Here is a 72,089-nt window from a genome sequence, read left to right as displayed (position 1 = left end):
ATCAAACAAATAAAAGTATTAGTATAGTTTTAGTTAGACAGTATTTAGATCGTTTCAACAGTATTTAGACTCTAAATACTGTTGAAACGATCTAAATACTGTTGAAAGGATCTAAATACTGTTGAAACGATCTAAATACTGTTGAAACGATCTAAATATCTAATATCAAAATATCAATAAGAGCACTCATTTAACACATCGGTTGCTGCCATTGACTGTCATAGAAGTCCAAAATATTGTTTTAAAAAAGTGAATTTGAGCATTTTTCATATATTGACACAAAGTGTATATGCATTACAAACATATCTATATGCATGGATTTTCACATACGGTGCATATGAATGTATATATGTAGTATATAATATAACTACACACAATAATTCCTGGGCATGATGTTCTGCGAATTGTAGAAAGGCTGCCAATCAAAATCCAGTCATGCCTCTATTTTGTGTCCAACACAATAGTGACACAATAGAAGGCTGCATGTTTTGAAGCCCAGTCGAGCATGACACTGAAGAGCAGTAGCCTTGTTAAGAGCTCAAGCAACTCTGTGCCTCCCGCTAATGGATGGGTAAATTTAGAAATAGAGAGTTAAAAGAGAAGAGCCTAGGAAGAAATTGTTTCCGCTGTTGGAGTCATCTTTTACAGCAAAGGATTGTAAAGAGCTTTCCATGGTACGCTAGAAGGGGTTTTAAAAAGAACAACCTGCTCAAAGTGCTTAAATCTTGAACAAAAAGAATAGACTTTTCCCCAATGCTACAATCATGTGTGTTGTCATAGGAACAATACCTGCCCTGGATTTTAAGACCAACAACACATTGTAAAATATAATGGAAATATGATCGGATAAAAATGACTGACAATGAAAAGGACCTGAGGGGGATGACATCACTGTAATGACCCTCATCCTAATGTACCATCTGGTGTAATGGCCTTTGGATGGGGCCTTGACCAAACCCCTTGGTATAATGATTTATTCACTTGTTGACAGCGGCTCCCTTTATGGATTTATGACAAAATAAAAGTTTACTACTACACCATTCAGACTTAATTATTTCATGCATGCTATTTAGCTGCTCTAGTTACTTTGGACTGCTAATTAAACGGGTTATTCAGTTCCAAGACAATCAGAATACTAAATGGAATTTAAATGCTTGAGGATTGGATGAACAAATTTTACGTTCTTACTCAGTCATTCTCCTCGTTTTGTGTCCTACGAATAAAAAGCATGTTATTGCGACTATCATAATGTGTTTTGCAAACGATATTGTCAGGAGCAGCTCGTTTTTCCCCTCCTGGCTTGCCGTTGGGTTCGAGCAGCTGCGAGTGATTCATGATTACTTTCTGATGTGTGTATTTAAGCACCACGGAAGTGGTAGTCATTGTCGGATCGTACTGCGTGATACTGCATACATCGCTGCAAAGGTACTGTTCTCCATGCTCCGGTTTTGTTTCATTTTGGGATGTACAAGTCCTTGTAATTTTGTAAGGCATTTTGAGTCATTAAAGTTACTATCATGAGCACAGTTCGTTTCATCCCCTCCTGCTTCCCCGCTACTGGGTCCAAATCCCTCCGATCGCGCCACGGCGTCTCGGCGCGATTGTAACAGATATTGTGTTTTCTGACATTTCTTTTTTTAAACATTGACTGTGTGTCTTTGAGGGATCGGTCATAACAATTGTCATCATCTTGGTAGTCGAAAACAAGTTCATCAGATCTCACGTCTGTTGTTTTACATTTGCCTGCTGGCAGGTACCATTCTAATGTGGCATTAATGTTATTTGCTTCACCTGTCACTGGTTAAAATGTTGTGGCTGCCAGGGGTCTTTGTTTAGTCTCAATGCCACGCTTAGCCGCAGAAGTTGACCTGCTTGGATCTTGTTGTGATTTGCATTTATGCACTTGGTTGGCTTGATGATCTCAGTTGCTTACCCTTCTCTTTTATATGCCAAGCTACGAGAGCAAACATTGTATATGTACATCATTCATCGTTATAAAATTGACTTCACAATCAATAGGATATCTCAAATTTAAAAAAAACTTTTTAAAAAAATCAACAACCTTTGCAGTAAAAACTAACTGCACGTTACATTGATCTTTCAGTTTTGCAATTCTCCTTTATGTTGTATACAATCGTATCTCATTTGGTGATTTAAAAAAAAACTATATTTTACTTGGTTTCAATGTGATAGCTCATAGGGAAAATTCAGTTATGCCGCATGTTTTTTTGTCTGTAACCCACCGCATAGAGTACGGATGTCAGATTAATGGTGCAAGTAGCTACAATTTCTCTACACACAGTGGAACTCAATTGATCCAAGGCCAAAGAGCTAGATGTGCTACCTGTTATTATTGTTTCAGTTCATTGTTTTCTTGTGCTCTTGCTTGATGACCTGCTTGTTCTTTTGTTGCCCTTTGTTGAAACATTGTAGACAAGGCATTCTTAAATGTTTGATGTTACTGTTACAGTTGACACCAAAAATAAACAATTTTAAAGTCTCAGATGGGTGTTTTTTCCCCACTTTTGGCTCTGAAACAACAATTGAAACATCTCTTTTCCATGATTTTACTGAGGTTATACAGTCACTGACAATGCAAGAAGGTAGAACTGAAATGAACATCACCTCGGCATGCAGATGTCAAAGACTGAGTTAACAAGCTGTGGACATAGTTGGAAAAAAAACCCCTTTTATTTAGTTCTATATGAATAACTTCATTTATTAATTGAATTCTTTTTATGTTTTTATTACTCGATTTTATTAGGGAAGGTGTTTCTTTTATTTAGGGGGTAAATCATCTTTTCTTCTGCTTTTTCATTGCATGGACATGTAAATATATTTGAGTGTTTACACAAAAAAGTGACAGCATACTGGAAGGGAATGGTTAGAATGTCCACCTCATAGTTCTGAGATCGAGGGTTCAATCCCTGCTTGGTTCTGAGATTCCTGTGTGAAGTTTGCATGTTCTCCCCATGCCTGCATGGGTTTTCTACGAGTACTCTAGTTTCCTCTTACATCCCAAAAACATGCAAGTTAGGCTAGTAGAGAACTTTAAATTGTTGGTACGTATGAGTGTTGGCGTGCAGGGTTGATAGTCTCCGTGTGGCCTGCAATTGGCTGGCAACCAGTTAACCAGTTTAGGTTGTACCCTGCCCACTGCTTATTGTAATAGGCTGCAGCACCCCCGCGACTGTATGATGACTTTGATTTGTTGTCAAATGTTATAGTTGACAAAGAAATGAGAGTGTTATTTTCAGATCATTAGTTCATTTCAATGTTTTTCATTCAAATGCCATTTCTAGAATTGGATGCTGAGTCATTTGAGACAATTTCATGCCTTTTTTTACCATCCACAGTCGTCCCAATCTTTGTAAAAGGCTAAGATAAATAGCTAGTGCCTATATTCAAAACCTGTTTAACGCACTGTCAGTCATCGCCACAGTCTCCCTATGAACGTTCACAACTTTATTACTTCAAATGTCTCTAAGAAGAATTTCTTCAATCCAATCTTCAGGGATGTTGGCTTTTGGAGATAAAGCAGAGCGTTTGTCCAGTTGGGAAAAGGCTTCTTTCCAAGCTTCAACATACTTGAACATCTGCCTCATACTGCAGAGGAGGTGCAACGTGTCTATGGAGGCTTTAGCAGCTCCCCGGTGAGTTTTGTTCTGCAGCTGAATGAGGACAAGCGAGACGTTCTGGGGAAAGGCAGGTGTGTTTTTTTTTTAACCAATCCAGGCTAAGTGCAAATTTGGTACCTCAGAATATTTTCCGCATGAAAAAACAACACTCCCCCCTGTTGTGAGCCTCATCCAAATTCTAGATTATGTTTACAGCTCTGCTTAAAAAAGGTAAACAAGGCATGATTCAGGTCAATCCCAGTGAAGTGTTTCAACCTTATTGTTCTGGTTTCAGCGACAGCCTCACGTCTGCCATAAGACACTCAGGCACAAAGACAGCCACAGCATTGCAAACACGATTTTTACACCCTGAGACAAAATGAGATTATTTTTCTTTCTTTATTTATCCTTGCCATTGAGAAGATTCCAAGAAGGCATCCGTGTGGTGTCTCAGCTCTGCACAAGCTCAAATCACATATATGTGGAAAAATAAATTGGAAAAAAATAAAAAAAATAAAGGAAAGCAGCGAGATAAATTATATTCTAAGAAGGCAATTGCTTGGTGTCACCTGCGGGAAATGCGAAAGCCCTGTTTGGCTTGGCCTCGCTCATTATTCACATCATTTATTCTCTCCTCTTTTGTGGTGCATCTCTGTGTGAAATGAATTATCCACCAGGCTGTAAAAATAAACAAACTTTCAGGCCATTTTTAAATGGGAGACGCCGAGCCCTCTCAATGGCCACTTTTACTTGTGGTTAGTGAAAATGTCTGTTGTGTCCCTGCTTGGAAGAATACGGTGATCGAGAATGAGCAGCTGCAAAAGGCATCCCATAATTGTCTCATTTACTTAATGTTCCTCATAGCGGGTATACAGTAACTTTGCTCAAGCACAGTGTGAAAAAAATGACATTGTGGATATCTGGTTCAGACGACCGCATCAATCTCTATTACTTTTAACTTCAGACAGAGTTACTGTTTGCCAATTCCTGTTCAAAAGCTGAACATGTCACGGGTTTGCCTTAGCGCAATGAAACCACTGTAGTAGTTAATTTCCCATACTACTCCTGTGAGGCTTCAAATTGCAGCAATTGGATTTTAATCTGTGTACCACTGATTAGTCATTTGGCTCCCCAGCCACAGTGTAATTTGTTCCACAACAGAGAGGGAAACAGTCACGTGTGCAGACACAAACACACATGCGCAGCATGCATGTAGTTCAACGCCATGCAAATGAACACGTTCACACAACATTGAGCATCCATGCTGAGGAAGGCAAAGATTGTAGATGGGCACGTGTACACTCTGGGTGAAATAACATAAGTATTTCAGCACCATCTCATGGCAACAAAAGGCACATCAAATGTCAGATTGGGTTGAGTGCAATGGGTGAAGAAGAAGGTCAAGGTCATTCAGAGTCATACAAGGCCATCTCAAAGATTTTCAGCAATTTTGTTCGACCTCATGATTAGTTTGTGCTCCAGCATGCAATGTGTTACCTGTGTGAACTTATATATGGACAGATTTGCTACTTTCCCAAAAACCATATCCAAACAACATATTTACCACATGTGGACCGCTCATAAATAATCAGAATATGATCCTGACATTTTTTTTTTCAACTTTGTGAGAATGTCTGTGAAGAAATTGTACATGTAGATTTTCGTTTTCAATAAATTTGCAAAAATCTGAATTGTTTAGCAGTATCTTGACAAGAAAATGTTGAAAACCTGGCGCACTGTAAATACTTTACGGATACAATAGTAACACTCACCCTTTGATATCAAGGGTTTAATTGCTGGTGGGTATTGCCTATCAAGTGTGGAGTTTGTATGTTCCCCCTGGGCCTCCGTGGGTTTTCTCCGGGTACTCCGGTTTCCTCGTAAATCAGAAAAACATGTAGGCTAGGATCTACTATACATATCTCTGGGTTTAGAAATGTGTCATCTGTCTGTATGATGTTGTTTTTTGTTTGTTTGTTTTCACACCAGGTTGTTAAATAGGAATTATTCATTCATCCATTTTCCATACTGCTTATCCTCAGGGGGTAGCAGGTAAATAGGAATTAGATGAGGAAATTGACCATTAATGTGAGTGTAAATGTTTTTTTAATTGTTTGTTTGTTTTAGGAATGACCCCTGTAGGAGGCTTAAGCGAACAATTCCCGTGTATTATGGCAAATCAATGTACAGTATCATTTTGACCACTAGATGGCTACAGTATCCCACGTGCACTCTAGTAGTAGTCTGGCTCAGTTTCCATAGTAATGCTTCCCCCAACTAGAATAGTTACATATACTATAATGTATGCAGTGAAAAGAGAAAGATTTCTCATCTCATTTTCTGAATCGCTGTATCCTCGTTACTGTCGCAGGGGGTGCTGGAGCCTATCCCAGCTCACCTCGGACCAGAGGTGGCCAGGCGATCGCAGGGCACAAGGAGACGGACAACCATCCACTCTCACATTCATACCTAGGAGCAATTTAGAGTGTCCAATCAGCCTAACCTTCCATATCTTTGGAATGTGGGAGGAAACCGAAGTTCCCGGAGAAAACCCACGCAGGCCCGGGGAGAACATCCAAACTTCACACAGGTGGATTCGAACCCAGGTCCCCCCACTGTGAGGTCTACGCACTAACCACTCATCCCCGGGCCGCCCGAGAAAGATTTTATTATTATTATTTTGTGAAACCCAAGAAATCCCCATGTTACTATTGGGTGGAAGCAAAAAATTGCTTCTATGGAGAGACAGACAAACAAACAGACAGACAGACAGCCTCTTATGGTCTAACAATAACTGTAACATTCTGACTAATGTTTTGTGTTATCAGCAAAGGGCTCCTGATCGTGATATGCACTCACCAGATGCAGAGCAAAGCAGCAAATGATTACGGAATACACAAACCTCTTCACTCACTCAACTACATTTGCAAATCGTTGTTTAAAAAAAGAAAAAGAAGCATACAAAATTGAGTAAACCTTAATGTACACGGAAGAAACCATAACAAATGAGCAAAGCCAAATAGAAAGAAAGCTAAAAGTTAATTAATAGAGGGACAACATTATTACACATGACAGTTGAACAGTTGAGTCTTTTTTTACATTTAGCTGAATCATCTTCCAGCACTTCTTTTCTTTTCTCTTTTGAAGATTAAAAAATGTACTTTTTGTGACCTTACTGCTGTCAGTACAGTATTAAGACTAATCACTTATTTCCATTAGCTATTTTCTTGTGTCTTTGAGACTAAACAATGTTTTCATTTTATGGTATTTTTATGTTGTGTTTTAATCTTATTTTCTTTAATTTTACATTTAAGAAAGAATAGCTGGTTTTGAAAGCACTTTGTAACTACATACCCAGAAAAGGTGCAATGTAGACATATTATTTTTCTAATCAAATCAGATTAAAAGCCTTTATCGTCATTATACACAGCTGCGTATAACGAAATTGGTGGTGCTACTCCACAAAGTGTATTTTCCCAGTAAAAAAAAAGTAATATAAAAGTATAAAAAGTCACATCCCGACTAGGTAAATTCTAAAATATTGCACATTGTTATTGCAACCCCGAAGTTATTGCATAGAAGGGATTGTGTGTCGTGCTAACGCAAGTTCAGAGTCCTGATGGCTGTGAGGGAAAAACTGTCCTTAAGTCTATTTGTCCGTGCTTTGTGAGACCTGTAGCGTCAGCCAGAGGGCAGCAGCTGGAACAGGTTGTGACCAGGGTGGTGTGGGTCCCTGACAATGACGATCGATCATCTGGGCGGTGTTGATCACTCTCTGCATGGCTTTTCTGTCTGCTGCCGTGCTTCCAGCATACCACACTGTAATGCAGTATGCCAGGATGCTCTCCACAGTGGCTCTATAGAAGGTTACCAGAAGCTTAGTGTCCAAGTTGTTCCCCCTGAGTACCCTAGGAAATTGAGTCATTTCTGGGCCTTCTTCGCCACTGCCATGGTGTTGGTAGACCAGGAGAGCTTGTCCGTGACGTGGACCCCCAGGAATTTGAAGGACTGGACCCTGTCTACACATACTCCATTTATGAGTAGTGGGGCCAGATCTGTGCTGCGTTTAAGAAAGTCCAGGATTATTTCTTTAGTTTTCATGGCGTTTAGTGTGAGATTGTTCACCAAACACCACGAAGACAGTTTGTTGACCTCATCTCTGTAAGCAGACTCATCCCCCCCCCCCCCGAGATGAGTCCGACCACAGTGGTGTCATCGGCAAATTTGATGATGGAGTTAGACTGGTGGGTTTTTACAGGTCTTAGCATATTAATGTGCAATTTGTGAATATATATTACTTTTATTTGATATTATTATTATTACATTTAATTATATGTATGTTGCCTCGCTGAATATTTGGAAATAAATAGAGTTTGGATTGCTCGATGGATATAGTATTCATATGCTATTAATGTTCACCCTTGCTGTAAAACTAGGATTTTATTCTACTATGCAATCAAAAATTCTGTGCTGGAGAATCCGAAAAGAGGAAACATCCTTTCTTGAAATAACCTTACTCAAAAACATTGAGCTGTTATACTGTGGTATTTGTTAAAAGCATATCCACAAGAACACACACACACACACACACACACACATCCCGATGAGGACAAGTCCTTTAATAATGCACATCATAATCATGCCTCCAATCATTTTAGAAGTAAAAGAAAGCCACTCAAGCAAATCACAAGTTCCCTTTTCTTTTATGTCCATACAACGTTAAATATTAGCCTGGAAAAATATTTGAACTGCAATTGAGGGGGTTTGTATGAGAAAGGAAGGGTAAAAATACAAAATAGCCATAACTATTGCAATCACACAAGCACACATTTCCATCAGTAATAAGCGCTGTTTTATGTCCTTCAGCTGCCATGCACAGCCAACTCAATTCTCTATCACAAGAGTCCTTCATGCCTGGAGCTAAGATCTTGCCTATGATAATCACTTGTCATCTTCTTTAATCCAATTTTTATTCTTTCCTTTCATTGCTTTTCAGCTCCCTGCTCTAATTTCTTTTTTCAACAGTGGCCAGGTTAGACTAAATGGAATTCATGTTAATTAAAGAATATTCTGTAATAATATACGGTATGATCATTATTGAACATGTGGTACTGCTTCCGACCCTAACCTTATCATAAAACAGACTCACAGCTCCGTGACAAGATAATTATCATGACAATCCTGAATAAGACCAGCGTTTGAGTAGAATCTCTTTCTCTTCGTTTTCCCCCAACCACACAATTTTCCTGGGTTGCCAAGGAACAGTTTAAAGTCACGCAGGGGTGGGTGGTCAAAAAATGTTGAAATTGAGATCATGGTCATATGTTAAAAATGTTGAAACGAAGGGTCATGTTGCAGTTGTTGTTTTATTTTTATTTTTTTAAATACGTTTTTGCATTACACAGTTTTTAAAATTGATTTCAGTATTGTTCTTTATAATATGTAGCTTACATTTTTAAAAATCTATTTAATTTGTTTACTTTGTAAAAATAATGACAATAAATATAATATGGTCATAGCATAAGGGAAAGTGAATCAAATCAATTTTAGATCTCTGAAATGTTATATCACCTTGTCCTTACATTTTAGTTGCATAATTTCACATTCACACACTCTTTGGGTTCAGATATTTAATTTAAAAAAGAAGCTTTTGTGCCTGAAAAGAGAAAAACATAGGTTTATATTACAGTGCTGTCTATTACTCAAATTGAAAAGTGATGTTAAGCAATAAACTGTAATGTAATTCTTAAAAAAAAAGCAAGTTTCTGACATCTAATTTAACCTATAAAAGCGTATAATGTATTCACAAATTATATACACTGGAATTGTCTGACCAAATAAAGTTGACTAAAACAGTTCTAAATGCTGCACCAACAATCTAAAGACACCTATCACAGTGAAATGGTTAAAACACTATTTTTGAAATCTTAGGTACTACATTGTGCTAGTTAACTGCCAGTATTCGAAAATGGAGAAAACATAAAACGTGTGAAACAATAATGATCCCAAGACCACAAGGATGACTCATTCAGGAGGTCAAGAATTTCCCCAGGCAGTTATAAACATTGAATGTTTTTAATTCTGTGTGTAAGGGAGGTGCATGTTTCATGTTATGTACCTATTCTCTATATACACCCCCCCCCAAAGATAGTTCCTGTACATTATGCAAAGTAATATTTACAAAGTATTAGGGGAAGAATGCATTTCAATACAAGGGCTTGGCAGGGTGAGATCTGTGCATCTCAATAGACTCCATATACACTGAAAATTAACAATATATATGTACATTGAGTACATGTAATGTTAACCAAAATTCATCGGACGGTGCAGTTACAGTGACCTGGTTTTGGTGCAGGAAGTGTAGTTTCACTAACCACTAACCACATCACATGTGTCAAAGTGGCGGGCCGGGGGCCAAATCTGGCCCGCCGCATCATTTTGGGTGGCCCGGGAAAGTAAATCATGAGAGCCGACTTTCTGTTTTAGGATCAAATTAAAATGAAGAGTATAGATGTATATTAAATTTCCAGATTTTCCCCCTTTTAAATCAATAATTGTAATTTTTTAATCATTTTTTTCTGTTTTTAGTTCGAGTAGAGTGTAATACAGTAGAAAGCACTGCTGATGACTTTATTACCTCCTGAATCAAAAGCCAAGGTTGTTCCTCTCAAGGCTGGTTATGGGTAGTGTTTACTCCATATTCGGCCATTATAACATTTCAGAAGATGTAAAATTCTATATTTTGGCATAGTGTAGATTACACCTGAGTATAAGTCACAGGTGCAGTCAGTATGAACAAAATAGCTATAAGATAACTATACTATAGTGGTGGGGGTGAACCCAAAATCAAAAGTTCTAGGTGAGGTCACTTTATTGATATTAACAATATCATAAATACTATAATGCACTAGAACACATGTGTCAAAGTGGCTGCCCAGCCCAGGGGCCAAATCTGGCCCACCACATCATTTTGTATGGCCCAGGAAAGTAAATCATGAGAGCCGACTTTCTGTTTTAGGATCAAATTAAAATGAACAGTATAGATGTACATAAAATTTCCTGATTTTCCCCCTTTTAAATCAATAATTGTAATTTTTTAATCCATTTTTCTGTGTTTTTAGTTCAAAGATCATTTTGTAAAATCTAAAAATATTTTTAAAAGCTAAAATAAACATTGATTTCGATCTATAAAAACTGAATATTCAGGGCTTTTAATCCGGTTCTTTTAATCCATTTATATATAAAAAATCTAAATATTATATCTAAAATCGTCCGGCCCACGTGAAATCAAGTTGACGTTAAAGCGGCCCGCGAACCAACCCGAGTCTGACACCCTTGGTATAGATCTAAGTGTGAATGGTTGTCTGTCACCCTCGGTCTGTCACAAAACATTTCATAGGAAACTGCCATATACAACTGTACTTCTCTAACATTTCTATTACCACAGAGGGCAAACACACAGCATGAGGTCTTGCATGTTTCATGAAGTGTTTGATTCAGAGAGTAAAGATTAGAAGGCTATAAATCCTTTAATGTTCAAAGACTGTTTCCTATTTTAACCACACACTTTACAGTGCATCTATGACTAACGAGTGGTGAAATAATTGGAAATATAATTACAGAATTGCTATTTGTGATAAAAAGGAGAAAATGTAAATCAGCTTTGTTTCTGTACGGTGATGGATTAGCTCTTGATTGACTGAGAAATGCTTCTGTGCATATCACATTGAAGCCAATGAACTCCTTCACCATACATTTCTATCTCTGTATTAATTTTTCTTCATCTACCTCAGAAGTCTACTGTTGCTTTATCTGAGTACTAATGGCCAGTGTTGTTCAAGTTACTTTTGAAAAGTTAAGGGATATAGTTATCGTTAATTCCGTGAAAAAGTAATCAAATTATGTTACAAGTTACTCAATTAGATGAATGTAACTACATTCCTTTACTTTATTTGAAAAAACAAAAATATTAAACATTCTTTGGTTGACCACAAATTCAGGGTGTCCTGGGCCTGGTACCCATAGTTGACTTGGATAGGCTCCATCACCCCCAGTAATGTTTGTATTTCCACCCCCATTTATTCATTTATTTTCAACAGTTGGCCAGATTCACGGGGACCTGACAACTGAACTTTTCACACTCACATCGCCACCGAGCGAGAATCGACGCTTTCCCGCACTGATATACGGCAAGTTAATCACTACAAAATCAGGTGGCGAAAAAATAATAATAAATCCAAAACTTGTTTATCCATTAGAACAAAAAAAAGGAAAATCCACAGAAGCACACATTAATTATCAGGTCAATACAAAGATTTGGGAATAAATATTGGTCTAAAACAAATCCTTATATCCTCTAATATAATATGTTGCACATTAATCCAATTTGAGCAAGTGAATTACGATTGCATCAATTTAAATCGGGCCTGTGGAATAAATTAGAAAAGACCTTACAATTGTACACAAAATAACTGAACAACCCCAGTGATGACGTCCACCAGGCACTTACATCAATACAACAATAAGTGCCCCCCTGAATTAACCTTAGTGTCAATACAGACAGATGATTACAATTGCTTTTGAATTGCTTTTAAATTGGGCTTGGATGATGGAGTCACACTGTAGTGCTTTCTCAAGTCGTAATGTGTTATTTATCATTAAATGAAAAAATAATGTAATAGTTTTCATTTTAAAATTTCAATAGAAATTCATTTTCTCATAGCAGACGAGACATCATCCAGCTATTGTATTTTGAACTATGTTTAAAACGCCTTATGTGCACACACACACACAAAATGTAAGAAACGTTTTACAATGCTTTCTGAGTATCCCTGAATTGGACTGTGATTGTAAAGTAATGATATACAGCATCTCTGCGTTTGTTGAACGAATATCGACTTCACAACACATCTAACTACACACACTGAAAGCCTCATTGATGTTTGTAAACATTACCTTCTATCCCCCTTCCTAGTTACTATGGTTACTCAGGCTCAGCAGATTCTCTCACTGAGTGGGGAGGAACCACCTGAAAAATGTCAAAACACAAATTGAGCATTGTTATACTATTTAAGAGTTGCAATCACATACACACTTGCATGCTATGTAGGATTTACCTTCTGTGTATCTTTTATGCTTTTGAGGCACAGAGTTCACCAAGAGTGGTATCATGCTTAAGTGGGGATAGCTCATGTGAAACTAAGGATCAAAAGATTGTCTCAAATTTCACCATGTAACACAAACATGAAGCAGATGACAATTTATGACAATTATTTATTTATTAACTTTATTATTACCTATTTATTTATATCTAAAATGCATTTTCCAGTGTCTGTATTGTCACCCTCTAGCTACTATGGCAGTGAAATTTCCCGAATACGGGATTAAAAAAGTTATCTAATATATATAGATAACTATATATATATATATGTGTAGAGCTTCTCCTGAGACTGTGAGAAATTAGTGCGCCTCAAGGAAAAGGGATCAATAGAAAATTATTGGGCATCTCGCTAAATGTCAATAAATGCAGTAGTCACAACATCAATTACTGTGCAGAGAATATTGACAATATAAAATCAAACGCCTCCATTGACTGATTGTCAAAAGATAACACTATAACCAAAATTATCAAAGATATTTTATAAGTGACCAATTTTTCTTTGTTATAAATAATTATTCACTTTGAACAGGTCTCACGGATGAAATGCTTATTAAACTAGATTTTTGCAACAGACTACAGACCGTTGTTTAATAATATCATTAATACCTAATGATTTACATATATGTTAAGCCACTGATCATGTCAATGAATATTAATTAATTAATAAACTGAAAATTATTAATATTTAAATCAATACAAACACATTCTCCACTGTATCTGCCAGATGAACGCGTTTAAATGGTAACTCCTACAACATTCTCGGAAAATTACAAGTGGCAAGCTATTTTTAGCAAAGGCTTGCATGCTACCAGCAAGTGACATCTAGTCTATTGGATTGGATTGGATAACTTTATTCATCCCGTATTCGGGAAATTTCATTGTCACAGTAGCAAAAGGGTGAGGATGCAGAAATAGGAAAGGCAGTTTAGACATAAATAGATAGGTAATAAGTAAGTTAATAAATAAATGAATACATGAATAAATATATAAATAAATAAGCGTGTTGCTGAAATATATATATATATAGATAGATAGATATATATATATGAGAGAGAGAGAGATACACATACATATACATACACATATATATAGTACATACATACACATACATACACATACATATATATAAGCACATATATACATACATACACATAGATGCACATGCATGCATACGGTAGGTTTTAACACTCAGCCATTTGTTTTGTTAAAGAGCCTGACAGCTGATGGAAAGGGAATGTGAGAGAATGTAAATCTAGCAACAAAATATTCAAGACAGTTTGTTCATTAAAGAGAAAGTCGGCGGGAGAGTCCAAAAAAAGGGGAGAACTTCAAGAAAACCATAACATATTTAGACCACATTTATTGCATCAGCCAATATTTCTTCCCCTTCTCGTATTCAAACACTATTTTTACTTCTAAATTTCTACTCAATATAAAAAATATATATACCCTACCACTCACAGAAAGATTTTAATATATATCTAATTTTGCAAGTTACACCAGTTAATACAGTACAGTACAGTACCCCTGACCCATAATCACAAAACTCTATATTCAAGATCGTGTTTTAGCATGGTTTTCTCTTATATACAACTGTGAAAGTCAATGATTGTAAATACAAAAACTAATGGAATAAATCTGTTATATCAATTCTGTCAATACATTTTAATCCTGTGGGTACATGTTTAAATAAATATATCTAAATATGTCATGTATGGCTTTTAATACGGAGAATATTTGGTGGAAAAAAAATCCCCCTGACGCACACACATGCAAAATCAATGGCGATACATGTTATTTATCACATTAATCACTTCCCTGCGGTAATTATAATACATTCTGGTGGTGCCGCTCACCGGCCGTGGTGCGTAAAACGTGCGCTTTGGGAATGTGGGGGCGTTTTTGTAGATGCAGTTTTGAAGATGATCACAACACGACATCCACAGGTTGTTGCGCGCATCTCCCTTCTTATGAGCTGAAAGATGCATCTAATTTGGAACAGACTGTCATCATTTGAGGATCCGCTCATCACCTTTTATTTCCAAAAGACTGTTTCTCCGTGCAGTGACTCTAAAATTGCGCGCATCTTTCTATGAGGCTGAGCGCGTGTTTTCTTTGAGAGCATCATGACACTTGCCTCTCACCTCCGCTGCATCACAATACCAACATAATGGCATTTAGGAGCGGTTGCTGCTGCGGTTCAGGTCCAATTAATGAAGATAATGCGAGATTTTTGCTGCTGGCCTTGTTCATTATTCTCTATCTTCTGTGCGGAGCGGCTGTGTTCTCTGCGCTGGAGCAGCCCAAAGAGGAAGAAGCCAAAGAGCGATGGGCGCAAAGGTTTGAGGACTTCAGGCAGACTTACAATCTGAGTAAGAAAGAGCTCAATGGCTTCCTCAGGAACTACGAGGAAGCTAATGTGGCTGGAATTCGAGTGGATAACATCAGACCTCGATGGGACTTTGCAGGGGCTTTTTACTTCGTGGGGACTGTGGTTTCCACCATAGGTGAGTGTCCAAAGCATTAAAGAACTTGGTCATTTTTTTTATCATTTCAACAGCCTGGTTAAATGTATGAGTGCACACAGTGCAGTGACAGTTTTGAATTATGCAAATATTCCGCCCCACACTGATCCCTAAAATCGTTTAAGAATGAAGGACTTAAATAAGCATATTTTATTTAGAGTGGCGCCTTCATAAGCACATGCAACCTATCAGGGGTAATCCGTTTTTCTGCATTGGAAACAACATGAATTGATAAACGGATGTTTTAAGCATCCCATTAACATTTTCAACTCCTTGTATGTGTAAAAATGTTTTATGTAGTTCAAATTTCTAAAAGTAAATATATTATTTATGTGTATGTGGCTGCAAGATTAGGATAAACACAATTATTCGGTTTATTTCACTAGGCAATCCATGATATTTTTAGTGGTTTGGATTAATTTGATGCTATCACTTATATTGGCTGGTGGAAGAAATAATCATTTCAGTCTGATTCATATCTGATCTTCAGCAATGTTCAGGGCATGTCGTGACCAAACATTTAAAAAAAATATAGTAACGTATATCTTTTTTTGCCCACCAAGTTTGATGACCCTAGACAGGGGTGTCCGACTCGGGTTGGTTCGCGGGCCGCGTTAATGTCAACTCGATTTCAATGGGCCGGACCATTTTAAATATAATATTTAGATATTTTTTTTATAAATGGATTAAAAGAACTGGATTAAAAGCCCTGAATATTCAGTTTTTTATAGATCTAAAACGATGTTTATTTGAGCTTTTTTATATATTTTTAGATTTTACAAAATGATTTTTGAAGTGAAAACACAGAAAATAATGGATTAAAAAATTACAATTATTGATTTAAAAGGGGGGAAATCAGGAAATGTAATATACATCTATACTCTTCATTTTAATTTGATCCTAAAACAGAAAGTCGGCACTCATGATTTACTTTCCCGGGCCACACAAAAGGATGTGGCGGGCCAGATTTGGCCCCCGGGCCGCCACTTTGTGTTCTAGTGCATTATAGTATTTATGATATTGTTAATATCAATAGAGTGACCTCACCTAGAGCTTTTGATTTTGGGTTCACCCCCACCACTATAGTATAGTTACAGTATAGCTATTTTGTTCATACTGACTGCACCTGTGACTTATACTCAGGTGTAATCTACACTATGTCAAAATATAGAATTTTACAGCTTCTGAAATGTTATACTGGCCGGATATGGAGTAAACACTACCCATAACCAGCCTTGAGAGGAACAACCTTGGCTTGTGATTCAGGAGGTAATAAAGTCATCAGCAGTGCTTTCTACTGTATTACACTCTACTAAAGCATATTTCTTGTGCACGCATATGTTTATTTCTATAAAAAGCTGGTCCAGACAAATATGCGAATGTGTTCATTTTGAAAACCCTTGCAAAGCATGCAAAGTCCAAACAGAAAGGTCCATGATAGATCTGAAAACCAACTTCAGGAGGCACGTTAAGAAAGAGTGAGACCAATTTAAAGGAGATTTAGTTTATTACCAAACTGCAGAATGGGGAGAGCTCAAACAGCGTGAACCGCTCACGGTCTGTTGTCCTGCAACTCTCACCGAATGACCAGTGAGTGAGTCTTAAATACAGGCAAAACTGACAGTTGTCAGCAGGACTTTGGACAGATACGTTTCAGTCATTTGCAGGGCAAAAAGTAATTGATCAGTGTCGGACAGTTGAGTGTTTGTGCTGACATGTCAACCCAATCACAAGACTAAAATTGATTATTCAGTCAGACAGTTGAGTGTTTATGCTGACATGTCAGCCATCCACAAGGATGACTATGATGCTGTTATACTTACAAAAAGTGATACAATATGAACAAGCAATTGCAAAGAGACTTTGTCTTGTCTTACAATTCAAACCTCAACCTCAATCTAACAACTGTGAGGTTGCAGTGCTAACCACATGCCCACTAGGCCATTTTCTTGTTAGATGCTCCATATGTCCATATGTTGAAAAAAAATTTAAGATGTGTTTTATATGTCCAAGGTTTTGGGATGACCACTCCAGCAACAATTGGGGGGAAAGTCTTTCTAATGTTCTATGGCCTTCTTGGATGTGCAGCCACCATCCTCTTCTTCAATCTCTTCCTGGAGCGGGTCATCACTGTTATTGCTGTCGTCCTTAAATATTGCCATGAGCACCGCCACAACAAGGCTCAACTCCACCAAAATGGTCAGGGGATCCGTGCAAGGTTAAGTAGAAAAGAGGAGAATCTTGCAGGCTGGAAGCCTTCAGTCTACTGTGTCATGTTCATCCTGGGAGCGGCGGCTATTATGGTTTCTTGCTGTGCCTCGCTCATGTACTCTGCTGCCGAAGGCTGGGGCTACCTGGACTCCCTTTACTTCTGCTTCGTGGCCTTCAGCACCATCGGCTTTGGAGATATGGTGAGCAGCCAACGGCTCGTCTACGAGGGCAATGCAACGGCAGCATATCAGCTGGGGAACTTCTTGTTTATCCTGACGGGCGTCTGCTGCATCTACTCCCTCTTCAACGTCATCTCCATTGTCATTAAGCAGGTCCTCAACTGGATGCTGCGGAGATTTGAAGCCCCCTGTCGGTGTTGTTACCCCAATAGGGGTCACCACCCTCACCGACACCCCCGTCGGAACGTGGTGGCCCCGGGTCACTTACGAGCCCATAGGGAGCATTCTATAGAGACAGATGCCATCAATGAGAGTGAGACTGATGCCGGGCGCAGGATGTCTGGCGAGATGATCTCTATGAGAGACTTTCTTGCTGCAAATAAGGTGAGAAAATGTGTTAGAATAAAATCACGACTCTTTACAAACCAATTAATGATAGGATACTGTCAAGGAGTATTCAAAAATAAATCATCAAAACTCACAGATGCATAACTATTGAAATTGTACAACAACAACAAAAGTTATTGGGGAAAAAAACGAAAATGGTGAGTCAGTTAAGTCTAACAAATATAGCAAAGTAAGCCTTGAAGTGATAGTGGGCGTTTAAATGGAATTCTCTAACCCAAAGATGATTATATTATACTTTTTCCACATATAGACGAGCTACCTAGTTGAGATTGATGGACTACACATTGCTATGCGATGTGCAAAAATAATTTTGCTCTGATTGTTTCTGATAATTTAAAAATGCTCTATTAGCTCTTGGTGGTATGCTAGTTTCATTCAGTTTCTGAACTGCTTATCCTCACAAGGGACGCAGGGGGTGCTGAAGCCTATCCCTGCTGACCTCAGGCTCGAGGCGGGCGACACCTTGAATTCATTATTGAACTAGAAAAAACATTAACAAATAAAAAAACAGAAACGATATGCAACAAATCCATTTGTGTAATAGATACTGTAATTGATATGTTGTATAGAACATAAATTTCTATATTCAGAACTGTGAGTTCATGAGAAGACTGGAATACAAAATGCTCTATTGCAGTCATTAATATTACATTTGACCAATCATGTAATAACACGGATTAAATTAGCAACTGACTAATTTTTTTTCTTGCTTATTAGCTTTCAAGGCAGGCATACTTACCACTTGAAACAAAGTGTCTGTATCAGCAAGCATTTCTTAATCCATTCATTCATTTTCTGTACCGTTTATCTCCACAAGGGTCATAGGGGGTGCTGGAGCCTATCCCAGCCGACATGGGAAACCTTGAATTGGTGGCCAGCAAATCGCAGGGAACGAGGAGACGGACAACCATTCATACTCACACTCATAACTTGGGGGAATTTAGAAGAGTTCAACAATACCTACTATGCATATTTTTGGAATGTGGGGGGAAACTGGAGTACCTGCAGAAAACCCAGAACCTGCAATAGCATTCCGAACCCCAGAACTGTGACGCCGATAATTTTGCGGCACTTTGAACTTCGGTGCACTCCACTGTTTCATTAAACATTATGAATGTAGTTAGAGATTCTTGTAAATCACAACGAATGTCTACAATGTAATTACATTTACTATTTACCTAACATGATAGTGTGGTGGCTGGCTAGCTCCAAATGTAGAAATACTCATCTTACCATGAAAAGGTTTCTGTTTCAAAGTCACCCACAGCACTTTTGAAGCCAAAATGCTTTGAAATTTCTCCCAATACAAAACGAAACCATTTATATTCTTCAACCCAACCAAGGTCATGCAAACCTTTGTACATAAACCCAACCGTGTTATCACTCAGTCTGCTGTGTTGAGATAAGTAGCGCGTTACTTACCACAAAATGAGCAAGTAATTAAATAATTTAAGGCACATGTGTCAAAGTGGTGGCCCAGGGGCCAAATCTGGCCCGCCGCATCATTTTGTGTTGCTCGGGAAAGTAAATCATGAGTGCCGACTTTCTGTTTTAGGATCAAATAAAAATGAAGAGTGTAGATGTATATTAAATTTCCTGATTTCCCCCCTTTTAAATCAATAATTGTAATTTTTTAATCATTTTTTTCTGTGATTTTAGTTCAAAAATCATTTTGTGAAATCTAAAAATATATTTAAAAAAATATAAAATAAACATTGTTTTAGATCAATAAAAAAATGAATATTCATGGATTTTAATCCAGTTCTTTTAATCCATTTATAAAAAATATCTAAATATTATATCTAAAATGGTCCGGCCCACATGAAATCAAGTTGACGTTAACGCGGCCCGCAAACCAACCCGAGTCTGACACCCCTGATTTAAGGAATCAATGTTGCATTATGACTGATTTCAAATCTGCTCAATTGCAGAGACATTTGGCATTCAATGTAAATTTACAAACTTCTGACAAAAATGGAAATTTGATTTTAATTGAGGGCAGCCCTCATTACAAACAGTTGGCAAGGGTCAAGTGCGGATTTAAAGTTCTATGACTAGTATTAAAGACAAATTCTGAACACGCTGTTTGCGTTCAGTGAGTACAAGCACTCCCCACCACCCAAGAGAGCAACTTGGACATCAGTGTGATTTTTCTCTGAATAACATTATTCCCTCCCCATTGTGATGACCTCCTCAGTATCTCTTCCAGACACTCAGTGGCAGCATTTGTCTTTAAATTTACATAAGTGACACTGCTTCAATCACAAGTGGAACACACAGTGCGCGCAGCTGGCTGTCTAATCAGTCTTCTGATTATATCTCACAAAGAAATGAAAACTATTGGTTCATTTTCATCTGAGTCATTTAAATAATGAGCTGAAGTATGAGAACTAAAAAAAAATGTAGGTAGACAAGAGTAACAGAATATGTGGGTGACAACCATCTATCCTCCCATTTCAACAATTTTAAATCTAAAAAGAATTAAAATGTCATGTGTTTAAAATGTGGAATTAAAATGTAGAGGGTTCAATCCCAGGTCGGTCCTCACTGTGTGGAGTTTGCATGTTCCTGCATGGGGTTTCTATGGGTACTCCTGTTTCCTCCCACATCACAAAAACATGCACACTCTAAATTGGGATATGCTCCAGCACCCCCTACAACCACTTGTGGGGATAATCGATACAGAAAATGAATGAATGGATTAAGAAATGCTTGCTGATACAGACACTTTGTTTCAAGTGGTAAGTATGCCTGGAAAGCTAATAGGCTCGCTACAGTTTGGTAGCTTTGGCCCGCCTACTCTATCACTAGCCAATCAAAGTTGGTGAAAGCGATGACGTATCCTTACGCCTGCGAGAAGGCAATGAGGCATTGTGGTGTTACCAACTCGAAATCTGATTGGTTAAAGCAACAGTCTTATCGACGCTTGTTTAATGCAGCAGAGCCCGCAGAACTGATTGTGAAGGCTTTGAGGCAGATTTCTGACCCTGGCAACAAATAATGGCTGAAATGTGATTGGTTAAATGCTTCAATATGAAACAACACATCTGGAAGCAGTGCAACCAGGGGGGAAAGCAATGAAAGGAAGCTAACAGACAATTTGGAATTATTTAATTAATATTGATGGACAAAATATAATATATGATTCAGATATTTCTTAGGCCAGCAGAGAAGGCCTTGAAGGCCCTGACCGCCCGCCACTGGTCAAATGTAATATTGAATACTGGAATAGAGCATTTAGTATTCCAGTCACCTCATGAACTCACTGTTCTGAATATAGAAATCTATGTTTGATACAACATATCAACTACAGTATATATTACACTAATTGATTTGTTGCAAATTGTTTCTGTTTTTTTATTTGTTAATGTTTTTTTTCTAGTTCAATGGTGAATGCACCAGACTGTTGTCGTAACAATTTCACTGCGGTAGAAGAAGAAGAAGAAAGCAATGATTCACAATACGCTGGATTTGGCAGTTTTCCGAAAAGAATGTTTAGAGGAAATGTGTGGTCTCGCTTTTATTTGTCATTTTCTTAGAAAATAGTCTTGATAAAATGTCTCACTCTACTTCACTTTTTCTCTTAATTTGTTAATGCTCTTGGTCAGCAGTAACAGCTCGACAACTTCTGAGAAAAGAATTCCATGAGCATGGATTTGTAACCCAGTTACTGTGATTATATAAAATTAAAACAAATTAGTCATGTAAAACTAATTTTGCCTGATTTTCAGCAATGACAATTTTGATCATTAGCAACAAATACGTTACATGATAAACGCAGTGTAAAGTAACAAAAACTAACCTTCCAAGATTTGATGCATTGAAGTGAATGATTTTTGTAACCTAGCAACAATACGACCCAATTTATCATCTACAAATAAGGATTGGAAGCTGCCAGTGCCATTAGGCACAAACTATATATGCGAATCTGATTGAATATGTTCCACATGTAGTCCTGTGATGTCTCAAAAGAAGAAAGGATTTGGTCTATGTGAGTCATTTTTTTCATCAGGCAATTCACTTTGTTATCTTTATTCGCTTCAATAATCACCTGTGTGGGATAAGGGTAGATTTAAGAGAATAATTGATGCCAACAATTTAATTAGTGTCTCTCTCTCGGCTGAATTCTTTTCATGTCTGCTGCAGGTCAACTTGGCTATCATGCAGAAGCAGCTATCCGAAATGGCGATTGATCAACAGCGCCAGCCCGGTTCCACTTCACATCATAACGGCTTCTCCGGGGGTGTCGGGGCCCTTGGCATCATGAACAACCGGCTGGCAGAGACTAGCGTGGACAGATAAGGAGAAAACATGTGGCTCTAATGGATACAAAATAGCGTGAGGATGACAATAGAGAAGAAAACTCAACCAAGACCTTTTGTTCCCTGGAGTGTCAAATACTGTGTATTTCAAATCGCCATGTGTCGACTCAAACAAAATGAATGATGCATGAAGGTTGCTTGCAATCTAACATGTGGGTCAAGTTCAGTTTGCTGGGATGATCCTGCCATAGCGCATTCAGTTTCCATGGTGATAGAGAAGCCTGCATTGTTCTCTTGTCTCTCAGCTTCAAAAGCTTTTTGCCATATGTGACTGCACAGCTGACTTTCATTGGGCTTTAAAACTTCACATGACTGTACACTCATCGTACAGCATTTCATATCAATTGCTGAATACACAAAATGACAATGTTGGGAGAAAAATTGCCTCAATAAAGTTGCTTTTTTGCTGGGTTTACTCTATCATCAGAATAATGGTGTAATTCAGACTATCACAGACGAGTTACCGAGCACAGTGCTATCTCTATTTACCATATTTATTCGTTCGAGAAGTCGTTTTGCAACTTGAAATTTTCATAAGTAGAATCAAATGTGAATCAATTTCAAGGTCCCCAATACAACCCTTTACCAAACCTTTTAAAAATAAAAAATACATTTGTATGGAATATGTGAGAAAGACAAAAGCGAGAAAAAGTAAGAAATGATTTATTAAGCCATTAAAATGAATAAGACATGCAAGATAGAATCAATCAAATCAATCAGAAATCAAAAGCCTTTATTGTCATCATACACAGCCGCATATAACGAAATTGGTGGTGCTACTCCACAAAGTGTGTTTTCCCGGTAAAAAAAATACATAAATAAGTAATATAAAAATATAAAAAGTCACATCCTGGCAAGGTAGTGACTTTTTATATATTTATATTACTTATTTAGGGAGAAGGGCAAGTGTGGCCAAGTTGAGTTCATGGTGGGTGGTTGAGGGAGGAGCCAAATGTTTGGCAGCTGAGAAAACATGCACGCAAACTCACAATTTAACAACTTAAAATTATGTTATTGCCAATATTCACGTTTTAATCTTATATATGAGTCAGACTGCATTATCCATCACTATAAAATATTTCACAAAGGGCCACAGTGGTTGCGGGTTTCGTTCCAACACATGAAGAGGACACCTTTCACCAATCTGGTCTCATGCAAGTCCAATTAGTGGATTGCAGTCAAGTGCTTATTTTTTACTGCAGAAACTCTTTGGTTAAACTGTCTGTGCTGGATCAGTTGGAACAAAAACCTGAACCCACAACGCCCCTTGGAGACCAGTTTGTCCACCCCTGTTCTAAGTCTTCACTTAATACATCTCAGGTGCCGCCTGGGTTGCACCGTAATCCATATTTCAATGGTCCAGACTTTAAAAGTATACATATTCGTGTATCCTGCTTTGAATTAGTTATGCGGTCGCAGGGTTTACATTAAGATGTCCATTAGCTGGATAGGGATGAGTGCCCCGATTAAACTGGAGAACAATGTTCCCTCTAATATTTTGTTTGTCTGGGCAGAAAGACAACCTCCCTGAGCACACTGAGTACCGGTGTGAGCAAAATCATCATTGCTCGCTATGGGCACACACAAGTATCACACCTGCCATAAGCAGGTGCATGTCTACTACACAAATGATTTAGTAATAATAAAATGTAATGATTAATATCTATGAATGGGTGGCCCGGCGGATGAGTGGTTCGCGCGTCGGCCTCACAGCTAAATAATAATACCAATTTAAAAAAATGGGATTTTATTTTGTGCGCTCCATATGATTTGCTGTGCGCAGAGAAGACGAGAGTAGTGCGCAATTGCGCACGCGTGCAGCTTAGAAGGAACATTGCTGGAGAACCATTCATACATTGTGTTAGTATTTGGGAAATCAAACATGATTCAGACAGTAGTAATCGTAGTAAATGTGCTTTGTTCTCCAAACATAATTCCGTTTGTGACACTGCTGTTTCTGATAACCATAAGGAGTTAAGTTGAGTTTACCACCACAATGCAGTAATTCAGTCTCAGGTGTTGGCAATTTCAGGCGTAGCCCTGCAAATCTGTACATCAGTATTTAGACATTGTCTGAGTAGGTTTTTGTTCAGACCAACATTCTCCCATCAAGATGTCACTCCTATGTTTTATCCTTGCTGCACCTTAACACGCATCTTAAATAGGCAAACGCTTGCAACATGCCGTGGACTCCTTTGAAAACCAGGATACAGCTGCATCTGGACCCACAAGCAGATCCAACATTTACATAAATACAGCCCTCATACTTTTTGTCAACAAAACAATAATTCTCACATGACTTTGATTGCTAGGCATTGATAGAAATAGTCAGGAATGGGTCACTGGCTGCAGATCCATTCTAAAAATGTGCAGATATGTGTTATGCTGAACAAATAGTCCAAACTATATATGCTTATTTATGTTATTATGGTAATGAAATAATTTGGCTGTCAGGGGTGGACTGTCAGTATTGTGTCCATACTTAAATTATCTTCTGAGTTAAAGATATGAAAAAGGGGGTGAAACTAAATTTGGCTATTTTAACATTAGCCATAATTTCAAAACAATACATATTGTTAAATGACGAGTACAGGAAGAACAGCAGTCATCAAGCATAATAAATCATAAAAATAAAAGAGATGCATCCAGAATTTGCTACCATCAATTTAAGCTGTGAGAAATCTTCTTACAGATATGAAAGATAAGAAGAAATCATGAAATGTAAATACACAATAACAAATGTTCAAGTTATAAAAAGCAACAACTACAATTTGCAGTATTTTTGGACTACAATATAGATCACGATCCATGAGATAAAATGTACAAACGTGTCTGTGCAGATACTGCAGTGTATGATTGTGCTGTACGTTATAAGGCATTGTATACTTTTAACACAACACGTATTAAACACTTATAATTGGGGGAACGCGAACAAGAAACGAGGTAAAATGTGACTGTTACTTTATTTCGGCTACAGGGGGCGCTAGTGTCCCATTGCATGATTTGAAGGGCGACTCAAAGAGCAGATGAAGTTAGCGGCCGGCGGTGTTTTTTGACGTCATTACAAAGCGACGAGAAACAATGGTAAGTGAGCAAGCAATTTTCTTTGCGTCTCCTAAGCGTTATCATACTGTAATGCGTGTTACTCTATGTCTTGTAAACACATCAATCCACACACTTGTATTTAATATACCGTTTCCACTGAATGAATTGAATTTGTAATTTTCTCGAAAATCCCCACATTAAATGACTACTTCCGACGTTAGCTAATAGCGTTAGCTTTTGCTTTGCTGTCAGCTCTCCTCAGTGATGCCGAATCTCTTAAGATGACAAAAAAATAATACCCCATGTAAAATGATTGATTATATTAATGGTTGGCGCTCTTTATAGCGATATTTTCTTCTGCGTTGTACACGTCTATTTTCAATAACACCGCCGCTGTATGTGGGCCATGCGAGCGAAAATCAAAACTGTCGACCGATCAAATAAAAGTATGTAAAGTACATATATACACATTTGACACTTTTCTAATACATGTCTGATTACTCAAGGGTCAAAGCCAGAGTGGCGGTCACGGTCCGGGTGGAGGCAAAAAGGATGATAAGGTAAGATTCCATAGCACGATTTAGCTCATGCTAACCTGTTTTTTCTATTGGATGACAAGTGTTCCACACAGGCAGTGTTGATGTTATTATTTGCATGTTTTCATCAAATAGTAGCTACCTGATAGGCTGATGTAAATATTAAATCTACACTTCTAAAAAAAATGACTTCATTTTTTTCTCTAATTTCAAAAGTTTTGAAAAGACTCGAAAATGTGTCCCTTTTTTCCAGGATAAGAAAAAGAAATATGAACCCCCAATACCTACCAGAGTTGGAAAGAAAAAGAAGAAGACAAAAGGGCCAGATGCTGCCAGTAAACTACCATTAGGTAAGCAAATAAAACCATAACATTGTGATGAAGTCGTCAATCAGGGTAAATTAAGATGACATAAAATTAGACTAGGTAATTACTTTTCAGAAATTAACCTTTGCTAAACTTTTGTGAGTGTGCATTCATTTTTGGCAAATTAAAATATTTTTTCAACAAAAATATAATATTTTCATTTGAAACTAATTGTCAATTGTGTATTATAGTATATGGTAACAAAGGAAACATTCACCCTGAGCACCTGGAAAAAACATGGAATGAAAATCAATATTATGCTGTCATGAAACAGATGTGAACTAAATTCTATTTAATTGTTTTTTTTAAGTTACCCCTCACACTCAGTGCCGTCTGAAGTTGCTGAAACAAGAACGGATTAAGGACTACCTTCTAATGGAGGAAGAGTTCATCAGAAACCAGGAACAAATGAAACCGCTGGAAGAAAAACAGGAGGTTGGTCATTCATGTGGATGTATTGATGAGGAAAAAAAGAAATACATGGGAATTGGCTGATTAGATGTGTTTGTACTTCTAAATCCACACTCTTTAGTCTGTAGCATTAAAGATTTGTCTTTGTATAACTTTGCATAACAGGAGGAAAGGTCCAAAGTAGATGACCTGCGAGGGACCCCCATGTCCGTGGGCACTCTGGAAGAGATCATTGATGACAACCATGCTATTGTATCCACTTCAGTTGGATCAGAACATTATGTCAGCATCTTGTCCTTTGTGGATAAAGATCTTCTGGAGCCAGGCTGCTCAGTCCTGCTCAACCATAAGGTATTGTTTGGTAATTCTCCATCATTTATTATCATCATACTTTTTCTAACTTTTGTTTATCCTTCAGGTTCATGCTGTGATCGGAGTGCTAATGGATGATACTGATCCCTTGGTGACTGTGATGAAGGTGGAAAAGGCCCCTCAAGAAACTTACGCAGACATTGGGGGTCTGGACAATCAGATCCAGGAGATAAAAGTATTAAGTCACATCAGTTAAATACAAATACTTAAGATTTTGTGTATATTGACCCCATTAATTATGTGGTTATCTTATAATCTTGCAGGAGTCAGTGGAGCTTCCTCTTACACATCCAGAGTATTATGAGGAAATGGGCATAAAGCCCCCCAAAGGGGTAATCCTCTATGGCCCACCTGGCACAGGTGAGTACATACAGTAGTAATTCCTAAATAGGGTGCAATGGTACGTGCTCTTAGATATCACTAAGTGCAATTATCCAACAATAGTATGCATTTATTAAATGCATCTTTGCGGCTCTTGCTATGCCAGAAATGTACGCAAGTTTCTTAGATGATCGGGGGAACCTGGATGTTTCGATTCATAAACAAAGTAATGGTTTTCTGCGAGTATTATATTGTACTAGTAATACATTAAGACAACATAATTTCCACTTCAAGTATTGTTCATTATTGTAACTTTGCTTTTTCTTAGCATAAATAATATATAATAGCTAATAAAGCTTGGAAAGGACTGGTATCCAATAACCTTATTTTTTTGCTCTTTGTTTTTATTGGTTATAGCACGAGATAAATCTCAAACTACTTTAGGGAACACTTTCAGCAATTTTTCATTACTGAAGAAGGCCACAAGATGGTGCCAAACTCCGATCTTATAGAAAATACGTCTTTTTCGGGGTTTTAGTGTCATCTTGTGGCTTCTTTCTGCTGACTAACTCGAATGGCTAAAATAAATTTCTTGCATTAGTTAGTAGGTAGCTTGTTAGCAAGCATGTATTGAGTGTCTTCACTGCATGAAGATGCAAAGAGGTACATTTCACAAAATAATCTGTAAACTACCGTATTTGAACAGGTAATGTTATAGTATATTAAATGATATGATTTTAACTGGCTTGTAGCATAATTAAATATAGTTTGTGGAGCTTTTAATGCTCAATTTTATTGGCTATTTGCTGCACAGTTTATTCCCTAACCCTAGTAAATTGCATGTTAATGCACAAGTCTATTTCCCAGGAGACAATTTACATATTAAGTCACTTAACAGGTTACACTTTTAATACACCTTAATTATTGAGTCCCCAAAGGCTTTGTTGAAACTTAATTTTAACAGTCTCACTACTTGTGTTACCCAACTTGCTGAAAATAGTGACAGCCTTATTCTGCATTTAAAGAGTGCAATGTTTTAACCTGGACTATTGTGGGGCTTTTAAACTAGGAAATTGAACTCACTTAAAAAGTAAAGATTGACACGGCACCATTACTTTAGTTTAATCACTCTTAAATTTACTGCAAACAAAAATCCAAATGTATTGGATGGAAATGTAATGCATCCATCGATTATTCTGATCTTTCATTGTCCTATTTCTACCATGACATCTGTGCTCAACAGGTAAAACACTGCTAGCCAAGGCTGTAGCCAATCAAACATCTGCCACCTTCCTGCGTGTGGTGGGCTCCGAGCTCATCCAGAAGTACCTGGGAGATGGGCCCAAACTGGTACGAGAGCTCTTTAGGGTGGCAGAGGAACACGCGCCCTCCATTGTCTTCATAGATGAAATTGATGCCATCGGGACAAAGAGGTGCAAAGATGGTCCTTTTGCAATTCCCAGTCAGAACAGAATGGCCGTTAACTGACGTGTCCATATGTCGTGCAGGTATGACTCCAATTCTGGTGGTGAAAGGGAAATTCAAAGGACCATGTTGGAGTTACTCAACCAGCTGGACGGCTTCGATTCGCGGGGAGATGTCAAAGTTATCATGGCCACCAATCGGATAGAAACTTTAGATCCAGCCCTAATTAGACCTGGTAAGTATGCCTCTGTGTAAATCATTTTTAATGATCTTTCATTTAATTAGATACTTGTTATTTATCTGTGCTTCTTGTCTTTTTTTTGCCTATGACCTTCTCAGGGAGAATTGACCGAAAGATTGAGTTCCCCCTGCCCGACGAGAAGACCAAAAGAAGGATTTTCCAGATTCACACAAGCCGCATGACAGTCGCTGACGACGTCACCCTCGATGACCTAATTCTGGCAAAAGACGATCTTTCGGGAGCAGACATTAAGGTTAGTTCAACATAGACACTCTCTTCTTTTTGTAGTATTCTCAGAGCAATTTTGTCAACCGCACTCACACGCCTTCTAAGAAAATTACATGTGGATATTTCGTTGCCTGGGAAACCCTGGAAACTAAATTATCAATCCAAAGTCGACTAACGTGTTTCCACTACTCTTGATTCCCATATTCATCAAATGGCTTTGCAAACTTAAAATTTTCTTTTTCCGGTACCACCCTTGTGTGCTACAGGCCATCTGCACAGAGGCAGGCCTCATGGCACTGCGAGAGCGCCGCATGAAAGTCACCAATGAGGATTTCAAGAAGTCCAAGGAAAACGTATTGTACAAGAAGCAAGAAGGCACACCGGAGGGGCTCTACCTCTAGTCTCTCAACTTTTCAGTGTTCCCCCCCACCCCACCTTTATACATCACCGTTCAAAAGAGTGGAGGCATCAGTTGTTTGTCGCCCCAAAAAAGAATTTTGTTATATTTTGTGCATGTTCTGTCCCCATTGTTTCCCTCTATCTAGGTTCTTTGTTTCAGATATGAATACAAAAAGAATATCTCTAAACTCATGTGATGTTATTATAATTACAATTCAAAACTTCTAGTACTTTATACACTCTACACCAGTGTTTCCTAACCGCTTTTGAGCTGCGGCACACTTTTTGCATTAGTTTTAATTTAAAACTAGTCATTCTTATCAAAGTTTTATCAGCAGGAATCACATAATTATTTCCATATTAATTTTTCTCTCTGAATATTACATTGTATGACTTCCAATTTCCCTGTGAAGGACTCGGATACCACCTGCAAACAATATTTCAAGAGGAAAACTGTCAATGATCTACTTCCTGCTTCCACAACACAATCAAAGAACTAAATCTTGTGTTAACATCGCTGTGTAAAATGGGGGGAAAGTCAAATTATAAATTTGGATGGCGTGCTTAGTAAATATCTGGTACCACTGTAATCTGAATTGAATCTGATGTCGGATTTTAATCAGCAGTTAGATGATTACAGGACAGTTCTGTAAATCCAGCTAAAATGACAAAATGCAATAGAACAGCAACTGACTTCATTCCTCTTGATGTGGAGTCATGTATTTCTATGCTCAAGAGTAAGCGCTCCCATGCAGTAAATATCTGAGAATATATATACATATATATTATATATTCATCAAAACGGTAATCACTAGTTCTTCCTCTGGCCAACACGCACCCTCCCCATGGGTGTCAACAGTGTCTGAATAAACCTGGACAAACAGAAACAAAAAAATATTGTGAAATATACCGTGTAGTGTGACATTGCAGACCAACATTTAGTAGTATTCAACAGATCATGCAGTTGCATTGTACATAAGTAAAAACATACATCCCAGAAATAATTTCATAATTATTCCCACCCTGCTTTTAATTGAGACGTATGAGTAATTCTCCTCTCTGGCCACTATGTGCCGCTTTTGAGTCAATCCAAAGTCTGTGACAGACGTGACTTCAAGTCAATTGGGACGTTAGGAACTATATGTCAACACTGTTTTAACAACTACTGCACCACAGGAAATGAGTTATAGTTCTTTGTTCCCATATACACACGACATAGGCAAAATGTAAAAAGTGGCTTGCTGGGCCCAAAGAGAGTTGTCAATTTTACTTGGGCCTGACACACTTGTGGCAGCCAATAGTAAATCTGCACTTTGCCATATCATTTTCTATGCACCAATGAAAAATAATTACGATTTTATATCCCTCGTCATAATGTCAGGGGATTAGAAAATGAAGCGTTGGCAGAGCGCTGCTAAACGGTACATTACTTTTCAACTTTTCTAAATTTATGTTTATTATATTCCCATCAAGCGCCTTTGCCTGGTGCAATGCAGGTCCCGTGTGACCAATCAGAAGGACCGACACATAGAGTATAATATTGCGGGTCTAAAGTAGCCAATCAGAAGCGACTTCACAATGCCGGGTACCGCAAATTCTCCAGCTTCAGCCATAGCACTTCTTACACCAGCGAGATCCCTACGCGGAAGCAAAATATAGTGCTTTAGCTGGGGCACTAGTATTTCAATTATTAAGAAGACAGTACAGCTTAAGCTAAAATAGTGTCTGCCTAGGTTGAAAGATTATTTTAATAATTCATGCAATTATCTATTATCATTTAATGCATTTGAGTGTTTTTTGTTTTGTTAGAGAAATAATTGGCAATGCATTTTGATTGCCTTTCTGTGAGCAAACAAACGATGATATTCCTTGAATTTCGGAAACAAAATATTAAGTTTTGTCGAAATCAACTCAAGTTTTGTATTCCTTCATATCGTATATTTTGCAATGAATTACCATAACTTATTTCTGAACTTTTGCAACTCAAAACAAAATTAGGAATATATCTATAATACTTATCCACAAGTTTCAACCATTATTGCTCTCGTTTGCTAGCAGGTAGTCAAACTATAACTAGAGTTAGAAAGTGCTTATTACTTTATGAAAACGGGTTTGCTTGGTTCAACTACATAATACCACCCTAGCATTATATATCTCATGTCTATACATTGATAGTGGGTCAAAGAAATATGAATTTGCATCAAATATTACACGGAGTATTACTTTGAATAAACGGCATAGACGTGAAAGCAGGAAGTGAGTGATCAGTACGCGTGTTGGCGGAGGGATACATAGTGCAATCCCCCCCTTTCTCGCCGCGGCAATATACACGCGTTCACCCGCCAGTGGAGCTCCATCTAAGGGACGAGCACATTCCTGGTCTGCCTCCACACACCGACAAGCACACAATCCATCCGACATGGTATGTAATGTCATTCATTTTTCTTTTCTTTAGAAATAGACAACTGCATTTAATGGGATCTGATAGCCAGCTTCAGCTACATAAATTGTAAACCAACCGATTCCATTCATTTGATCCTTATGGTCATGTATGCGGAGAGGCGGAAAACGCCCGCTAAAACGCTATTGTGTACGCCCAGTTGATTTAATGATCACATTTATGGATGTTTCTAATAATTATCTGGTTCCTTGTTTTTCGTGAATCGATCGAAGATATAAATTTCAAAGCGCATTTCTTCTCAACTGCGCAATTTTAAGGGGCCATAACGCTAACAGGGAGACGCTTCCCCCTCTGCGTGTTGTATATTAATTAGATCAGCGTTTAGACGAAGATAATAAATCGAATTCAAAATGGAGTTATTACGGTTTAATTGTATAACCATAGATCCACGAGTCCCATACCACAAACCGCCTGAGAAGCGCAGGCGTGTAGGGACGCCTACCTTGCCGCTATTCCGAGGCACACGCTGACATTTTTCTCTTTTAGGACATGTAGGAAGTGTTGTAGATGGCCTTCTTTTTTTATTCCGTGCAACTTTGCCCAAGGAGTCTTTTTCTCCTGGTTCTATTTTTTCTCCTCGAGGCCTAGCTGTGCCATGCCATGATGGGGAGATGGCACTAGTGTCATTAATGGTGAAATAATATGCGGTTATGGTGTAACTGCATTTCAGAATTCATTGAAGAATATTTTGTGTTATATCTGCTAGTGGTTACGATGTGCCTTTTTTCCAAATATGCTATTTTATACCTATTTTGCTTTGAACGTCTATATAGCCTGTCTGTCAATTTGCTGGGACTAGTAGTCATTTGTGAGTACAGTATTTGAAAATATGATAGAATTGCAAGGTGATGTGTTCAAACTGCTAATGGAAATGTTCCCCGTAAACAGCAATGCTATTTAATTTTGTAAAAGTATTCAACATTGTCCTTCTTTGGTGACTTTAGCATAAATCAACCAATCAAAGACACTGTTTGGAATCATGGGATATCTTGATGCAGAGAAATATTAAGAGCTGTTAATAATTTCCCTAAGGTCTGTTAATAATTTTCCTAAGGTACCAAAGTATAAATGGCAAATGTATTGTAATGGCACCTTATTCCTCTTGATCAGGGTTAAACGTTCAACTCATTGTCTGTCATTGAGGGGACTGGTTAACCAGATTTGGTTAAAACATTGAGCATTTTTGTAACTTTCTCAAATTAATACTTACCACACCGAAAATAAAGAAACAGGTGACTACCACTCTTCTAATTACTTGAACATTTTTCATAAACCAACTCCTTGATGATACACATTCAATTCATCTGGACTGGGAGCGACTGGTACTTACGTGATGGTCCCAGTCCAAATGGATTGGACGTCTACTGTCGACACTGGCGCTGAAATATGATTTTTGAAAGCCAGCCACTCCGGTTCAAATGCATTTGATATCTGGTACCGTCAATGGCAGTGAAGGAGAACAATCTAAGATGTTCTAGTGTGGAGATAAGTCCTATTTCAGTTATTGGCTCTGATGCAGCTTCATGTTGCAATGCAGCACAGTAAACTAGCGTGTGGATTGTTATTGCCTGCTTCCCTTAAACTTTAAGCCCCTTGTCTGCATCAGTACGCCCACTGGAGTGTAAACAGCCCCCCACTGCGGTGCGAGTATTGACCACACTGAGGCATGATCTCATTTCTGCTTTGCTCTTGTTTCCCGATGCATGTTTTGTAACTTGAACGACATCTGATCCACCATGGTGAATAATTTACACGCTTAGTGGCTAACACATTGCCATGTCCCATGTAACTTGGTGTGTGAGTGGTGCGGAGGAGTACCCGGCCCACCTACGGCCTCTGTGGCCATATGGTGGACCATCCTTGTCCGCAGGGTGTGGGGAAGCTGGTGTTGTTTACTTCCATCCCATCTATTCCCCCCCTCCTCTCCCCGAGATTCAGTCGCGAAGGCTTCACTGTCTTTTGTTGAGCCCATAGCTTCCTTACAAAGAGCATGTGTGTGTGGGTCACGCTGACAGTGTTTGGAGCTGGTGTCAGAATGAATGGAGTGTGTGTATGTGTGTGTTACACCCATCTGCCAGAGTGACAGCTAGTTTGGCACCTTTCACTTGGTGAATAATGACTTGACAACAGGGACATGTTAGCGTTGTTAAAAGATTCATTTATACCATTTGACCTAACCACGTGTAGCCTGTGCGATCATATGAGAGGGCAAGTGTGAAACATGAGTGGCTCCTTCTGGCCCAGTGAACTACCTCTAGCCTGCTGCAGTGCTGTGGGGCCGGCTGCTCGGGCAACGGTGGGTGTGGCTGACCCACTCGTGCCAGCCCGCCGTCCCAATGCCCCCCGCCCTTTCAGTTACCAAGCATACAAACTGCAGTCGGCAGACTGTGAATCACGGGGAGTTTCCTCCGGGCAGCTAGTGGAGGGGAAAAAGAAGCGGAAATAAGCAAAAGAGGAGGGATTTCTGTGAGCTGAGGACTAGTCAGAGGGAAAATGAGAAGCAAAAGGGATGGGCCTGGTGGCTGCAGCACTTTTGAAGACCTGACAGCTTGGACAGAATCCAAGGGAGGAGATCATAGCAGTGACTCACTCAGTCCACTCGTCCACTCAGGGAGGCACAGCAGTTGCAGCAATATCAGAGGGTATCCAGCAGGGGAATCATACTGTAAAATGCCTTTTAATATGGTTAAACTTTCATTCCACATCATGTAGTTAAAATCGCCACTAGACACCATGAAATGTATTGCTGCATCAGAAAATGGTACACATATATCCTAGGTTCTCAGTGCAATATGGTTGAAGTTATAGACCAGTTAGAGACAAAGAGCCAAAATTTTAAACTGTGAGAGTCAAAGATCCACACCTTTATGTGAGAAGCGGCATTTAAAAAATCAAATCTGCCATTTAAAAAAAAAAAATGAATTTATTGTTAGTTTTTAAGGGCCCTGATGAATTCGGGTGTTTTAAGAGAATAAAAATAAGACAAAGATTAAATGAGGCAAAGAGCCACAGCATATACAAAACATGATAAGAAGCAAAGAGCCGCATGTGGCCCAGGAGCCGCGTGTTCGATACCACTGGTATGGACTGAAGATTTTAAGTCGGCTGTATTTAATGTTGTTGCAAAGAAACTCACCTAGTAGATAAACTATATTTTTGTCACCATCTTCATGGACTTTCACATCTCCAGTTAACGGTAAGTACATAATTGATTGCATCTTGCTTGGGTGATAGTTATTGTTATTAATAAGCATTTTCCAGAAATATTATGCCCTCGAGCGTCTCTCCTTTGCTACGCTTTTATCAAAGGATTTTTTCCTATAATTGTTAACTTGACAATTTAATGTTGAATTAAACATCATTTTTACAATTGTTTTGATGTCACAATTAAAAATGAATGGATGTAAAAGGGCATCAAATGAAGTTTTTTTTTCCTCTATCAAGGAGAACTACTTTAGAATGCTGTGAAAATAAATCACAAGTGGGTAAAAAAAAACAAGATGTAGCAAAAATGCCAAGACAATGAACGTGAGTCAAGCTCGGTGACATCAGTCAATGCGTTTGCGTCTCGGCATTTCCTTTTTTGTCACAGAATAGAGGCAGGAAGGAAGTAGAAAGGGAAGCAGTGTTTGCAAGAGGTTATTGGATCATGTCTGCTAATCTTATGAGTGCCTCTGAGGGTATTCATATCCTTGACTGCTCCATCGATTTGCCTGCTGTTTGCGCCTCAAATCAGGAGGAAAGGCATTTTGTTTTGCATATTGCTTAGTTATAAGTGCAACTGGGCATTGCATAAATGCTGAGTCAGACATAAATCTATTAGTCTTGTTATGCACACTAATCTATTAGTCTTGTTGTGCTACCATTTTTTTTAATGATATTTTGGCATTGCAGCCATTACTCTGGATTCAAACAATTTGTCGCTAATTGCAGAGATCTGTTTATCGGTTATTTTTTAATCAGAGATGGTCAGGGTCAGAAAATATATATTGTGATGTTACGCTATTGATGAGAAAAAGGGATGACACTCGCATAGCTTTTTTGTCATTCATATTGACAATCATATTAATGAGAGTTGATTTTTGGGAAAATAATCATGTTAACTTGTTGTTCATCAATAGACAGAAAACTAGTAGTTAAGAGTGAAACCACAGTGCCTCTGCTGGGTCCAACTAGCCATTGCAACATGTTTTTCATCAACTGCTGCAACTTAATTGTTTTCATGTCTGCCAATATATTACACGGCAACCAGGCTCTATTTTGCTCATTTACTTGCTCGAAAAATAGCTCCAAACATTGATTGTTTTTCCGCATCTCTGGGATTTACTGATGACCTTAATGTGCATCTGTATCTGGAACTAATTTGCAGGTACACACATTTAAGGGGACCAAACCTCTATGGGAATTGGCTTGGAGGCAGAACTGGTAACTGTGACTAATTCACTGGAGTCATGGGAATGGAAAGTTTTGGTGTCAAGGAAGATTGCCGTTCAGAGGTGTATGTATCCGCATGCGCACATTTGTGGTACTTTATAATTGTCTGGGATCCTTTTTCGTTGGCCAACATTTTTTTTTATTGCAGGTGTTATCAAACTAGTAGTAATAACAACCCAGAATCCATGATGACCTGTTTCTTAGACCCTCTCAAAGCATTGTTTTCCGAAAACAGACTAGTTTGTGGCTCTAGTGAGCTTTTCCAAATCTGTGAACATGTCTCACAGATTCACACTTAAGTAGTGTCATCTAAAAAATGTGTGTGATTGCTTTCACAGCAATCAAACTGTGACCAGGAAATGAGATGGGCTCGTAAATTCGTTAAGGTGTGATAGAAATTAAATCAATTTAGTCCAGTTAGATCAAAAAAAGGGGAGAGCGGAGTGGCAAAGTTGCAATTTGGACTATATTGTGAATTATTGATAGAGCATTGGGAGCTTGTTAATTTATTGTAGTTTGGAAATCAGCATCCCCCATGAGTGCTTTCTATTTTAGGCCTAGCTCAGGGCCATAGAGCCCTGAACACAGTCTCCAGTGTTGAAACGTGTGTTGATCGGTGGGTAGGGATGATGTGGAATGTGATGACTGGTACATCTGGGAGTTTGGAAAATGTGCGTACAGAGTGACTTGTTTGTTTGCCACCCTCGCTCACTCTTTTCTTTCTTTTTCCTCCTTAAACAGGCTGACCAACTAACAGAGGAGCAGATTGCAGGTATGAACAGCAACATTTTATTTTATTCAATGACGCTTACATAATTTGTTTTTATTTCCTCAGAATACAATAAAGAATGCATAATGAAGGGCTTTTCTCTACCCTGGAAGAGGATGTTTTGCATAAAGAATGGAATTTAATGTCATAAGAATTTGCAGGAGTTATACCAGTTAAGCCATAGCCATTGATGATTTTTTTTATACTACTTATCCTCGCTAAGATTTTGGCGCCCCCACTGGAGTCTGTTCTTTCTGACTGGGCAAATGGGAGGGTGCATTCCTAACTAGTACCTAACTCCTGTTTTGTATAGTATAAGGTTTGCAAAGGATATGGGGAGGGGGAAAACAAAACATTCAAACTTGGGACAGGCAGGTCAGAGCCTGGATTAAAACTCCCAACTTCAGAACTCAGACATTGGCTTTCATTACATTCATTTTGCCTTGTTGTCAGCTTAAACTGTGATTATGAATACTGCATTGGTTTTTTTTTCCGCCATCATGCATCTGTGGAAAATTATCTTTTGCTAAAGGGGGTTAAAGTTTTAAGTCTCAATAAAAGAAATCATCAAATATATTCACTCACTCATCAACAGTTTAAGAAACCCGCGTACCCTATCTGTCTATCTTAAGAGATCCCTATTATGTTCTTATCATTGCCTAACATTGTCATACTTCTGCCCTCACCAGAGTTCAAGGAGGCTTTCTCCTTATTCGACAAGGATGGCGACGGCACCATCACCACCAAAGAACTCGGTACTGTTATGAGGTCGCTTGGACAGAACCCCACGGAGGCTGAACTGCAAGACATGATCAATGAGGTTGACGCTGACGGTAAGTGGATGAGGCTATAATGTGTGATAGGCTATCCATGACTTTTTATTTCTGATTTAAATGTGTCTTATGGCTAGAATAAAGCACTCCCGGGCCGTCAGCGAGGTCAAGCGGACAGTTTGCGAAGATGTGTGTCACCAAATTAAGTCCAGATGACATTGTTTAATGGAGTTCATTAACTGCAAATTGCAAGCCTTTGCAGCTGCCTATTAGATTCAGCATTCTTCAATGTTTGTTTACGTTACTTGGTCACCGGCTCCCTTTTACTTGTACTTAAAAATTGTGGTAAAGAGTGATATGTGCCAACAAAAGATCTGCTTTAACTCCCATCATTTGCGAACAATATTAGTCATAAAGGTACAGAAATCTTCCTTTGTGACGATTAAGGGGCACAGAGAGAAAAGGGAGCTGTCCTTGACCAATATATTTGAATATGTTAACTGTTGGAGTTACCCAGTACAAAGGAGAATTCAGTCGCCTTTGATTTCAAGTAAGGACCGCACTTGGAGGGGAAATACCATTGAGACTTAAATTATGAGAAGAATTTTGAGGTAGGAAGTCTCGTAGGTGTAGACTTTTGTTTATTCATTTAGTCATCACCGTCACATGGGTTGCTGGAGCCTATCCCAGCTGACTCTGAGCGAAAGGTAGACTACACCCTAGACTGGTCGCCAGTCAGCCGTAGGGCACAGAAAGACAGACAACCATTCGCACTCTGCTTCCGAGCTAGCATCGATCCCATGGTTGCCCGCTCTGAAGTCAGGCAAGTGAACCACTACATCATCGAGTGGCGGTAGATTTTTAGTTGATATCCTATTTTAATTCATGCCGCAAATTAGCGTGAACTGAACTACTCCAAAATATGATTAACAATGTAGTACACATATAACTCATGCAATGCCACTCAAATGTACTGCAGGTCAAGTCATAATAGTGATGTGCTTGTCACATGATTTTCACCCAGATTCTCGTGAGAACATTTTGAGCCCAGCTAGCTGAGCTACGTCGGCTTATAGGATTTCATAAATGCGACCACATTGATGAGAGGAAATCAATTGTGCAACAGGTTGGCTCCCAGCTAGCTATCCGAGCTATCCTGTCATCGTCCTAGGTACCCACCCCCCACTCTTCCACATGCACCCAAGAGTGGCAAGCAAGCATTTAAAGCACACGCATCACCAACATCCTCTCGTTCTGCCTCTGCTTCCCTTGGCTGATGCAATCTAGGTCAGACAGCAATGAAGCTAGTAATGGAAAATAAAGGTGGTTACATAAGGCCTCTCTTTTGCTTTGCACATGCAGTACCCGCATCAGTGGCCACGAGACGTAAGCTGGCCATTGAAAATCATCTTTGTTTACCAAACAAGTAGGCTTAAGCAGAGCGTTGAATTGAATGGAGAAGGCGGGAGTGCTTATTTCACAGAATAGTCCTTCGTTTTGGTGTAATTCATGGTGACAACAAGTTTCATATTAAACTATTGTGTTTGATAGCGCCCACAGATACACACACACACACACCTCTGACGTACTCAACCTTTATGGCAACCGTGTTTTTAACCTGACTCTAAAAATGGCGGTCTTTGAACATTCTGACATGAAAGCCGAGATTCGTCATGACGCGTCCTCAAAAAGACCTCATTAAAGGCTGGGGATGCAGGAGAAAAACAATGAGCACACATTTCAAGTACACAGAGAATCCTCAGCCTTCTATAGTTTGCGTCAGCACGCCTCTTATGTGTAATCACACCATCTCCCACTCGGTTCACTCCTTCCACTCTCCTCTCCTCTTAGCTTCTCCCTCATCTCCATCTCCAAACGCCTACGCCCCTCTCCCTTGACGCTCATTTTTACCTCTGCTTCCTTCCCACCATGATCTGTCGCTTTTTCCTCCCAGTTTTCACATCGGTCCTCGCATCCATCTCGTTGCGACTGTGGTCCTTTTGGAGATCGATTGCTCCAGGGCCCACCTCGATCCTCCCTCCTCTCTTTTTCTTTTGTTCCCCTTGGAACATAGCGAGTTATCTCGATGCTGCGGGGTCTCTTCTGTGTTAGATAACAGGTCTTTGGTTCGTTACCCTGGGCCACAAGATCACCATCTGCCCTATCATATTTCCGCATCCCTTTTTGTTCCTCCTATTCACACGCACACACGCGTGTAGATTTTCATCCGCTGTGCTCTTTATCTCAAGGCGTTCTCGGTCATTGTCTAATCTGCACAATCCCCCTCGCCCGTCTGTCCCACCCGAGGGCTAATCCCTCTGGGTGCTTTGCCCTCAGTGTTCCCGACCTTCAGCTGTAATTCCATCAGACCTTTTTTAATTGAGTTTTTAATCATACGTTGTAACATGTAAAATCAACCTCTCAACAGAAAGTGACCCTTGTCATTCCTTTCCCCATCGAGTGTTTTTTCGTAATTGCATCTTCACTTCAACGACATGAAAATTGATTTTGGTGCTCGTACATACATGCAGGGCAATGAAAACCAAAATAGAGCATTGAACCTGCAGCCACCAGTCAAAACAAGTTTCCGAGCATCCCAACTTTTTTTCTTAGCCTGTCAACTTGACACTCACGGTGTTGTTGTTGTGGGTATGTAGACAATCACCCCACATCTATTCCTCTCCCATTATTGATCGATAAATCACAAATAAATTTGGTAGGGACATTCTCAGCACCCTGTGCGGTCGATTGGTCGCCGTCTTTTGGTCGCCCCGACCGCAGCAACGTGCGACCAAAAGACCGGCGACAAAACAAGGTAAAACAACACGGTCTACGCATCAATTAAAAAGCCAACAATGGCCATGAGCAGTTTCACTGAGCCGACGTGTGAGTGTATAAGAGTTTGTATGTACATGAGTTGTCCCCTTAGGAAGGTACGTCCGTCAGGGTCTTACCAAGTTCTCCAACAAAAAACAATAAAAGTCCGGGAAATTTGGAGCTTTTCTTTAGCCTAATAATTAATAGGGCATTAAGTATGACTAAATAGTAATTCACAGTTTGTATTTAGGGAATTTGAGCAACGATTTAAATGGTAATTATCACTTACCTTCCGGGCGACCAAAAGACCGGCGACCAATCAACCGTGTGCCCTCCACGTACATAATTTGATATCATATCACAGTTGGTTAATTAAGTGCCCCAAAAAAAATGTCCCTGTAAATTTAGAATTAGCCAATAGAGGGCATGCACGCTTTTACGTCGCAGCCTTCAGCCTGGAGTAGCACACTATCACTTATTTCAACACAGACCGGTTATTTATTTGTTCAATTTTGAAAGCACACAGAAACAATATTTCATTAGCAAGTTTACGTAACGCATGTTCATTTAAGGCAGCTGTGTCAAGCTAACTTCTTTTGAACGAAGACTTTGTCTTGAACTACATGTGTTGTAGTTGTCATGATTTGCAACAGATGGGCATTATGAGGCTGTCATATTGCTTCATATCCATAATAAATGGAATGATGGCTACTTTTGATATCAGGAGCCTGCAAAAAAAGCTTTTGTTCTAAAATTGTTCAATTTGTTTTGAAAGGGATTCGTAACATAAAAATTATTGCATTAAAACAATGTTTTCAATGGGGATAAGCTATTATAATTTGCCTTCTCATTTGCAGTAGTGACCATTGACTAAACATGCAAGATAATGAATAGGGTGCCCTTGTTTAGCTTGTAAAATTCAGCCATTAATTTGCTACATTTTTGCATTGAGTGTTGTAGGCATTCGGGGCTGTCCCCGTTGATTTAAAGCAAAACACAATACAGACGCTCCCCTACTTACGAACATTCAACTTACGAACAACGGTACATACGAACATGTCTGCAAATTGCGTTTAAGTCCAAAAATGTTCGCAAGTCCAATTTTGTATTTCGCGTCTTTTTCGGAGTAGTACTCCTTTCCGCCGCTAATACCGACGCCTGGCGCTGTGAGAGCTCAGCTCACCCAGCATCTACCTTCTTCGTTGCAATGCGGAAGTGCGTGAATGTATCTCCAGTGTGCAAAGAACCTTTTTCATTTGTATCATTAAATATCTCATGCATCCAATATTGAATATGGTTGGTAAAAAGCTAAAGGCTTCTATTGAGGGAGTTGCAAGGAAGAGGCAAGCCATTTCATTTGAAACGAGTGGCAATAATAACGAAGCTTGATGCGCGTCAGAAAGTGGTGAGCGTTGCACATTCAGTACCATTTATAAACAGAAAGATCGAGCAGCAGGACCCAAATATTGAACGTTGCACAAAGTTTGCAAATCAATTGAATGATGTCATACAGTGCTACTGCATCATTTATGATGAAAAAAAGAAGAAAACTGTGCAATCGTCATTAGGTCGCTTCTTTTGGCCAGTTTCTAATACATAAATCTATCTCTCTCTACAGTACTGTACATATTCTCTCCATTTTATTAAATGTTTTTTTTTTCAGTACAAACCAATGCGTGTTACTTATACAAGCCTTAAACATACAAATGCACTTATATAAACCTTCAATATACTTATATAGGCCTTAAACATAAATTATAATACAAAATATAGCACTAAATCAACTTACAAACAAATTCAACTTATGAACAATCGCTCGGAACCAATTGCGTTCGTAAGTTGAGGAGTGTCTGTACACAAAGACTATTTCCCAATCAATCATAGACCAACAGAAAAGTCAACAAAACAACACTCCGAATTTAACATTATGAATAAATGGGACTTCAGTCTGAGTAGTTGGAACTCACCATTATAACTAATAGACCTCAAGTGTGAGTAATTAAGCTAAGTTGCCAGGGCCCTCTTGTCAAGGGATTTCAAGTACGATCGCAAACGTTTGACACAATGTATCGTATCCACGTTCAGTTCAGAATTATAGCCCTTGTACTTTTATCCATCCCAGTTAATCAACTTAACAATATCTACCTGATAAAATGAGTTAATAATCTGAATGTAATTTAAAAGAACTTAACATCCATTGAAAACCTCCCATTAGTCATGTCAAATAAATATTCTGCATAAACTTTTTTTTTTTATGTAACATTATATTAGATTTGAAAATGCAATCACAGAATTAAGTCCACTTCTAAAATGTCGAAAAATCTGAGAGGCTTGTTTCAGAAATCCCCTGGTTGAACGCATTCATACTTTCTCCATTTTGTCATTCTTCCTCCACGTCCCTGGGTTTGTCTATGAATCCTTGATTTACACAGCTCTTCCAGCTGCGTACATTCCATCTACATTATGGATGAGTGGCTATGGGTCTCCCCCAAGCAACCCCCACCCCTTCTCCTGGAATCCTGCTGCGCTCTGTTGTATGGAACATATGCGGCATCTTTGCGGGGCTTCCCCAAAAAGACAAACACAGTCTCTCTCCTGCCAAAATTTCCCAACCAAAAACAGCTTTCAGTCTTCCATACATGCATTTATTGGAAAAACAAATGTATGCTAGCGAATCAATGTCAGGTTTCCTCAAGTTGGGAGGAAACATTAATACAGTGGTACCTCGACATACGATCTTAATCCGTTCCGGGACTGAGATCGTATGTCGAGCTTTTCGTAACTAGAGCGGACATTTCCCATTGAAATGAACTAAAAACAAATTAATTCCTTCCAACCCTCTGAAAAAACACCAAAACAGGATATTGGATTGGAAAAAATGTTTTATTTCTTCTAATTTGCCATCTATTAACAAAGTAACACATAACTAGTGGTTTAATAGTAATAAAATGTGTTTAATAGAAGTAAAATTAGACACATTTCGAAGGGGGAAGAGAGAGAGACGGACAGAGAGAGGGGTGGGGGCGTTAATTCGTTCCAACCCTCTGAAAAAACACCAAAAACAGGATATTGGATTGGAAAAAATGTTTTATTTCATCTAATTCGCCATCTATTAACAAAGTAACACATAACTAGTGGTTTAATAGTAATAAAATGTGTTTAATATAACTATAATTGGGCGGTGTTGTGTGCACGGGTATACTTCATTACCCAGAAAGCCCTCTTTTTGCCCGCGCATGCGCATTGTGCGTTTCCTGGTCGAAACTCGTCTGAATAAATCGTTCAGTGCTCGTAGATATAGTAGTTATACACGAAAGAGATGTGGCAAAAAAAGACAGTGCGCTACAATGATAAACAGCCTCTCATGTCATGGCCACCTTGATCGTATCGCGGGCGAATTATTCGATCGAAATTTTTCGGCGTAACACGAGCATGTTGTATGACGAGCTGTTGTATCACGAGGTACCACTGTACAGCACATAAGAAGTCAGACAGAAAAATGGGGACGAGAACAATGGAATCAATGGCTTCATTTTGGTGCTTTTCATCAGCTAAATGCCGACCGGGCCCGGTTATCTACTTAGCTAAGTTGGCTTTTATGCAATTGCCATTTGGATTAAGCGGTGACTCCTTGATCATTCCAGGTAATGGAACCATTGACTTCCCGGAGTTTTTAACCATGATGGCAAGGAAAATGAAGGACACAGACAGCGAGGAGGAGATCCGCGAGGCTTTCCGAGTATTTGACAAGGTATGGTAAATGTACAATATGTTGATCAAAATGGGAGCTTTGACTTTTTATGGGGATTGGATGTTGATTAAAAGGTGGACTGCCATAATAATGCCTTTGTGCAGGATGGAAACGGCTACATCAGTGCCGCAGAGCTTCGTCACGTCATGACAAACTTGGGCGAGAAGCTAACAGACGAGGAGGTGGACGAGATGATCAGAGAAGCAGACATTGACGGGGATGGGCAGGTCAACTACGAAGGTAAACCCTCTCCTTTAAATCACAGTTAACTTTAAATACATGCAACATAATAAAAAATATGGAGGGAGTATTCTTTGTTGCCTATAACCAGTGTCTATTTCTTTTATTAATTTTATTCTTGGGTATTATTTTATTCATTCATGAATATTTGTAATGGTCACAGTAATTAATTATTATTAATGATGTCACTCCTGTGGTTGCAAGTAACCAATTCAGGGTGTGCCCTGCCCATAGCCCATTAGCTGGGATAGGCTCCAGACCCTCATGAAGATTAGCGGCATGGTAAATTAATGAATGATATCATTGAGACCTGTTATCCATACTTGTGGATATCACATTTTGAGTAATTTAGGCCATGCTGGAGCCAACATTTGATGTCCAAAAATAGTCCCTTGGCCTCTATCTAAAGCACATGTGTCAAAGTAGGGGTCCGGGGGCCAAATCTGGCCCGCTGCATCATTTTGTGTGGCCCGGGAAAGTAAATCATGAGTGCCGACTTTCTGTTTTAGGATCAAATTAAAATGAAGAGTATAGATGTATATTAAATTTTCTGATTTTCCCCCCTTTTAAATCAATAATTGTAATTTTTTAATCAATTTTTTCTGTGTTTTTAGTTCAAAAATCATTTTGTAAAATCTAAAAATATATTTAAAAAAAGCTAAAATAAACACTGTTTTAGATATATAAAAAATGAATATTCAGGGATTTTAATCCAGATCCATTTATTTAAAAAAATCTAAATATTATATCTAAATTGGTCCGCGTTAACGTGGCCCGCGAACCAACTCGAGTCTGACACCCCTGATCTAAAGGGTTAGTATTTGTATGATAATTACTTTTATGCCATAAACATAAAATAATCAAAAAAAAAATTGTTGTCATCAATTGTAAGGGATTGTAAGACTCGTCTTTTTAATAAATGTGGGTCGGCAGCACACTTGACAACATGCCACGCATGGTTATTAGATGCACAAAACGATAAGTTATTGCAAAAATAAATCAACAGTTGTTTTCTCCTTGTCATTCACGAGACACTGCACTCATCTTTTGTTGATTATGTCCATTAAGGGAATTGCCCTACTTTTTTGGCAAGCTCCAAAGCACTGTTCATCCATGTAGTTCTCCCCTGGTGTTTCCCTGCTGTCATATAATTTCATTCAAATGTTGCTTAAAATCAGTTTGTATAGATATATAAACATTTTTCATCCACATGAATACAACTCAGTAATTTAGATACCAGCAATTCAAGAGATTTTTTTTATGGCTCTTGAATTCCTGCTGATTCTTACTTTTTTCCCCCTTTCTTTCTGCAGAATTTGTACAGATGATGACCGCCAAGTGAAGTTTGCCCGCCCCAATCTGTCCCTTCTTAGAAGAAAAAAAAAAGAGAAAAAAAATCAAATGTTTTACTTACCTCTTGGGGAAAAAGTTCATTTATTCATACTGTTTCTGTATAGAAAATAATTGAATGTTGAATTACAATATCCTTCTGTCCACGCAGGGAAATATTAAAAAAAAATATATACAAAAAATATCTGCATGAAAAAGATGGTTAGTGATCCTTCCCTTCCCTTCCCTCCTTCCTTCCTTCCTCTGGAAATCAATTTAGCATCAGTACTGAACAAATAATAACATCCACCCTGTAACGACTACTTTCAGACTAAAACAAAGAAGTTGGTGTCCAGTTCCATTTGCTCGTGCTAAATGTGCGGCCTGGCCATCTCCTCTATATCTCTTTTTTTGTTCTTTGTGCATGCAAGCTTGAGACCAGAGCACATACAAACACCCCCACCCTTCCCTAGCCCCCCAACAACCCTCCTCCGGGCTACCAGAGCGTGCTGATTCCACTATACGCTGTCCTCTTGATGGTTTGGTACAGTTTTTTTGTATTTGGAAAGGAACCCTGTAATGTTTTAGAGAGAATATTCCAGGTTCTGACTCAAAGTGGAATGGGACTTAATCGTATGCTAGTTAAAATATGTACAAAAAAAACCTAAAAACAAAAACGTTTTGGCATGTTCTTTTTTTTATGTTATATGGACGACCATCTTAGTAGTTGTGTGTCCTGCCCTTTTAAAGGAGGAGGGGGGGACTTCAAGAGTCTTACGGTGAGCTTTCTTTCTTAGATTTTGTTTTCATTATTTCGCTGAGATGGAGTGTCTGTCCTGTTTTCTTGCAAGAGAGAATCACTGGCCTTCACTTTTCTTTTTCTTCTGTTTCTCGACTCAGACGAGCGAGTGGTGCGCTGCGTTCACGCCGCAGGTTTTGGACCAGCAAACTGCCGCTCTTCATCTGAGTTCAGTTTACATTCATTCCAAGTTGTACATGCTATAGTTTTTTTTTTTTTTCAAATAAAAACCATGAACTTTATTATGCCTTTTGTCATTCTTTTTTGTTTAATCTTTTTATTTCTATGCTTGGTTCCAAATATAGACAAAGTAATCTGTATTTTTGTCCGCTAATGAGACTGATGTGTCAATAATAAACGATTGTAAGCATCTGCACGTGCACTGTCATTGGGAGCGGGGCCATTTGTGCACCATGCTGTACTCTTGCAGCTAAGTGGAGACTCGCACTTAACTATGACGCCTCCACTCCTGCGAGAACTGGATGGTTGCTAGGAAACAGGAATATGCTGTAACTGGGGTGTCAGGCTTTTTTTTAAGGGTGGTGGGAGTTGGCTTTCACCAATGACTATGTTGGCTCGGCCTAGTAAAACCATCATAATGTGCAAGCATTTATGACGGGTGGGTTTTATCTTTACCACCCTCATGCTGCAACATCTAGTCAAAAACACTCAATGCTGCTCTGCTATATTTGGACTACACTTGACCATGTTTGGGAGGTCGCTCTCCTCCCACACTAGTCTCATAACCATAGCCACTATTTATAGCACAACCTTCTACCTTGGCTAATGTCTGACAGTTACATCTTTACCCTCTGAATCTTGATTCACAATCCTGCGACAACGGATTTAAGAGAAAATAAAGCAGAAGTAGTGTGGAGTTGAACAAAAATCCATTAAATTACCCCCTTCTTTGTCATAAAAAGGGCGTACTACCAGATGGCTGTCTGAAATGTTTAAAAGGGTCTTTTAGAGGTCTGTCTGAAAATATAATCACCAAAGGTGTGTCTAATCTTGTAGACCGAATTCCAACATTATCTTTATCACTGCATTTGTGCTTTAGTCAAGTCCAAAAGTCAACTGAAACAGATGGCACAAGTGAATCACCTTGTCACATGGGGGTAAGTGGGCTAGCCAATCACACTCAAGGGGTGGGGTTTGAAGCAAAGATGGAGGAAAGGACACCTGAGTACCCTGGTGGGTTAAATTAAGAACATAAATATTTCAAGTGTAAATGAAGCAGTGCCTTGTGGGGGCCGTAACATGAGAAGGATTGACCGAGTCAAGATATATCATGTGGCACGTCCAACCACACACTGACAAGACATCATAAAAAATGCCCAGTAGATTTGAAGCAGTTTTATCTCCATATGGTTGACAATGCAGGTAGCACTAAAATGAAAAATTATTTCCACCAATCTATAAACTTTGACCTCTATAATGTGCCAACACATGACGCAAATAAGCACACACCCATCGCTTTGTCTATTACAGGGGTGGGCAAAAGGTCAATTTGTGGACCAAAAATGGCCACCAACCTCTCTGAATCTGAAATTTGCCGTATTTTCACGACTATAAGGCGCACCGCATTATAAGGCGCACCCTCAATGAATGACACATTTAATTTTTTTTCCATATATAAAGCACACTGGATTATAAGGCGCCATGTCCATTTTATATTTTGTCCATCAATACTTATGAAATTATTCCAAATTGTCTGTTAGCTTCCGTTCATTGCTTTCCCCCTGGTTGCACTGCTTCCAGATGTGTGTTTTCATATTGAAGCATTTAACCAATCACATTTCAGCCATTATTTGTTGCCAGGGTCAGAAATCTGTTGTTTCTATATATTTGTAGTCAAGACCTTCCAATAATGACATAGTAACATGTGGCCAATTTGTGGGGTAGAGGTTTGTTCCCCTGACTGCCATGTGGGAGGCTGGGGTTCAAATCCCAGTTGGGAAACATTTTCTCTTAGTTGTTTCTATATATTTGTAGTCAAGACCTTCCAATATTGACAAAGGAAAGTGTAGCCAATTTGTGGTGTAGTGGTTCACTCACCTGACTACTCTGTGGGCAGGTGGGGTTCGAATCCCGGTTGGGAAAAACGTTTTGCCTTAGTTGTTTCCATATATTTGTAGTCAAGACCTTCCAATAATGACAAGGTAAAGCGTGGTCAATTCGTGTAGTGGTTCACTCATCTGAAGTAAAAAACAAACACTAAAGTGCATGTCATCACAATGTTCATAATGTGCAATACTGTATTTTAAAGGATTAAAGCCCAACCAAAAAATATTTACAGCTCCCCCCACTAACTAATGCACGTTATGATGGAAACAATGTGTTTTTGTAAGTATGAATGCCCAATCAACACGTATTTACAGCCCCGCCTCCGCCCCACCCACTGACTAATGCATGTTATTATGAAAACAAAGTATTTTTTTCCTAAGTATTAAAGTCCAACCAAAAAGCATTTACAGACCCCCCCCCCACACACACACACCGACTAACGCACGTTATTATGAAAACAATTTATGTTTTTTGTTTGTCTGTTTTTAATAGGCGTGGCCGAGGTCAGAGTTCAAATAGCCGACGTCAAACCCAAAATGGTTGATGAGCCAGGAAGCAGCACGGGCGTGCACTGCAGAGCAGCTCAAAAGTGACGATTTGCCAAAGAAAGCCTGACAAACTTCTCACAGGACGATGCAGCACATTCGGTACGTTGTCATTTGGGGATTTCGAAGCCCCAGTTCTCGTCGTAAGAGTGATAAGAGCATGATTCGTTGACGTGATGTAGCCCCATGTGTGTGCAGACCGCAAAATGTTTGCAAACAAATTGGCTACATTGCGTTACCGATCGCTCTTTGTTTAAAAAGAAATCATTCCATTTTGTGTTTCAGTCCCTCAACGAGCACAGACTGCTGGGAAACATCAAGAATGTGGACTAAACGACCAGAAAGGGGCATCTTGTCGACGCCATAACAAAGTGAGTCATTTTGAAATAGTTCCGATTTTCTCTATCCGTGTAATATTTAAACGTCAGCGTTCAGTATTCAAGGCTTTGCGCAATTGGCTCGTTTTTCATCATGATACATTCAACTTTTGAATGAAAACACTAACTAGCTTGGTGTTTTTATAATAGCAAAAACCTGTGGATAAGTCACCCACACAAATGCCATTAGTGGACTTGTAAGGAATAAACAGTAACCCCTCGATTATCGCGGTTAATGTAGATCAGACATGTCTGTGATAAATGAAAAACTAAAGTAGTGTCATCCCTATTTAATTTAAAAAAAAAATACTATAGTGGCAAGTGTAAGAGTAGCTTCTGCTTGTGAGTTTCACATCTTTTTGAACTTACAAATAATAATCAAACATGGGCTTTGTCATCATCATTGACTCGACAAAAGCCTAATTGTCATCATACCCAGATAACTGCGTATGCCATAATTGGTACAAAAAATTCTGCCATGTAGTGGAACTCTGCACTCAAATAGATTATATACTTTTACCCCGTTAACTTTCTTAAAGACCTCGGCGCTTGGACCGTTTCATTTTTAGTTTTAAATGTGGTTTTGACAAAACCTAAGTGAGACATTTATTCAGCAATAGTGCAGGTGTCATTTTGGACTCATTTAAACATTTTTTTCCTCGGCATAAGAGAAAAACGGAAGCTTTTTGGATATTTATTTTAAGAATGAATGGATTTGAAATTGACTGAAAAACTCAAGGCAGAAGTTTGATTTATTTTATTTATTATTTTCATGTAATTTGTACCTTGTGGGCCTCTGTCGAGTGTGTTTTCTATATTTCCCACCACATCAAGATCCTGATTATTTGTTTGTGGAGGAAAACATGAAAAATAGACTGGATGGGGGCCTATAAAGACACAGATCATTTTTTAGTGTCTCTGCAGCAGACAAAAAGAAAACCCGACAATCAGGAGGAGTATGTCTAATATTGCAGTGTCTGAATAATGGTTACCCTTTTGATGTTTTATAGAAGAAAAAAGCTAAAAACAGGTTTTTTTGGGGTCAAATTTTTACGTAACTTAATTGATTGTGCCTTGACCTCTTTTTTTGTTTTCCAGAATTCCACAAGGGGGACCAGGTTTCCTGCATATGTACAGATAGGCTCAGGCACCCCCCTTTTCGCGGTGCTGGTGGTTACGCGAAAACCTATCAGTGAAGTTTTTCAAAATAAAAGGTAAGACCTAGCGATTAGTGTTTTACTTAACTTTGTGTATTGACCCCTTTTTTTTTATTTTCCAGAATTCCACAAGGGGGACCAGGTTTCCTGCATATGTACAGATAGGCTCAGGCACCCCCCTTTTCGCGGTGCTGGTGGTTACGCGAAAACCTATCAGTGAAGTTTTTCAAAATAAAAGGTAAGACCTTGTGATTGGTGTTTTACTTAACTTTGTGTATTGACCCCTTTTTTTTTATTTTCCAGAATTCCACAAGGGGGACCAGGTTTCCTGCATATGTAGATAGGCTCAGGCACCCCCCTTTTCGCGGTGCTGGTGGTTACGCGAAAACCTATCAGTGAAGTTTTTCAAAATAAAAGGTAAGACCTAGTGATTAGTGTTTTACTTAACTTTGTGTATAGACCCCTTTTTTTTTTTTTTCCAGAATTCCACAAGGGGGACCAGGTTTCCTGCATATGTACAGATAGGCTCAGGCACCCCCCTTTTCGCGGTGCTGGTGGTTACGCGAAAACCTATCAGTGAAGTTTTTCAAAATAAAAGGTAAGACCTTGTGAATGGTGTTTTACTTTGTATTGACCCCTTTTTTTCCAGATTTCCACCTGGTGCCAAGGGGAGTGTCTTCATCCATTCTGCAAAGTTTTTCAAAATAAAAGTTTTTCAATGTATACATGTTGGTCTTTATCTATCAAAAAATGCAAGTAATGATCCAAGTTTAAAAAATTTATTTACAGGTAAACATTTCAACTTTAACATACTTTGTTGGCATTACATTGAAGTGTTGATTGGTGTAGCCAGAGGTTCACAAAAATATTTTACACTTGCAATTAATTTTTGTAAAATACACTTGGAAAATAAAATTAGAGAAAAAAACTGGGGGAATAAACACTTAGAAAAAAAGATAAGAAAAAAGCTGGGGAAAACATAAAAAATGTATATACACTTACAAAATGAAATTAAAAAAAGTGGGGGAATAAACACTTAGAAAATAAAATTAGAATAAAGCTGGGGTAAACATACTTAGAAAAAATTAAAAAATGGGGAATAAACACTTAGAAAAAAATGGGGAAATAAAGACTTAGAAAATAAAATTAGAAGAAAGAATTAAAAAATGGGGAATAAACACTTTGAAAAGAAATTAGGAAAAAGAGTGGGGGGAATAAATACTTAGAAAAAAGCTGGGGGAATATACACTGGAAAAAATGGTGTATATACACTTAAACAATGACATTTAAAAAAGTGGGGGAAATAAAATTAGGAAAAAAAGCTGGGGGAATTAACAAGAAATAAAATTAGAAAAAAACTGGGGGAATAAACACAAACAAAATTGGGAATAAATACTTAGAATTCCTGCTCTAACATTAACAGATCCTTCTTACCTTAAAGACTTAGTCAAAGAGCTGTGGAAATGAATGGCCAGTGAAACATCATGATGATTTAGGCTTTTATTTAATTTGCATTTTCAGAAGTACAGAGACACCATATAATTCAAGTGGGCAACTTGCGGGGAAGATCTCTCAGGCCTGTTGCATGCAAAAAAAAAAAAACAAATGTTAGAATATATAGAATGGAAATTCAACTTCTTTTGGGGGGTGTAGTTTTACCTTCATCTGGCCCAGTCTCCTCTTCTATAACCTCAATAGTGCTCTAGGCATGCTAGAACAGCTGCATCTTGGTGCTAAACAGGGAAAATTTGCACACAAAAAAAGCACAAGTTAGCATATATAGAGCCTGGAGATGCAACAGATTGGCTTAGTTGTTTTTTGGGGGAAGTAGTTTTATCTTGATGCTAAACAGGGAAAACTTGATTTAACCAAGGTATTTGGGTTGCCAAACAATTACGGGATAGAGAAATCTTACAAGAAATTTAATAAACGATCAAGATAAAGAATGAAAATTAGTTAGCGAGTGCCAAGTGCTATTTTTCCTTTTCCAGACAAGGCGATTAAATATACAGACTGACGTTAACAGCTAGGAGAAGGGTGTCAAACTCTGTTTGGTTCGCGGGTCGCAATAATGTCAACTCGATTTCACGTGGGCCGGACCATTTTTAAAATAATATTTTGATATTTTTTTCCATTTAAATTGGATTAAAAAAACTATCAAAAGCCCTAAATATTCAGTTTTTATAGATCTAAAAAAAGTTTGTTTGAGCTTTTTTTTTTCTTTATGAGGGAAAATATCTTATAATAATTTGGTTTTCATTTCCAAAGGAAACAAAATATTTTTGGGAATATGTTCAATATTAGAGTGGAAAACAGAATTTTTTAAATATATTTATTTTTAGATTTTACCAAATGCTTTTTGAACTAAAAACATAAAAAGAAAAAAAATGGATTAAAAATTACAATTATTGATTTAAAAAGGGGGAAATGAGGAAATATAATATACATGTATAATCTTCATTTGAATTTGATCCTAACAGAAAGTCGGCACTCATGATTTACTTTCTCGGGCCACACAAAATGACGCGGCGGGCCAGATTTGGCCCCCGGGCCGCCGCTTTGTCACCAGTGAGCTAGTAGAAAGTTGGCTTAATAGTTTTGTATACGGCGATCAAATATACAGACTGACGTCAACAGTTAGGAGAAAGTTGGCTTAACAGTTTTGTATATGATTTTTTTTGTAAAAACAGATAAAAACAACAATTACAAATCGGCAACGGGTGTTTAGCACTCGTAATGAAAACTACTATTACAAACTAAGCCGTGGCTCTGGATGTCATTCTAGAGTGAGCATTTATCCAGCAAATTGTCGGTTGATGACTCGACGTTGTTTGATTAAATTTAAAGTCTTGCCACACGACTTAATAATGGAGAGAAAACGGACAACATACTTTTTAAGTCAAATCGTGACACTAACGCTAATGTTAACTAGTAACATACGGCACACATCCGGTGAGGAAAAGAGTCGACGGTGTGCTAAACCTGGCATTAAACTAAGATATTTGTTGGCGTTTTGGGCTCGATTGATTGCTGAAAAATCTCCCGATAGCGTGATAAAAACGCATTTAGGCCAGTAAATTGCTCAACGTCTTACCTCGTGGCGTGCTCGTTCGACGGTCAGCGTGGGAAAGGCTTGCAAAAGGAATAGTTACTGCGCATGCGCTCTATTAACTCGGCTCCGTCTACAATAGGCGTAACCACGCCCATATTCATACCCCTATTAAAAGTTTAAAATTTGACACGCAAAGAATGCTTCATTGTATTGTATACAATAACTCAGTGGTGGACCATAAGGGCCTGCAAGGCATTCTCTGTTGGTCTAAAATAGTATCTGAAACACAGACTGATGTATATTATATTTTGCCCATGAATATTTATGATGACCATGTATAGTGGCTTTTTTTCTTGCAAAAATGACCATGTAAGGCTTTTGGGGGGGGGAAATGACCATGTAGTAAGGCTTTTTTTCTTGCAAAAATGACCATGTATAGTAAGGCTTCTTTCTTGCAAAAATGACCATGTATAGTAAGGCTTTTTCTTGCAAAAATGACCAATGTATAGTAAGGCTTTTTTCTTGCAAAAATGACCATGTATATATAGTAAGGCTTTTTTTCTTCCAAAAATGACCATGTATAGCGAGGCTTTTTTGGGAAAAAATGACCATGTATTATTAATTTAAAAAGCCTTACTATACTGTATAGTAAGGCTTTTTTTTTCTTGCAAAAATGAGCATTTATATATAGTAAGGCTTTTTTTCTTGCAAAAATGACCATGTATAGTAAGGCTTTTTTCTTGCAAAAATAACCATGTATAGTAAGGCTTTTATGGAAAAAATGACCATGTATCGTAAGGCTTTTTTCTTGCAAAAATGACCATGTATAGTAAGGCTTTTTTCTTGCAAAAATGACCATGTATAGTAAGTTGACCAACCTTTCTTAATGATGTCCAGCTTTTTTTTCTTGAAAAGTCCGTCTTGAAAATGGCTTTGACAGCAAATCTGCAAACAAATCCATTTCTTCTCCTCTCTCAGCCATTGCGGGTTGACAAAACCGCTATTAATTCAACACAACAATATATTTGCTTGTGCAGCTTGCTACAGATACAGCTTGCTAGCTCTGGCTACTCCACTCTACCACTAGCCAATCATAGGTGAAAAGCAATGACGTATCCCTACGCCTGCGACAAGGCAATGACGTATCCCTACACCTGCGAGAAGGCCTTGGTGTCACCAAATCAAATTCTGATTGGTTAAAGCAACAGTCTTATCGACGCTTGTTTAATGCAGCAGAGCCTGCAGAACTGATTGTGAAGATCTTGAGGCAGATTTCTGACCCTGGCAACAAATAATGGCTGAAATGTGATGGGTTAAAGGATTCAATATGAAAACACACATCTGGAAGCAGTGCAACCAGGGGGAAAAGCAATGAAAGGAAGTTAACAGACAATTTGGAATTTTACTTTGTCATTATTGGAAGGTCTTGACTACAAACATATAGAAACAACTAAGGCAAAATGTTTCCCAACTGGGATTTGAACCCCAGCCTCCCACATGGCAGTCAGGTGAGTGAACCTCTACACCACGAATTGGCCACTCTTTACAATGTCATTATTGGAAGGTCTTGACTACAAATATATAGAAACAACTAGCGGAAAATGTTTCCCAACTGGGATTCGAACCCCAGCCTCCCACATGGCAGTCAGGTGAACAAACCTCTATGCCATGAAGTGGCCACACTTTACCTGTCATTATTGGAAAGTCTTGACTACACAAGGTTGTTTCTATTTAAGCGAAAAATAATACCCAACTGGGATTCGAACCACAACTGCCCACATGGCAGTCAGGTGAACAAACCTCTGCACCATGAAGTGGCCACACTTAACTTTGTCATTTTTGGAAAGTCTTGACTACACACGGTTGTTTTTATTTAAGGGAAAAATGAATACCAACTGGGATTTGAACCCTGTCTGCCCACATGGCAGGCAGGTAACAGAACCACTACACCATACTTTACCTTGACATTATTGGAAAGTGTTGACTACACATATATAAATATATATATATATATATAGAAATAATTAAGGGAAAATGTTTCCCAACCGGGATCCAAACCACACCTGCCCACTTGGCAGGCAGGTGAACAAACCTCTACACCATGAAGTGGCCACACCTTACCTTGTCGTTTTTGGAAACCCTTGAGTACACACGGTTGCTTCTATTTAAGGGAAAATGACACATGAAAAGAAGGAGGATGGATTTGGGTGAGTAAAATATGGCTATATTCCTAAATAATATTTCAATTGTATGAGGTTATTATTGATGATTTTTTATGTGTCGCAGCTGTAGCTGCAGTAGAGGTTTTATAGCCATAAAATAGTTTTTGAAGGTTGGATTGATTCCGACAGCTGAAGGCGTCGCTAGGAAATTCACGGACCGCCACTGGGTACAAGTGCAATCAAAGTCTTTTACAACAACGGACTCCAAAAAGTATAAATGCGTCTCATTTACAAATGAAATCCTTACTTTTTGAATCAATACAACATTAGAGTGAATTCATCTCTTTCAGCATCCCCAGTAATGTTGTGGGCTTTCTGAAGTAAATTTATTTGATATTAAGGGTACTTGACACCATTGTTCAGCATTATTTCCTACTATATTCCAACTGCAGAGACACCTATCCCAATTAAGCTGCATGGTTTCTGACGTCATGTTCTTGCAGCCTCACTGCCTATTATGGACCTTGGGGTGTCATTTTCGCCGAGTTGTGTTAATGCGACGCCCTCAATCACAATGAGAACAGCACCCACCGCCATCCAAACAAAACTAGTGAAGCTCTAAATCAGCCTTGCTGCCTTTTTCACTCCAATCCTTTTGTCTTTGTATTATCCCTTTGTTAATATAACATGCAATCATTTCAAAGTCTCCAATGGTATAAAATACATTTTCCTCATTGATGTAATCCAATCACTCTTAATTTTTTTTCTCCTCCCCTTACTTCCCATAATTTCAGCAGTTTCCGAGCATCTAAACCCAGCCTCCTTTTTACCAAGAAGAATAAACTAATCCATCTCTGTGTGTAAAATATTACGGGGGTGTCACGACAACTGAGCCACCCCATCCTCATGCAATATTCAGAGGTGATGATCTTGGATTACTACTAATGAACAAAAACTCAGCATGCTACACAAACAGATCTTTAAGAACAGCTTGTGCCTTGTTCAGCTTCAGAAGCGCAGTCAGCTGGCGGTAACTAGAGGCCACACACAGAGCATGCCCAACACTGCACCCTTGGAGTTATAAGCCACTGCAGGCAGTAGGCATACAAGTACTAGCGCAGTGCTGTGCTGAACTCAAGACCATTCTATCCCAAACCAATATTTTCCAAAGACCAGAACTCCCCAAGATCAAGCTTTTCCATGTTTCACAGCTACTGAGGGACTATGCGGATCAGCTTGGAAGGGTGATTCTGCATACTTAACCTCAGTCTCAGTCTGCAGAAAGTCCCCACCTTGGCTCCATTTTTTTACCTAGGTCTACATTGTCTTGTGTGTCTGTCTTGCTACTGCAACCAAGGAAATTTCCCGAATACGGGATGAAATAACATTCTAATCCAAGGGTGTCAGACTCGGGCTGGTTCGTGGGCCGCTTTAACGTCAAATTGATTTCACGCGGGCCGGACCATTTTAGATATAATATTTAGATTTTTTTAAATAAATGGATTAAAAGAACTGGATTAAAAGCCCTGAATATTCAGTTTTTTATAGATCTAAAACAATGTTTATTTTAGCTTTTTTTTAAATATATTTTTAGATTTTACAAAATGATTTTTCACTTTAAGTCACACCCATTAAATTTTATAAGAAAACTGGCCTGTAAGCTACAGGTGATCATATTGTATTATATATTTACACAATGAGACATGAACCTTATTAACCTGTAAAAAAAATCATTAATAAGCCCCACTACACTAAAACATAGACCGAAGATTATGTTTTTTATACAATGAATTTTACAGTGTTTATCATTCAGGTTGTCATTTGCTTTGAATCACTACAAATATTAATGCACCTTCTAATTAAGTAAAAGTACTAAAATTATGAATGTAAACTACACTATATGTCAAGGGTGTCAGACTCGGGTTGGTTCGAGTGCCGCATTAACGTCAACTCGGTTTCACGTGGGCCGGATATTTATATCATCTAAAATTCACGTGTTACTGTACATGAATATAATATAGTATATTTATCTTGTGGTTACTTTTGCCTCCCTACATTTAGAAATAGATATATGTACTTTATATCACCTGTCATAGGTCGGTAGAGTAGTCAAAATTGTACTCAAGAAAACAATTTTAGATATAATATTTAGATTTTTTTAATAAATGGATTAAAAGAACTGGATTAAAATCCCTGAATATTCATTTTTATAGATCTAAAACAATGTTTATTTTAGCTTTTTTTAAAATATATTTTTAGATTTTACAAAATGATTTTTGAACTAAAATCACAGAAAAAATGATTAAAAATTACAACTATTGATTTAAAAGGGGGAAAATCAGGAAATTTAATATACATCTACACTCTTCATTTTAATTTGATACTAAAACAGAAAGTAGGCACTCATGATTTACTTTCCCGGGCCACACAAAATGATGCGGCGGGCCAGATTTGGCCCCCGGGCCGCCACTTTGACACCTGTGCTATACGCCATTGTACAACTGGGATCATGCGCACACAGACTTGCAGGGACAATGCCATTGACTTGCGTCAGCATTAGCACTAACAGGGTACCCCTCCACCCTCCAGCCCAAGCAAGAAAAAAAAAACGCAGGGGGAAATCAATGTAGAAAGGGTGATGCAAAGCGACAGGAAAGCGCTAGCGTGGGCAAAATAGGTGGGGAAGGGAGGGGCGGAGATGATTTGTGGGAAACTCTGGGATCCTCCTACAAGGAATTTCCTCTAGCTGATGTGTTTCCCTTGCATCAACCCCACCCCACCCATTTTTTTAGCTGGTATTCATGCAGAATTCATTGGTAATAATTAAAGTCATACATTGGACTCAAAATGAGCAACTGCAGACTTGTCTCGAAGGGGAAATTTGAGGGAGATGACTGAAAGAAGAGCAAAAGTATGAGAGGAAATGTAGGTAGGTAGATTATGGGGTGGGGCGGAAGGGAGTTAGCTTTGCAGAGGAGGATGCAAATGCAACATAATGCAGTGGTAGCAGACTGGGGCATTGCAGATGTGACAATGCAAAAGCGGTGTAGGCTGCTTCTGTGAGTGCGTGTGAGAATGAGTGATGAGGTTTGCAATGCACCACTGACCTTGATGGACATGCTGTAAACTATGAATTACCGGTACACATCAAGTAGATGATGTGTCATGTGTTTGTAACATGAAGCAATAAGGGCTGCAAATGGAAGGGCGGGAAGGCCATGGATTGTCAAGACAACAAATGGCTTTGAATCAAATTGTCCCTGTCCTAACACATCTATCAAAATCTATACACGAAAGAGAACAAAGCAAAGGTCCCAAGCCCAATACAAATTTGTATTTGTGCCTTGTTTCAAGTAAAAATAGTTCATTTAATGTTAATGACCCTCAATTCTACATTTTAGCAGTGAAAACAAACAATTTAAAAGTTGTCTTTGAACTCTAAAGCAGTGGTTACTAACCTTTTTTTTTTCAATCAGGGGTCCATTCCTGGTAAGCAACTTTTTTCAACAGCTAAAATAAAGTTGTCAGTTTGAAAAGTCCTGACCTGGATGGAGGCATGTGCAGAAAACAGATTTGCAGGCATACAGAGGTTTTTAGTGAAACAATCAGCTACCACAAAAACGTGTCATGGAGTTCGAACTGTGCAACCTGCAATAATTTCTGTTTCTAGATGATTTGATATTCAAAAACATATCGCAAAAGCGCAATTGAACCACATATTTGACCCCTTTTTACCTTCACAAATTCAACAAGCGTTTATGCTAAAAAAGGCAATACGTACATCTTTCCGTGACCGGACGTTTCGTCGAAAGATGTTTGGTCCCCGGATGTTTGGTCCCCGGACGTTTGGTCCCCGTACGTTTGGTTGACCGGACGTTTGGTCGAACGGACGTTTGGTAGAACAGACGTTTGGTAGAACGGACGTTTGGTCGCCGGGTTCGCTCGCTGTCAAATTATGACAGAGTTTACTGTTGATATTTTGATATTAAACTCTCTCTCTCTCTCATGATTATAATTTTGAGAGCTGGTTTCAACAGTAACAACCCGGCGACCAAACGTCCGTTCTACCAAACGTCCGGTCGACCAAACGTCCGTTCGACCAAACGTCCGTTCTACCAAACGTCCGTTCTACCAAACATCCGTTCGACCAAACGTCCGGTCGACCAAACGTCCGGGGACCAAACGTCTTTCGACGAAACGTCCGAGTACCACATCTTTCATTTCATTATTTTTTTTTCTACAGCATATCCTGACAAGGGTCACGGGGGGTGCTGGAGCCCGCCAACTAAATACACTAGACGGGGAACACCCTGAATTGGCGGTCAGCCAATCGCAGTGCACCAGGGGACGGACAACCATTCAAGCTCACACTCGCACCTTGGGGCAATTTACCATGCTCAATCAGCCGACCATGCATGTTTCATATTTGGACTGCATCAGCCTTCTCCCTTCGTTGTTACTGTTCCTGTATTCACACTGTATTTGGGTGTCAAGAAAAGACGGTTGCAAGTAGTCGACTCAGACTTTTTGTCCTGCTGTGGCAAGCCACATTTTGTGCTTGAGGGAGGAAAAAAAATGCTGTCAAGGAGTGGTTGGAAGAGACAATAAGGGTGTGACAGTAAAGGTTATGAAATTATACAATGTTCAACGTAAAAGGTACTGAAAGGAAGGACAAAGCACATGTTCCCAGGAAGGACCAAGCGTCAGCGCCAGCTAATCTACAGCTGTGGTGACTGACAAGAGGGCCAACTGTCATATTTTATAATATTTTCCCCCAAAAAATGAAAGACAGGCCTTTTCACGCTGAACAAGTGCTTTCTAAATCCAACATGGTGGAGCTGACAAGCCAAAGGCGAAAAGGAGACTTTATACAGGGTGAAAAAAATAATAATTCTAATTACTGATGAACACAGACAACTTTTTGTTTCCAAGTATTTCTTCTTCCACTGCTACGCATTCCTCTGCTTTGGATTCCCTGTGATACCATTCAATGAGAAAATATTGTAATGGCTGTGATGTGCTGTGTCTAAAAAATAGATCAAATAATGTTATTATTAGAGGTGGTGTCCAAGGCTTATGAAGATGACAAAGATATTGGCTGGCCATTATTTCTCCTCATCTGTTTCTAAACTCAATGCTAATTATGTCCTGAGCGGGAACATGAATCAATAATGTTGCTTGATACATCTAGCTAAGACATAGACACATCGGTATTCAAACTCTTGTATGCAGGTTGAATATTTCATGACCGGACATTTCGTCGCCGGCGTTTCGTCGCCGGACATTTCGTCCACGGACAATTCGTCCACGGACAATTCGTAAGGTTAGTGGTTAGGATTAGGGTTAGGGGATAGTGGTTAAGGTTAGTGGTTAGGGGATAGTGGTTAAGGTTAGTGGTTAGGGTTAACCTAACCTCAACCTCGCGAACAATTGTTTTGTTGCATGAATAATTATTATCAACCAGGTAATCTCTCTCAAAATTATAATCATGAGAGACAGAGTTTTTACTTCAGATTTTTTAAAGGGACTTTGACATTAAAATAAAAGGCAATAAATAAAACGAAAATTGTCCGTCGACGAAATGTCCGTCGACGAAATGTCCGTTCAACGAACCGTCCGGGGACGAAGTGTCCGGCGACGAACTGTCCGTCGACGAAATGTCCGGGTACCGAATATTTAATCCCTTCAAGGTCACCAACATTGAGAGAGAGGCAGGCAAAAAAAGGACAGAAAAAAAGGATTATTGTCCTAAACTTGTGTCATTTGAGAATTCTAGAGGTTACTATGCTCATAGGAGGAATTTTTGAAAGTCTTGTCTTCATCTGTCCCTTGCCACAGTGTATTGACCTCATAGTTTGATGTTGTTGTTCTTTTTTTTTCCAACTGTGAGAGAGAAAATAAAATGGATGGATTGCCTTATTTAGACAGATATGGGCCTCTCCACATCATCTCCAGTGAATTGAATACAAAGGGACTTCGATCAAATAATGGGCACATCTCAGAAATGATCAAAAGAAATAAAATAAAAAGTACTATTCACACATAATGGTCTGAACAATCATGCCCTGCTGTGATGTTATGTGTGTGAAATCTCAGTTGCCGCACAGGCCAATAAATCTATATTTAGTCACTTCATCTAAAAAAAAACAACAACTATTGCTTGTGATTTCTCAAAGCCAACAAGGGGATTTCTTAAAAGTTAAAATTGACATCATACATATGGGATTTGCTGACTTGAAAATGTTCAAATTAAAAAAAAGTATGGAATAAAATAGCCTTTAATTATGAAATTATGAAATCAGGACTTATTTTGGGTGGGTTCCTATCAATACCTATAAAAATCACTTTGATAATTGAACATAATTATTATTATTTTAATAGTAAAAGTGATCTAACTACTCCTGATAATTTGACCATGAAGGACTTTTTTCATCATTCACCAATAAGATGTTATCTTCTTTATGTATTATAATAAGAAAGACAAGTGTCTTCACTGACATTGTAACACGTACTATAAATAATCGTAAAAATGGAAACCGGCAGCAGCCTTTTCGCCGTATGCGCCCACACGTACACCGAGTCACCAAGTGGGCGGCTGGCAGCACGCGCTTATTGGTCAGTTGAGACCGCCTGTCTGCTGGAAACAGTAAGAGGATGAAGTTCTCCCAATCAAAAGAGTATGATGACTTACATCATTTCATCCTTTGCCCTAAAACTAAGCCTTGCTTCCGTTATCAGGTGAGGCTGAATCACCCCAGAACATCACTCAAATAGAAATAGTTCTCGGGGTAAACCAGTGGCGGTCCGTGCATTTTCTCGTAGCGCCTTCAACGAATCAATCCAACCCTCAAAAACTATTTTATGGCTATAAAACCTCTACTGCAGCTACAGCTGCGACACATAAAAAATAATCAATAAATCAATGCACAAAAATGGGGTAAAATCCACTTCTTAGCAGCATTTCATGATTAAATACAAATACTGGAGCTTTTCAGACATTAAAACCAGGCCAAGGGGGTGATTTTCCCGGGAAAAGACAACGATGAACGTCAATGGCGTACGGGCAAACATTGCCCCAAAATGGGGTAAAATCCACTTCCTAGCAGCATTTAGTGATTGACTACAAACACTGGAGCTTAACTACAAACACTGGAGCTTTTCAGATATCAGAACCGGGCCCACAGTTGAAATATTATTTAGGAATATAGCCATATTTTACTCACCAAAAATCCTTTTGAACTGTACACAATATCCATCCTCCTTTCTTTCTTTCTTCTTTTCTATCGCCATCGAAGCTAATGCTGAAAGTCGAGCCTGTCCTGTCGTATTTCTGCCATAGTCCGTCTTGAAAATAGCTATAAATCAACACAACAATATATTTGTTTGTGCAGCTCGCTCCAGATACAGTTTGGTAGCTCTGGCTAGTCCACTCTATCACTAGCCAATCATAGTTGGTGAAAGCGATGACGTATCCCTACGCCTGCGACAAGGCATTGTGGTGTTGCCAACTCGAAATCTGATTGGTTAAAGCAACAGTCTTATCGATGCTTGTTTAATGCAGCAAAGCCTGCAGAACTGATTGTGAAGGCTTTGAGGCAGATTTCTGACCCTGGCAACAAATAATGGCTGAAATGTGATTGGTTAAATGCTTCAATATGAAAACACACATCTAGAAGCAGTGCAACCAGGGGGAAAAGCAATGAAAGGAAGCTAACAGACAATTTGGAATTATTTCACAAGTATTGATGGACAAAATATAATATATGATTCAGATATTTCTTAGGCCAGCAGAGAAGGCCTTGAAGGCCCTGACGGCCCACCACTGGCGTAAACAAACTTTGCTGAAGTCTGTAAGGGCCAGGTGATATTTTTAAGAGCCCTTCGTCTGACCTTAAACTCCTCTTACATCATTGAAAATTACAAAACATCTTGAGTTCTAATCATATGAAGTCTGTGGGGGTCAAAGCAATCACACAATCCAGCATTTGTATTGTAGTAGAATGGCTGGAAAACTACTGATTCACTGGATGTTTCCTAAAAAAAAAGCTACTGTGAAAACAAGAGGCGCATTTGTATGTGGTTATACAATAGTCACATTCAAAAGAAAAGACCTAGCTTTACCAGACGCAAGTTTTCATACACATTTAATGTTAAAGTGGAGCTCGACAAAACAAGATTGCAATGAGAATAAATATGTTATTTGTTGGTCTTTATATAGTATTTCTATAAAACTTTGTGGTGTGTGGTATATGAGATGCGACACCATTAAAGTGAAAATTATCTAACTGGAATGAGAATATGAAAATGCCAAATCAGATCTAAGTGACTTTCATTTGTGGCTATGAATCTCTAACATGGGTTATTTTTTCGAGAATGACTCAAAATCGGAATTCATGTGATGATAACAAATTGTGATTAGGTGGAAACCAATTCTAGTTGTAACCTGCCTACTGTCGATTATTAGCTGGGAAAGGCTCCAACACCCCCGCCCGCCTCTTGCGAGAATAAGCGGAAATGAAGAAAGGATGATAATACTAAAACTGTTAGCATTGGGACTCATTTGGGGAAAAGTGTGTTTTGTTTCAAAATCAACTTGAAATGTACGCTATCAACAACTAAAGTACACGCCAAAACGCAGAGTTTTAGCAGTCAAGTCCATCTGTGGAGTGTGGAGCAGGCACTTTAATTAGAAAGCTTTGACATTCTGTCGCAAATGATTTAGTACTACAGTGTGAGATGGTGTTGAGAGAAAATCAACACATTAAAGGTTGAACTTGGCTTTTATAATTCTTGACGGAATAAACACTGAGGAAGTAGGATTGTAAAAACAAGTGGCGAATAAAACAATTACGTGAGGCCTTTTGACTTTTTTTGTCACTGTGTTTGTTCTATGATTCTTTTAAATTCATTCTACAGTGGGAAATAAGCTACATTGACAGGGGAAAAAAAGCAGTCTTTATTTTTATTTTTTTTAAACATGTCATACGGTGTCAAAGTGGCGGCCCGGGGGCCGAATCTGGCCCGCCACATCAATTTGTGCGGCCCGAGAAAGTAAATCATGAGTGCTGACCTCCTGTTTTAGGAAAAAATTAAAATGAAGAGTATAGATGTATATTAAATTTCCTGATTTTCCCCTTTTAAATCAATAATTATAATTTTTTAATCCATTTTTTCTGTGTTTTTAGTTCAAAAATCATTTTGTAAAATCTAAAAATATATATTAAAAAAACTAAAATAAACATTGTTTTAGATCTATAAAAAACTGAATATTCAGGGCTTTTAATCCAGTTCTTTTAATTCATTTATTTAAAAAAATCTAAATATTAACCAAACCGAGTCTGAAACCCTTGCCCTACGCGACTCCTCTTTTTATTTTCAGGGCAAAGTCACCATCTTATTTTCATGCACACGCTAGAGATTTTCTCTCTAATTCACACCCACAAAATGTCGTCAGGAGATGTTCATTAAAGACAATAAAGCTTTGTGGCCCGATGAGGAGACAGCACCATTTTTAGTCAGCCACATACTGCCTCTAATCCAGACCTTATACAAAAACAGTAAAGATCGCCGGCTATCCCAGAGGGACATTACCATGTATTACCGTGGCTCAGAAATGGAAAGGGGAAACCCTTTTGTCTAGACCAGCGGTCGGGAACTTTTTTGACAGGGAGAGCCATAACCAATTCATATTTTCTAATGTTATTTCTTGAGAGCCATTCTCAGAATTGAAAAGTAAAAATACATGAACAGTGTGATTTTTTTGTCATTTCACCACTTTTAAATGACAAAAAATCTCTGAATTCTTTTGACAACATTGCTATGCTGTTGCTAATAAATCAGTATTAATGATCTCATGCATGCAGAAGAGTAATAAAAAAAAAATTATGATTAAAGTGGTGGTATAGATAGTGTCAATGCCACAGTGACGCTCATATTAGCACATGTGTCAAAGTGGTGGCCCGGGGGCCAAATCTGGCCCGAAGCATCATTTTGTGTGGCCCGGGAAAGTAAATCATGAGTGCCGACTTTCTGTTTTAGGATCAAATTAAAATGAAGAGTATAGATGTATATTAAATTTCCTGATTTTCCCCTTTTTAAATCAATAATTGTAATTTTTTAATCCATTTTTCTGTGTTTTTAGTTAAAAAATCATTTTGTAAAATCTAAAAATATAAAAATATTTTCTATTTTCCACTTTAATATGGAACATAATGATTAAAAGAGATTTTCCCTTACTAAGAAATAAAGCTCAAATAAACACTTTTTTAGCTCTATTAAAAAACTGAATATTCCGGGCTTTTGATCCAGTTCTTTTAATTAATCCATTTATTTAAAAAAAATCTAAATATTATATCTAAAATGGTCCGGCCCACATGAAATCAAGTTGACGTTAAAGCGGCCCGCGAACCAACCCGAGTCTGACACCCTTGTATTACTGCATTTGGGACTCAGCTCTCTCACCAGTGATTTCCATATTTTACCTCACAGGTTAGTGGAGAACCATATGAATCCATGGAAAGAGCCACATATGGCTCCCGAGCCATAGGTTCCCTACCCCTGGTACACAGTAGACAGTGTAGCTGCACCGCATGTACAAGTGATTAGTTGGTAAGAAAAATGATAGTTACGCAATCAGTATCAATATAAAATTAGTTAAATTAAATGTTGAGATTTAAAATAAGTGTCCAAGGGCACTCTGTGAATAATAGGTTTGTTCATTATTTCACTATATGATTGCACTGTTATTTTATTGATGTAGGAGTTAACACAGAAGTGAAAGGAATGTAAAATTAAAATTGAATGAAAGCAAAAGTGATGTCACCATTCTTCCATTTGCACTACATTGCAGGCACGAAGAAAACAGACATAAAAGTACACTCTTGTAATCCGTCCAAGCATTTGTGGTGCTTTCAAGGGTCGGTGGAGAACTGCACATGCCTTACGGGCCATTCCGTCACATTTCAGCCAGGTCCTGAACAATATTCATAGTCTGTCAGCATATTTTAATCAAGGCTGTTGTAAAAGTTAAGATGATTCTTTTTTTTACTTCACTTTTATTTATTTGCATTTAATAGTACGAAATGTAAAAATTCGCAATATTTGTCAGAAAAATTCCAATTATTTCTTTTTTTTTTAGGTCAAAATCTTGCAGGCCTAATTCACAAAATCACCAGAAAGATAAAAATGAAAAAAATTCTCTTATCTAATGAGAGCTACCGTACATTAGTCTGCATTTGCCAGAATATATTTGGCGATACTTTAACATACACTTGCACACACAAAAAGCAACATACAAAGGCCTCTAAACATACTGGAGGGCTTAAGGCAAACTGGATAGTAATGAAGCCGCCTCAGATACAGTTACCCTCGTCCAGTCTTAATAGCGGGTCAGAGGACTAGCACACACACAAAGGCAAGAGTTTATTCATCTAAAAATAACCTTTTATGCGAGATTCCTCTCAGTTATGGGGAATTAAACGTTAAGTACACAGTGTACATGTCTTTCTAACCTGATTCCACAATGCACAGGAAGACTGTTTGCTTAATGCCCCCTAGCTGAGCACCTCATATTGTGTTTGTTTTGTATTTGCACATGCACTTCCTCCATGGTTGCCAGGGTAACCTACAGGGCAACTTGTAAGATAAAAAAAAACGAGATGACGTAATACCCCCCAATGAAATTTGCCACCACAGAGGCAGACTCAGTTTCTACCAATACACCTGAACTTAGGCTCGCAGAGAAAATAAAGGGTTATTTTGGCTGATGATTGACAGTGAGTGAATGATTGATTGGCCTGAAAGGCAGCAGGTGGCGACCCGGTCGAACCACAAAAGCAATATTGAGAATGCTGAATGGGCTGCTAATGAGATACTGGATCCTAAATGATAACATGATGTTTATGAGAGGTCACCTGAGATGGCTAATGAATTATAGACATGCTGTGGCCAGGTGAGGTTGGTGGTTAGGGCTAGGCTTTGGGGGGGAGGCTTCTAGCACTGACATTTAGAGGATAACAGTACGCCTTAAGAGGGGCAACAGGTGAGAGGCAAACAAAGGCCATCAGCTCTATTGGCCAAAGAATGCTGTCATGTTAGATTAACTAGCAAAATGTTTGATCAGCCTGGTCTGAACAATTAAGTTCCACATGGTTAGAAATGGACTCTAAACAAAGCATGTTTGAAAGAATGTCTCATTTAAAATGAATCGAGTGGAACATGAGAAGATTGAAGATATGATCCGATGCTTTTCAGATTTCCTCTATTTGAGACAGAAAAACGTCACAAGTGAGCACTGCATGCTGTTTGTGAAGTTAATTTCTAGGTCAAATTCAAATAAAAATGATGTATTTTCAAAACAAACTCATATCACCTAGACCACATGTGTCAAAGTGGCGGGCCGGGGGCCAAATCTGGCCCGCCGCATCATTTTGTGTGGCCCGGGAAAGTAAATCATGAGTGCCGACTTTCTGTTTTAGGATCAAATTAAAATGAAGAGTATAGATGTATATTAAATTTCCTGATTTACCTCCTTTTAAATCAATAATTGTAATTTTTTAATCCATTTTTTCTGTTTTTAGTTCAAAAATAATTTTGTAAAATCTAAAAATATATATAAAAAAAGCTAAAATAAACATTGTTTTTAGATCAATAAAAAACTGAATATTCAGGGTTTTTAATCCAGTTCTTTTACTCCATTTATAAAAATAATAATCTAAATATTATATCTAAAATGGTCCGGCCCACGTGAAATCAAGTTGGCGTTAAAGCGGCCCGCGAACCAACCCGAGTCTGACACCCTTGACCGAGACGAAAACATTCTAAAAAATAATGTGACAGTCACGATTGATAGTGGTTTTCACAACCTTTCAAGAACAGATATTTCAACAGACACAGTGGCTTAGGACATGTAGATAGTTAATATAACAATCAAAGTAGGCATATAGTCTTTATCCTCTACAAACAAAAAAGACTAATACTTGAACACCCTACTGTGTCACTGCAGTATGAGGTACTATTCCTGCAGGACTGTATGATTCTGCCTCCCTGTGGCCTAGGTGTGTACGCCAGAAATAAAGCACAGCACATCTGTGTTTAAAGAAGGCCAATTACAAATCCTAACTGTTAGCACTGGTACACGGTCGATTGGTCGGCGGTCTTTTTTTGGTCGCCGATCTTTTGGTCGCCCGGAAGGTTATTGATAATTACCATTTAAATTGTTGCTCAAAATCCCTAAATACAAACTGCAAAATACTATTTAGTCATACTTAATGCCCTATTAATTATTAGGCTAAAGAAAAGCTCCAAATTTCCCGGACTTTTATTGTTATTTGTTGGATAACTTGTTAAGACCCTGACTGACGTCCCTTCCTAAGGGGACAACTCATGTACATACAAACTCTTATACACTAATACGTCGGCTCAGTGAAACTGCTCATGGCCATTGTTGGCTTTTATTGATGCGTAGACCGAGTTGTTTTACCTTGTTTTGTCGGCGGTCTTTTGGTCGTCGGTCTTTTGGTCGCCCGTTGTCATGGCCATTGTTGGCTTTTATTGATGCGTAGACCGAGTTGTTTTACCTTGTTTTGTCGGCGGTCTTTTGGTCGTCGGTCTTTTGGTCGCCCGTTGTCGCGGTCCGGGCGACCAAAAGACCGGCGACCAAAAGACCGGCGACCAAAAGACGGCGACCAAAAGACCGGCGACCAATCGACCGCACACGGTTAGCACCAACCTATATTGTAATATCCTTTGAAAGTATTGGATGCAGCCAGAAATGTCCCCATTACAACAAAGCACTTCTTGTCCATTGGACAGGCATGGGCCCAATCCAACGTGCTATCACCCCATCACTTAATGCAGATTATAATAATCTACGGCTGTCACTTCACTGCACAATCATACTCACACCCATCAGTGTCTGATTCATTGAATTTGCTCATGTGTTCCAGGTGCAAAGAAACCAGACACCTAAAGGAAACATGTAAATTCTATGCAAGCAAGCTGGAGTAATGGTCCCACTGAGCCACAAAGTAAGCCAAGGCTGGGTTGATTGGAGGTATTTACCAGCTACAATGTTCTAGTGGCACTTATCTATGAAACATTAATGAGAGCTGATGTACTCTTAATAACCCTGACAGAAAATCTAGCACTCAACCTGTAACCGAAGTGTGCACTCCTATTATTATCAAGCCATAACAAGGCAGAGTTACATCAGACTGTGTACACTTGTAATCGCCTCACAACGACGGGGAATTTGTTGCCATAAAAAGCCTTTTGGAATTATTCAGACTTAAAAATGATTGGATGATGTTACATTCCATTAGCGCCACCTATTTCTCACTCTCTCAGCAGACATTCACGTTTTCCTCCCTCGCTTTCTCACTCTGAGCCATTAAAGGATACATCCATTCCATAATAAAAGCCCATTTCGTCAGCTAAGGCTACTCTACCCCTCCACCGCCACACCACATTAGTTCACTGACAAATAAAGGGAACATAATGCAGCCTGATAAATAGGTGCAGGCGCATCAAGCCTATTCATTTTCGCCTTAAACATGCATGTGGATGGATAGGTCAGGTTCTGTAAGAAGGATGCCGTGGTTTTTTTCTCTGAGGGTTCACTCTTGTCTTTATGTATGTTCCACTGCGCAGTTTGCAGGGTTTAACACACACCCCTGGGCATGAGTGAGGCTCAATGAAGCCAGCACATAAAGACAGCCTGCTCCTCTGCTTGCCCTCCTTCTTACAGTTACATAAGAGCAAGAGATGCAGGCGTACAGAACACTCCGGAAGCCCGAGGAGAAATAGGCTTGCGAAGCCAAAAGGGGTAAAAAGGTGTGTGTACGTGTAAATATGTAGACGTGTTTTATGTTATGGAGAACCACGTGAGAGAAAGGAAAAAAAATACAGCCTCGAGTAGAGGGGTAGGGCTGAGCCAAATGGTGCGTCTGCTGGACAGGAAATTCTAATAACTTATTCATGAACAGAGCGCCATAGGCCTTATTTTGCATGTACAAGCACATTTTCAATGTAAAGCAGAGATAATGACATGGCATGCCAGATAAATCACATGACTACATTTGGATACATAAAACAACAATAGCTCGGTTGTTGTGACTCTGATGATGAAAAGTGCAATGAAACATTGATTTGCCTCAGCAGGGTACAAAGTCCCCTACTACTGCCCAAGTATGGCACGGAACAACAAGAGGCTTTTACCAAAGACAAGACGACCTCATGAATATTCATGTCACCACCGCTGCAGGAGACGGGCATAGAATTCACCGAGATCAACGCGGAGAAATCCCCATTGTGCGAAAACACTTTTGCGGTACACTTTTCACACAAGCTGCTGCTCTCTCGACCATTCTTTCTCTCTTTCTTCCTGGCATCTCATCTGCCCACGCACACCCAAATGTTGAAACACACGGATCTCCAAACCACCTACACACTTTCTCATGTTTTCACGTGGTCTGGCCAACTAATACTTGTCGTCTTCTTTTACCCTTCAACAATCTTATCTTCACAACCATTGTGATGATTCACATTTGGACATTTTTTTTAACATTGATGGTAACGACCTCTCGACAACCT

The 72,089-nt window shown here is 38.7% G+C and overlaps 3 protein-coding genes and 1 long non-coding RNA gene across 4 annotated transcripts; 3 read left to right on the top strand and 1 right to left on the bottom strand.

The window, feature by feature from the left end:
- Window positions 1-14,728: 14,728 nt before the first annotated feature.
- kcnk13b (potassium channel, subfamily K, member 13b) lies at window positions 14,729-22,790 on the top strand. The gene is made up of 3 exons (XM_077587386.1): window positions 14,729-15,284; window positions 17,316-18,076; window positions 22,247-22,790. Exons 1-3 carry the CDS (start codon window positions 14,948-14,950, stop codon window positions 22,400-22,402), a joined length of 1,254 nt encoding a protein of 417 aa, XP_077443512.1. The 5' UTR covers window positions 14,729-14,947; the 3' UTR covers window positions 22,403-22,790.
- A 2,600-nt stretch (window positions 22,791-25,390) lies between these two features.
- Window positions 25,391-30,463, top strand: LOC144064733 (26S proteasome regulatory subunit 4). Its single transcript, XM_077587474.1, has 11 exons — window positions 25,391-25,506; window positions 25,974-26,027; window positions 26,257-26,353; window positions 26,679-26,803; window positions 26,945-27,130; window positions 27,198-27,326; window positions 27,415-27,511; window positions 28,716-28,905; window positions 28,981-29,132; window positions 29,237-29,391; window positions 29,633-30,463. Exons 1-11 carry the CDS (start codon window positions 25,504-25,506, stop codon window positions 29,765-29,767), a joined length of 1,323 nt encoding a protein of 440 aa, XP_077443600.1. The 5' UTR covers window positions 25,391-25,503; the 3' UTR covers window positions 29,768-30,463.
- A 1,586-nt stretch (window positions 30,464-32,049) lies between these two features.
- Window positions 32,050-47,380, top strand: LOC144064372 (calmodulin-1). The gene is made up of 6 exons (XM_077586853.1): window positions 32,050-32,187; window positions 37,402-37,432; window positions 38,119-38,262; window positions 44,664-44,770; window positions 44,875-45,010; window positions 46,324-47,380. Exons 1-6 carry the CDS (start codon window positions 32,185-32,187, stop codon window positions 46,350-46,352), a joined length of 450 nt encoding a protein of 149 aa, XP_077442979.1. The 5' UTR covers window positions 32,050-32,184; the 3' UTR covers window positions 46,353-47,380.
- Window positions 47,381-52,766: 5,386 nt separating this feature from the next.
- LOC144064853 (uncharacterized) lies at window positions 52,767-58,027 on the bottom strand. Its single transcript, XR_013296913.1, has 3 exons — window positions 54,379-58,027; window positions 52,944-53,017; window positions 52,767-52,862 (listed from the first exon to the last, which is right to left on the bottom strand). It is a non-coding gene; the product is annotated as an uncharacterized LOC144064853 (long non-coding RNA).
- Between the last annotated feature and the right edge of the window lie 14,062 nt (window positions 58,028-72,089).

This window comes from Stigmatopora argus, chromosome 19 (assembly GCF_051989625.1).
Source record: "Stigmatopora argus isolate UIUO_Sarg chromosome 19, RoL_Sarg_1.0, whole genome shotgun sequence".
Taxonomy (NCBI): Eukaryota; Metazoa; Chordata; class Actinopteri; order Syngnathiformes; family Syngnathidae; genus Stigmatopora; species Stigmatopora argus.
The sequence above is the reverse complement of the archived record's forward strand: the minus strand, read 5'-3'. Positions and strand labels throughout refer to the sequence as shown.

What these genes read in the sequence shown, in the direction of transcription:
- kcnk13b (XM_077587386.1), top strand. Translation starts at nt 14,948, where the DNA reads ATGGCATTTAGGAGCGGTTGCTGCTGCGGTTCAGGTCCAATTAATGAA. An exon ending in GACTGTGGTTTCCACCATAG is followed by an intron (nt 15,285 to 17,315) that starts GTGAGTGTCCAA and finishes TATATGTCCAAG; the next exon opens with GTTTTGGGATGACCACTCCA. An exon ending in ACTTTCTTGCTGCAAATAAG is followed by an intron (nt 18,077 to 22,246) that starts GTGAGAAAATGT and finishes TGTCTGCTGCAG; the next exon opens with GTCAACTTGGCTATCATGCA.
- LOC144064733 (XM_077587474.1), top strand. An exon ending in GATGCCATCGGGACAAAGAG is followed by an intron (nt 28,906 to 28,980) that starts GTGCAAAGATGG and finishes TATGTCGTGCAG; the next exon opens with GTATGACTCCAATTCTGGTG. An exon ending in TCCAGCCCTAATTAGACCTG is followed by an intron (nt 29,133 to 29,236) that starts GTAAGTATGCCT and finishes TGACCTTCTCAG; the next exon opens with GGAGAATTGACCGAAAGATT.
- LOC144064372 (XM_077586853.1), top strand. An exon ending in AACAGAGGAGCAGATTGCAG is followed by an intron (nt 37,433 to 38,118) that starts GTATGAACAGCA and finishes TGCCCTCACCAG; the next exon opens with AGTTCAAGGAGGCTTTCTCC. An exon ending in CAATGAGGTTGACGCTGACG is followed by an intron (nt 38,263 to 44,663) that starts GTAAGTGGATGA and finishes TGATCATTCCAG; the next exon opens with GTAATGGAACCATTGACTTC.